Source organism: Trematomus bernacchii, unplaced genomic scaffold, assembly GCF_902827165.1.
Source record: "Trematomus bernacchii unplaced genomic scaffold, fTreBer1.1, whole genome shotgun sequence".
Classification (NCBI taxonomy): Eukaryota; Metazoa; Chordata; class Actinopteri; order Perciformes; family Nototheniidae; genus Trematomus; species Trematomus bernacchii.
The window spans coordinates 3,820,080-3,880,700 of record NW_022987547.1 but is presented as its reverse complement, the minus strand read 5'-3'; the positions used below and the strand labels follow the sequence as shown (position 1 = coordinate 3,880,700).

The 60,621-nt window shown below is 41.8% G+C and overlaps 4 protein-coding genes across 12 annotated transcripts in view; 3 read left to right on the top strand and 1 right to left on the bottom strand.

Moving 5' to 3' along the window:
• Positions 1–3,081, top strand: part of LOC117476325 (inactive phospholipid phosphatase 7) — a 6,920-nt gene extending 3,839 nt beyond the window's left edge. Inside the window, exon 3 of the mRNA XM_034122761.1 lies at positions 1,586–3,081. Within this exon, the coding sequence (XP_033978652.1) occupies positions 1,586–1,974 (389 nt within the window). The 3' untranslated portion in view covers positions 1,975–3,081. The remainder of the gene's footprint in view (positions 1–1,585) is intronic.
• A 3,288-nt stretch (positions 3,082–6,369) lies between these two features.
• On the top strand, positions 6,370–24,868 carry prrc2b (proline-rich coiled-coil 2B). Of its 9 annotated transcripts, none has more exons than XM_034123613.1 (31): positions 6,370–6,512; positions 9,659–9,836; positions 9,968–10,142; positions 10,515–10,617; positions 10,895–10,958; positions 11,108–11,251; positions 11,375–11,685; positions 11,837–11,961; positions 12,068–12,231; positions 12,547–12,631; positions 12,720–12,879; positions 13,563–13,902; positions 14,003–14,226; positions 14,896–15,097; positions 15,206–15,410; positions 15,590–17,629; positions 18,080–18,228; positions 18,460–18,575; positions 18,663–18,804; positions 19,006–19,082; positions 19,219–19,506; positions 19,621–19,722; positions 19,884–20,076; positions 20,160–20,257; positions 20,346–20,473; positions 20,622–20,859; positions 21,049–21,216; positions 21,327–21,406; positions 21,565–21,646; positions 21,864–22,073; positions 22,724–24,868. In XM_034123613.1, exons 2-31 carry the CDS (start codon positions 9,722–9,724, stop codon positions 22,889–22,891), a joined length of 6,696 nt encoding a protein of 2,231 aa, XP_033979504.1. In that variant the 5' UTR covers positions 6,370–6,512; positions 9,659–9,721; the 3' UTR covers positions 22,892–24,868. The 9 variants fall into 9 exon arrangements, with proteins under 9 accessions (XP_033979504.1, XP_033979496.1, XP_033979498.1 ...); XM_034123605.1 differs by having other exon boundaries at positions 15,203–15,410; positions 21,300–21,406; XM_034123607.1 differs by having other exon boundaries at positions 12,717–12,879; positions 21,300–21,406.
• A 3,380-nt stretch (positions 24,869–28,248) lies between these two features.
• edf1 (endothelial differentiation-related factor 1) lies at positions 28,249–37,423 on the top strand. Its single transcript, XM_034123469.1, has 5 exons — positions 28,249–28,482; positions 34,027–34,078; positions 34,244–34,404; positions 36,649–36,742; positions 36,829–37,423. The coding sequence occupies exons 1-5, from the start codon at positions 28,405–28,407 to the stop codon at positions 36,888–36,890; spliced, it is 447 nt and encodes a 148-aa protein (XP_033979360.1). The 5' UTR covers positions 28,249–28,404; the 3' UTR covers positions 36,891–37,423.
• Positions 37,424–40,310: 2,887 nt separating this feature from the next.
• LOC117476451 (inactive tyrosine-protein kinase PRAG1) lies at positions 40,311–59,035 on the bottom strand. Its single transcript, XM_034123010.1, has 6 exons — positions 58,769–59,035; positions 54,918–55,261; positions 53,141–54,831; positions 46,500–46,645; positions 44,506–45,272; positions 40,311–43,046 (listed from the first exon to the last, which is right to left on the bottom strand). Exons 2-6 carry the CDS (start codon positions 55,185–55,187, stop codon positions 41,895–41,897), a joined length of 4,026 nt encoding a protein of 1,341 aa, XP_033978901.1. The 5' UTR covers positions 55,188–55,261; positions 58,769–59,035; the 3' UTR covers positions 40,311–41,894.
• Positions 59,036–60,621: the final 1,586 nt, after the last annotated feature.

Below are 60,621 nucleotides of genomic sequence, written 5' to 3'. Positions count from 1 at the left end.
AAACTCATAGCACAGCATATATTGGTGTTATAGTACTCCTTCATTTTAAAATGGTAGTGTGAGAAACAAAGATTATAGTTAGCTAGACTCTGGCAGACTAGAGATGGCGTTTCAATACAATTTTCAATACAGCAGTTTCCCTTTCAACACTAGATGTGAGCTCAGAATCTGACTGCCTGCAGCCATGGACCCTGAATGACACAAACCCATGCTGGGCCGAAGCAGTCACACAATCTGCAAACACATTTTTTTGGGGGGGGGAAACATCAGAAAGTAAAACCAGAATTTCCCACTAATATACCAACAATCTTAATAAGACAAACCAAATCACAACTGTTGCTTTATTCAGCTGAAGGGCATTAAAAACAGCTTGTCTTTACAGCTGATTCTGATGCCTCATTGCTTGGCTCACTGACGCCTTCCATCAATACGTTTGAGATATAGCCAGCCAGTGTGCATGTCTCTAATATTCCATCAGTTTTATTGTCTGCTTAGCTCCTGAACAGTTTCCTTTTTTTTTTTTACTAATGAGCCCACCTCTCTTTTATTCCTTAATCTTTTTATTTAGTATTCTCCACCGTCTTTCCTACCAGCCTTTAAGGAGTTGAGGGAGTTTAAAATAATGGTCCTGTTGGGACAGGCAGTGGGCGAGTGGAATGAGAAGTAGGGCAGCATAACCAATATGTCAAACGACTGACAGTTATTTAGCGCGTGGTTGGTTGTGTGAAGATGGCAGACTTTAACAGAAGTTAAACATGGCAATGGTAGGGGTATTTTTGGGAGTGCTATAGAGCTATAAAGAGCATCGACAAATGTCTGGTATGTGGACTCAAAGCAAATGCTTCTCGGTATTGTATGCCTTATCGGTTATTCTTGGTAACCACATATCAATTTACATATGTACTATAATTGTTTTCTGTTTTATTTGAATACTCACTCCAAAACCATAAAACCATGCTGTCCAGTTATCTTACTACCGTTATTATACCCTGGATTATTTATAGATTTAACAGGATTTAAAGACTACAGCCATGCTAGCAGCCATGCTAACTATAACATACTAACGTGCAGATTTTTAGAAGGTTCAACGTATAATTTTCACCATTATAGTTTAGCATGTTAGCATTTTACCTAGGGCTGTCCCTATATGAGATTTTTCACTACACTTTTCCCTTTTTTTTATTACATTTTTTGGATAAATTACACATAGGTGTGGATAGAGATTCTGTACCCAAGACTTTACCAAAGTGTACAAAAAAATGCTGATTTTTTTATACAATATTAACATATCTGTTTTATTTTTATATCCTTATTTATTTAAATACCAGTATATCACGACAACCCTCATTTTAACATTTGCTAATTACCGTCAAACCGAAACAGCTGACACTGATGGAAATGTCATATTTAGTCCGAAATTAGAAAACTGGATACATTTTCAATTCTGACTACATTATTAAATGTGAATCTGAGGCTGATGCGACAGATCATTTAATGTATTGGTACTAATATTAAGCAATGGCATTTACCTTCACCATTTCATTTGTCTACCATGTCATCCATTCTGTTATCTTTTTCTCGACAGCCCTCATTGTTGATGTCCTGACTGTGGCTGGCGTCCAGAGACTGGTGAAGCGCAGAGGACCCTGGGAGATGATGCCGAGCTTGTTGGACTGCGTTGCCATGGACCTCTACTCCTTCCCAGCTGCTCACGCTAGCCGGGCCGCCATGGTTTCCAAGTTCCTGCTGTCTCACCTGGTCCTGGCTGTGCCGCTACGCATCCTGCTCGTGCTGTGGGCCGTTCTGGTGGGCATGTCCCGTGTGCTGCTGGGAAAACACCACCTAACTGATATGGTGTGCGGCTTCGCGCTGGGGCTGCTCCACTTCAGCTTGATGGAGACAGTTTGGCTCTCATCAAGCACCTGTCAGACTATTATTTCTATCGGCACGTTCAGCTGGAGCCCTTTTTTCTGAGTTTTTGATATAATTCTATGCTAGCGCTCAAGGCTAATTTGATACACTAATCTCACAGTTATAAGGACTCAGGTGAAGTTTTTTTTGCAAGCTCCAAAGTTCTTATCGCAGGGTGTGACCTGAACATTTAGATTTTTGGAATCAAAGGCTGGCTTGCATGTAACACCCAGGACAGGCATGTCACAAAACATCATAATGTAACTTCATAATGCTTTACAAATCCTAGTATCTGCAATCAAACCTACTAAAACACACTTCTATATCTGCTTAATTTCAAATAAGTCCTTATATTAATGCAACAATTCAGACTTTTTGACTGGTCAAATTGCACATGTAGGATTTTGTTTCTCTTTTTTTTTTATACTCATGCAGTATGAAAACTTGTATAATTGCAACTCTTTCTATTCAACAAATTCTCTCTTGAGTCTGTGTGCCTCTTCCTCCTTGCCATTTTACTTCCTTTTACTTCCTCCTTCCCTGCTACCTCTTTCTCTTTTCTCATTTGTTCTTAATAATTGTGCTTTTATTTTGAAATAGTGATATGCTTTAACCGTGTTGGACACTGATTAGCTTGGTGTAAGGCTTTAATATTGAATGTAACAATAACATATATAAAGTGATGGTTGTTTGGATATTTTGATAATTGTTTCTGATTGGCATGACTATGGGATTCTGTTTTAACTAAATGTTGATTCAACTAATTTCGATACCTCTGAATTGATCTGCTTGTGTAAAATGAATGACACCATTTTTGCAACTATAACTTTTTACGTGCCATTTATGATTTACTGAGTCTAACCCTCTTTTTGTTTCCTAGCAGATATTTTCTCACTTCTGTACATCAGCCTAACACATGCTAATGCAGTGATGCTAATTATATGCCCATAAAACGAATGAATTAACACATTTTCTCTCTTTTTCAAATGTGTTTTTGTATGGACCTTGAATAAAACCTGCTGTTTTTTGTGAGAAACTTTTAATTGGTTTGGTGTGTAAATACAGTTTTGTCTACATTAGTTTGCTTTGTTCTGTACAGAGATCTGTCCGGTTTTTACTTTGTACTTTTTCCATCTCATTAATAAAACAAGGTGGGCTCTCAGTAAAATGTGGATGCCTCTGTGTTTTATTATTTTGACATGAGAACATTAAGAAGAAGAAGTTTGTTTTTATATTGATTTTCAGGATGAATAATGTGGATGTTTGGTGTTGCCATGCATCTGTCCACCTGGAATACTCAACATTAACAAAACAAGGTTATGCAAATATTTTAGATTGAAATTTTGGTGAAACTGTGAGCCAAATAGATTGAGGAAAAATACATTAAACTGTATTTAGTGATTGTTTCTGAATCCTAAAGGAAGCTTAACTACCTATATATAAAGTGGCTATCCAAAAAAATGTGTTTTACCCACTTCAATAATCACATGTACCCTCAGTTATCACATGGTCTAGAACTTGGTCAGCAAAATAATAAGGAAGTGTGAAACCATAAGTGTTGGGACAGCTCTCCCATGGTCAATAGTATATACTTAAGGGGGGGACGCATACAAATGTATCCTACTTATTGCACAGAGAAATACATACTAAAAAACAAATGAAAAGATCCTCTATTAAATCTCAGAAGATCCAGTGCAACTAAATAACCACAAAAGTGCTCTGTGCAGTTTGAGAAAAAGGGGTTCACTTATTTGACATAAGTCTTGAGTTGTTTTATTAACATATACTGAGTTTGTCAGTCTAATGGTGCATTCCTGTCATGTTTGACCATAGTGTACTGGAATGAGAGAGACTACAATGTTTTGATGTAACTATTTTCTAATATTAAGGCTGGTTTCCTGTCAGCTGACTTAAGCCACAACACGCTTTGACAGGAAACACACCATTGCAATGTGTGTGCCCTAAAACTGTTGAAAAAGCAGGAACAGAAACTGCTTTTAAAATCATCTCTTGCAGAAAGAGTTAGAAGGAAAGAGCTTCAGCAGTCAGAGATTTGTATGTGTTACCTAGTTTTGTATGCTTTGTTAGACATCACAAGCACAACTCATCCTTAATAAGAAACTGTTTTGGGTTCAACATTTTAAAAAAGCAGAGAGAAGATGGGATTTTGCCCTCAGCATAATGCTGATCTAATCATTTGTGAGGCTTGGACACTAAGTTAAGCTACCACAAACACAGGGTGTCTCTTGAGAATCAGGTTCAGATGAATTTGTGTTAATATTTATCAATACCACAATAAATACAAATATATCTGCACCTTAAGATTGATGAATATTTTGAATAAAAGTCAGTAATCAAGCTGCAGTCACTTGAACCCATGGTATATGATGACTCTTTCTCTGTAGTTGCTAAAGGTGAAATAGTTTGCTGTCTTGTCATTACCATGCATTTAATTACAGCTTCATATAGGAGGATTTTCTTATAGCAATTCATGAGCAACGTCACCAAACTAGAGCTTGTCCCAGTGCAGGTTTGTTTGATGTTGCACCAGAATATAGGCCTCCACAACCCTGCATACATAACACGTACCCACAATACCCCTGTGAGTAAGCGCTGATAGTGCTTACAGGTCTGTTTCTGCAGGGTTCACATGAACAGGCTGAACAGACCACACCACACTTCCTACTGTTGTGTCTCTTTGCTCTCTTTGAGACCTGCTCTAAAGAAACAATAGACACCACAACGCTCCAGCAGCTACTGACTTCTGTGTATCATCAAGGTATTAACTCATGTTATAATGACAAACAGGTATTCTGAGGATCGTCAGGGACATTTGCATTTTCCCATCTTCCTAAAATATTCAGAAATGTTCCTTCATTCGTACAATAAGCTATTCACCCTTAAAAGCTTTGCAAGTTAAATAGTCCCTGGACTGCAACATAGCTCCATTAAAATGTCATTAACTTACAAGAAATTGTTTTTTGTCAAAGTGGTGGAGGGAGTTATGTGTTTGGACTAGCATGCATCACAGGGTCGCTTTTAAGTGCATTCATTGTGTTGATATTTCATGTTTTGTTGTTTCTAGTTCAACTTTTACAATGTGAATTGTACTAAACATTTGCATGAGTAACTTGATATATTTCATACAGTATTGGGTGGATCAGGTGGAGATAACATATTTGCAGCCATTTGAAACAAATGGTTGAAGAAGGGTGGGACAAGTGCTCCCTCTAGGGGTCAGCTTGTCTTGACTCATGAGCACTAAGTTTTGTAAATATATTGGGGTTTTTTTGTAATAAGGACTCAAAGCAGCACAAACTATGTAAACATGTTTAACATAGCAGACTGTGACATGTGAATATCAGCCAAATAAAAAAAATTATGAAGACATTTAATTGAATCTGGCCACTGTGTCTGTTGTTCTATCTTTCAGTATTCCTCATCTCCTTGTTTTGCTGATTGTCTGATTTAATTCCTTCAATTATTTTATATAATTTTGTCCTACTGTATGATATATTTTAAAAATTGAAAATCTCTTTCAGCACAAGTTATCATAATTATGTTCCCTTTACAGACATATTTTCTGTGAAGGGAAGCAGCATGTTATGTTGATTTTATTTTAATGCTCATAAAGGGATTTAGGCTTGGAGGCTTTTTTAATAAGAAGAACGGTATAAAATCAGATTCAGAATATGAATCCAAACTATAACACTTATGTGAATGTAAACACACTCTGACATAGTTTAAGTCACTTTTAAGGCTCTTTAGCTTTATTGAGTTTCTGATTTGCTGAGTTAATTTCTCTATGTACATATTTACAATATATTAACATATAGTGTAATGTATTCCTCACATATATTTTAATTGACAGGGTATGCATGATGTACATGCATGATTAAGTTGTGAGTGTTATTAAAGTAAATTATAGGCTGCAATCAGATGTTGAAAGAGCACTAAATGTAAGCTATTTTACCATGAGAGTGAAGATTCTTATAATTGTGTACAGTTACTTTGTGGACGCTGTATCAGAAAAATTATCTTTGAAGCAGTCTACGCTAATTTATCTATAGATAAATTAAAGATAACACTGCAGATACCCTGCAGAAGCCCATTCCAGCGTCTGCAGGATATACACCCGCTCATGTTATAATCACTGGGTGCTCCCTTTTTGATCCAATGTTACTTTTTTATGTCTGCAATGTCAGAGTATATTTTAGATTTTGTGCAGTGCCACTTACTGCTGTTGTTAATCTAATATTTATATTTAAAGAATATGAACATTGCTCAAAAATGAATAGGGGTATCTGTAGGGACTGAAATCCATAGATATATATATATATATCTATGCTGAAATCGGCCAGAAGAGGCGCTTTTTGGTGCGTTTCCTTGCCAACGACGTTGTGTGACGTATGACGCTCGCAGCCGAGCCTATCCAGCCTACACTCAGCTCTGTTCATTTCCAGGCCGGGTAGAATCCCAGCAACAACGCCGCGATCGGTTTAAGATTGGGCTTGCAATCGCCATCCATCCTTTGAATTTACAACATTTTGTGGAAATATATCAGTCTCACTGACCAGAAGATACACTAAGTCTTTGAATCGGTAAGTTATGGATGCGGGTGGTTGTGAAAAATCTCCAATTTTACTTGTCTTCTCCGCTGCCCAGTTTTATTGTTGCTTTGTTCTGGGCAGCAGCCATTTTTAATCGCCTTGTCCTACATTCCCATCTCTGTCGTGATACCGTTTTGAAAATATACACGAACTGTTGAAAGTGTTTGCATAGGTCCGAGTGTTTTATTGTGATGTACTCCAAAAAACGAATTGTGTAATAATGCCAAGCACACATGCAACTGCTCTAAAAATCCCCGGCCTGCCAGAGTTGTTTTGGGAACTCTAGACTGGAGTTAAACGGGAAATACCGTTTCGCTAGTTTTCGAACAAGCTATGTCTGCTGAAGCTAGCTTGTGCTAAGAACTGTTTGCTGTGTTGTCATTTCTGCGTGGTAACTTGGACACTTAGAAACGTATCTATATACATATATGCAGCTCTGTGGGACCTTGGCCATGTTTACATAGCCATTTTTACTTGAGCCACAAGCTAGCGTATTTTACTAGTGATGGCTAGCATCTGCAGTTATGGTCCTTTTGATGATTTAGTTGTTGCGTTGCAATTAAAGGCAAGGGTGTGTTCTTTTGGGGGAAATTGACAAAAACCTTTTTTGTTTTTGTCATTAGTTGTGATCGACTGTGTTTTTGTTTTCGTGCAGCGAACTGTATGGTGTCGGTTTCTTGTGCTTGAATTAGCATTAGCTTCCAATGAGGTAACAACACCTACAACTAACGTGAGAGAGGTCAAACAATATTAATAAAAAACGATATCTCTTGGTCAAATATTATTCTGCTATCTTTAAAAAAAATCATTATACTCATAGCATGTGCCGTTCTCAATTGGCTATCTGACGGAAATACCGTTTAAAATGCAATCAAAGATTGTATAATGTTAGCTGTCATATCGTTAGCTTCCCTTTGCGACACAACGTCCACTAACGTATCAAAAATGAGCGTTGGCAAATTTCTCACTTGGTGGTCATTGTATAATTATACGGGAATTATTACAAGGCAATTGTATGATTTGTTTTAATTTTTGGGCTAAATCGACCTAGGTGGAGAGATATTTGTCTCGGCAAAACGCCTATGCGGTGCTTTAACCGAGCGGCCTTCGAGACCTACGTTGTGTGTTATTTTCTGGTACTCGACTGAAACGACAATATTTGTTCATTTTAGGAAGACATCATAACAACAGCTGTGGGTTTTTGCGCTATGTCTAACGTTATATAATCGAAGCATAAACATTTAGACCACACGGTGTCAAAGCTTTGTGTCGCCTTCTTTTCACTTACTGTATATAAAGCCACAAGTAACGTTCACCATCAAACAAATGTTCTCTAAGGATCTGTTTGGTCGTTTATCACTCGATTTGATTGTTATTTTGTTTACCATGTAGTTTAAGATAAATAAAATAAAAAGCTCTAGAATAGGAAGCTTTAAAAACTGCTATTGTTAGAAAGTGTTTGCAGGCACTTGACTATTGTGGCAGATTCCAGTTGACTTGATATAGATTATATATAATAAAACAGAAAAGCCGCCATTATTTTAGAAATATTTCATTCAGTGTCAGGAAAAAAGGTTTCCTGTCACCCTAAATAGGAGCTCAATTGTTGTTATATTTATCATTTTAATTTGCAGAATTCTGTTCACACTCGTTTTTATGTACTTTTTGTTGTCAAAAGTTACATCAGTGTCAGGAGTGATTATTGCCATTATAATGCTTGCTTTGTGTTAACAAGAAGTTGGTCAGTCATACTTGATTTGTTTAAATATCGTGTTACACATGTCATATTAAATCTCATGAACCAATTTCCCCCTTACCCAATGTGGTAACAAGCCATTCAGATGATTGCATTGATTGTGATCAAACCATAGAACAAATCTAATATTTTTGGAACATTCAGAATAATGTCTAAACCACCAGTGCTGTTTGTAGTATGTGCACAAGTCCTACGCAGGAACTGAGCCAGTTATACATGTTGCAGTTTCTGCCCTCGGGTCAGGATATGTAACTACAAAGTCTGAAGTTTAAGTTTAACAGCAAACAAAGACATGGAGAAAGTCACAGTTTAAAAAAAACAATTAAAATCAAATGTGAATTTAAGAAAAATTCAGGGCCTGCTTCAAAATAATAATGTTTGTTCAACACAAGAAGGTATTTTTTATTTGGGCGATGATGCCTGCTCCGAGCCATGTTTAGCAGTGATCTGAGCTCTGATTGGTCCATCCATACAACTGTGATCTTGCTGAAGTTGCAGTTGAAATGCTTATGATCACTCTGTGGTAAAGTACCGTGATGTACGGAAGAACTAGCATTGACAAAGGGCGACTGCACCACCTCAAATTGGCTTACATCTTTTGTTAAACGTTGCACATGAAACAATGGCGGACACTTTACACAGCACCCATCTGACCACCAATATACATGTTGCACCTGTGTGAGAAAATATAATGTTTCTAATATAAAAACATAACTGAGACAACCATAAAAACGATCAAACCATAGTTCAAGTTATTAGTCAATCAGATTTAATAGTCTCGTAGGCTCACATTACAAACTGAGAACGTAATTCAAAATGTGGAACTGGCGTTCTCAAATGTTGCTTATTTAATGGGTTGGTCTGTAAATATAAAAAATCTGATGATGCTTTTCGGTCACTACAAATTACACCAAATCCATCAGTGCTGCACATCGAACTAAAACTATGGGCGGTGGCCGGCCACAGAGGCATAACGGTGACTTCATGGTGTCCTGAAATACAGTGCCAATGGAAGTTTCCATAAATAAAATAAAGTTTATTTATTTATAATGACATGCAACTGTAAAAATGTAAATCCCATGGTTGCTTATTTATTTTGTTTTCTATAACAAAAAGACAATCCGAAGCTTTAATCACGATTTGCCTTTTTGCAGCAAAGATGTTCTGTGATTGAGTTTTTCCTCAAAACATGTTTTATCTTTGGCTTCATGTTCTTTTCATGTCAGAATCCAAAAATGTAATCGAAATAAATTATATTTGACAATCTAGATACCGCCGAACTTCACAAGGACGTAGATAAATATCCCCATCCCTTATTTTTAAATATTGTTTTCCTTAAGTAAGGTCTTCACTGACATTTCTTCTCCTGTTGTCTTTGTAGAATCAGAAAGCACTGGAAAGAGGCGCAAAGAAAAATTTCCATACTAGATGACATTACATCGAAATGTCCGATCGTTTGGGGCAAATAACCAAGTCCAAGGATGGGAAAAGCAAGTATTCCTCTCTCAGCCTATTTGACAAGTACAAGGGAAAACCAATAGAAACTCAAAAAAACGCAGGTACGTTAAAATATTTAGTTTCTCTTTTGAATACCATATTTCTTTGTTTACGTCTCTGTTACCACATTTCAAATCCTTTGTTAACCTCTTCTCCCCCTTGCTTCTCCCTGCTGTGTATTTTCTCCAAGTAGTTCCGCGACATGGCTTGCAGAGTCTTGGCAAAGTTGCCGCAGCCCGGCGCATGCCCCCACCTGCTCACCTGCCGAGCTTGAAGTCCGAAAACAAAGGAAACGATCCCAACGTGATTATTGTGCCGAAAGACGGTACAGGATGGGCGAACAAGCAGGAACAACCCGATCAAAAGAGGTACGGAGAGTAACGTTAAACAACGCAAACTGCCCTCTCACTTTATTATATCAACCATTCTGCTACAAATCATTATTTTGTATTCAACTATGATGTTGTTATGCACTGCTGCTGGTAGTTTAAAGTTTATGCTTTCAATCATAAAGAAAAATACTGTAAGGCATTCAAAGAAAACAAGCTTAACTGGGTGGTAGCATCCAGAAAAAGTACAACAAATCTTCGATTGATGATTTGAGAAAGTTGATATATTTACACCTGCCTGGAGGTCGAGTCTTTCAGTAAAGACTTGTATCTCTTGTGTGCTCATGCCTTTCATCAGGGAATTGACTACATTTTATTTAACCAAACTTTCTCTTTTTTCTTTCTCTGTAGTTCTATTGCATCGACACCACAGCTGCCGGAGTTGCAGCCACAGCTGGCTTTACAGAAATCTGTCTCCAATCTTCAGAAGCCGTCACCAATAGCAAACCAGGAGGTGTGTATGTGAAGCTATGGTTGTGTTTAAAATGGAATATTCTTGCAGATTTTTACCATCAGGAATGCTGTCTATAGGTGATCTTTGCTGAGCCCTACTTACAAATGCAAGTCTAGTGCTGATTTCATTAAATATATAAAATACTTTTAACAATGTTTTGTCAGTAAATAAAGACTCATTCCATGTCTTAACCTGTTGAACCACATCGACCCGCCCCCGGGCAAAGTTAAAAGAGACAAACTGTAGGAATTCAATGTTATCTGGTTTCTTTCCACAGAACGGAAACACAGGTGGACCAAAACAATGGGCCCAGCTAAATGGAAAGGCAGTAGAGCAAGATGGTGAGTCATTTCAGATTTACCTATAATTGTGTTTAAAATTAAAATGACATGCTGATTGTCATCCCCATATGACATTTGTTACATTATTCTTTGCATATGTCAAACAAACCAATTCCCTTTATGACACTTTTTTTCATTGACAACATCAGGTTTAAGGGTCTCAAACCGCCTTCAGCCCTTCTCTCACGAGGAATTTCCCACGCTGAAGGCAGCTGGAGAACAGGACAGGGCTGGCAAGGAAAGAAGCGGCTTCGATCCGTCGTATGGGCCCGGACCAAGCCTCCGCCCCCAAAGTAAGTCTCAACCCTCTAATTGGCTGGCAGTCTCATAAATAAGATGATGTCTGCTGGCAGGAAGATTGATCAATTGGTGGCAAGATTTTTGACTGTCTGTAATCTGCCCCGCCCCACTTGAAGACGTGACGAGCTGGAGGGAAGGTGGTGGCAGGAACCTTCAGCCCTCGTCTCTGAGCCTCGGCCTGCCAGCAGAACCTGAGGGAAAACTCACTGCCCTGGGTGAGACTGGCAGCCCTCCCGCCACATCTCACCCCCCCTCTGCCATCAGCACAACCTCTAGTGTGGTGACGGCTCAGTCTCCAGTCCTTGAACCCAAGGAGCTTTCGCTGCGCCCCGCCCAGCCTGTCCGCAGAACAACCGTCCCGACTGCCCTGCAGTACCAGCTTCACCACACTTCCACTGCTGTCTACCATGACATGTTGCCTGCATTTGTAAGTACCATATCATTCATTTACACCTTTTGAAAAGACAATATACCGTTTTTTCTAGTACAAAATAAGCTGTTACATATAGCCAAAAACAGCTCAAATCCCTCTTTGTGTTCTGTATTATAAACATGTTGTTTCATTCTGCTGTTTTCAGATGTGCACTAAAGACACACGTGAAGCCCCAGGTACAGACCATGTTCCCACCACTGTTGCAGCCCCAGCTCGATTTGAGAGCAAACCCACCTTTAGACAGAACTTCCCTAAACCTGAACTTGTCAAGTAAGTGCATTGACAATGTGATAGATTGTATCCATTTCTGAGGTAACTGGAACAAGACCATTTTGATGTTTTGCAGTTGCTAATTTGTCTTTCTGTCTAATTGCAGTGGTGATGTGAGAAGAGAGAATCGCTTTGCCCGCGCTCCACCTCGTCAATCTTCTCAGCCCATCCGCAGGCCTGGTGAGAGACCGCAGCGCCCAGCCATCATTAATCCAGACGATCTGAAGGATCTGGATGAGCTTGACCATGACTGCGAGGATGGATGGGCCGGTCAGTACTTCTTAGAGTTGTGTTACTTACTCCATCGGCCTCCTGTAAGAGGTCAAATAAATTGTTAGGAAATTAGAAAAACTACGAGATGAAAATGGGTAGAATGGTAATCACATTGCATGACATAACATTTAATAAATGTATTCACTGAATCAATTGTGTGTGACGGTTATTAGACATGTATGTTGTGTTTTGGCGTAAATGCTCAGGACAGAGCTAGATTCTTCTTTTATGACGGATACCACAACCTGTTTCCAAAGCTCTGTATCCCATCATACGTAACTGCTGCTGACTGTTGTCTTGTTATCTTTACAGGACTTCACGAAGAAGTTGATTATGGTGAGAAGCTTAAGTTCAGTGATGACGAAGAAGACCACACCGGTGAAAAAAGCAGGATGCGGTGAGATTTATTTCCTTAAAAAGTTAACGTTCTTCTTTTGCCATCATTTAATGGACTCCTGGTTTAATTTTGATCTTTTTCTTAGTAGGACTGAATGGGAGAGGGAGAGAGAGCTGCAGCGTGACTCTCTTAGTGCAGGCGAGGTGGCTTATCCCCAGGAGGGCCCTGAGGAGAGCTATTCCTACCAACATCACCACCTCGAGCCTCCCAGAAAGACCAACGGCCGATATCTCCCCACGGACATCCCGGTAACAACACACATAACCTATGCTGTGTTTTTCCACTTCCCCCCCCCCCCCCCCCCCCCCCCCCCCTCCTCTGAGAGGACTTATCTAAGATGTACTCCTTACTTTACAACAGCATCTTGGTCTTTTATCCCTTTGTGACTGTGGAGGGAAGGTAACAAAACAGAGCATATGAATAGCGGTGTGCCTTCACACACACTCGATGACACTGTCATGAATTGGCAGAGATGACCTTGCAGTAACCATAGAGATATCTTCCAACTACTTTTCAATTGCCATGCCTTTTGGTTGGCAACTGAAAACGACATGACGGGCAAAATAGAAATACGGATTTTACCTGTCAGGTGAATTCCCTCAAATAATCTACAAATATAGATGCCTGCATATTTAATATTTGTCTTTAACTAAACAAGTATTTGAGGCTTTGAAGTTTTCATTTCAAGCAGATGGCCTTAGCAGACAATGCAATTTAGGGTTTCCTAAAGGCCTTTAGATCTAAGGTGTATTTTTAACCTTTAAGTATGGATCTGGTCTGACATTAGTTTCTTATCATCTCCAATCCAACCATGTTTCAATAAATAAGAGGAAATGTATTTACACATTTTAATTATTGAACTATCGGGAATATATATATATACATATATACATATATACACCCCCTTAAACTGCCCCCGTTTCATCTCTAGGCCCAGAAGAAAATCCAAGGTGAGCCACTGGCTGACCAGGACGATGCCCAGCGCCACCCCCAGGCTCCAGCTAGGGCCAAGTACGTGTCACCTGAGCTGTCGGAGGCTGTTGAGAGGGCACGCAAACGTCGGGAGGAGGAAGAGAAGCGTGCCCGTGAGGAACGACTGGCCGCCTGCGCTGAAAAACTGAAAAGGCTGGATGAGAAGTTTGGGAAAATTGAAAGGCAGACATCAAGGACAGAAGAGGGCCAGAAAGAGGGAGAGGGCAAAGAAGTGCCATTATCCCCAGAAAGGGAACAGAGTAAAAGCCACCATGAGACCTGGCAGTACAGCACAAAAGGTAACGCATTATTTCAAGTAGACTTTTACTTTTAGGCTTGCATGTTGTATATCAAATGTATCGGTGGATTATAACTGTGTGGTCATCAACCGATTTCCAGAGGGAAGCGAGGTTCCCCAAGACAACTCTCCTGTCCAGAGTTACCGCGATGAACCTGCCCTCTCTAACTATCGTGTCAGTGAGGATGATGTTCAGGAGCCCACCTCCCCCTCCTCCGGAGACTACAGCGGACGTCAACCCTCCAAACCCATCCCACCCCGCTTTCAAAAGCAGCAGCAGCAGCAGCAGCCGCCGCCGCCGCCGCAGCACCATCAGCAGCAGCAGGTGAGCGCCATCTGATTCCACTTAACCCATAAAGTCTTAATCCCAGATTAATGCGTCAATGTCTTAGTGGCTGCGTGTGAATAGAGGTATTTTAGAGTTCACGGTAGCAGGTTTTTTTTTTTCAAGGTTTAGGCCTTCATTCAACAGCTTTGTGAAGTGTGTAAACCTATTTGATTAGGCTATTGTTAATTATTTCTGAGCTAATGGCATTTGGCTATCTCGCAGTTATAATTTGTGAAGTGAATAATAAATCCCACTGCTTTGGCTTACAGTCCAATTGCCCTTTCTTCCGAGTCCACATTTTTGCTGTGAAAAAGGATGATTACCCCACTCTATGGTCATTTATACCTTTCTCGGATAACAATTACTGTGATGATGCATGAGGAGTGAAACATTGAAGTTCAAATTAGTCACAAAAAAATCTATTTTTCGTCCATGGTGTAAGTTATAATTCCTTGCTGAGATGCTTAAACCTCTTCTTTGTTATAAGGTGAATGTGAAATTAAATGAAATGGCTCCAATGCATGTTAAAACGTTGAATTTAAACTAAGAAGACTGACCCCTTGACTCCCATATTTTCTTCAGCTGAAAGTTATTTTCACAAAGAGCAAGGACTGTGGATTCGGTCCACCATCTCTTAAACGTGTATTCCCTGTAAACAATCTACAGGAACAAGTATACAAGATGCAGCACTGGCAGCAGTCCGGTCACCCTGCACCTTCTGGCTCGAGCCACAGCCAGCGGGGTTACTACCCCCCGCACGTCCTCGGGTTCGATCCCCGCTGGATGATGATGCCGCCTTTCATGGATCCCCGCATGACCCAAGGACGATCTCCTGTGGACTACTACCCCGGTGCCGTTCACTCTTCAGGTTAGCACTAACTCGATAAAATTAGTGCACCTGTCACATCTAATGTCCAATAGTTTCGTCATATTTTTAATCATGACAAAATGTTTAACACTCATTTGTTTTCAGCAGGAATGATGAAACCAATGATGCACCAAGACCACCTGAACAGCCCTGGATCCGATGAGGGATGCCATCCTAACCTGCACCAAGAGAGAAGAGCCCCTTCCACTGAGCCTTACCCCATGTGGAACCAAGATGGCTACCCCTTGCGCAGCTTCACTCCACCTTACCAGAGACAGCATGATAGCTCAGAAAGTGGCCAGCCAGATGACAGGTACGTTACTGTTGTTAAAATGAGAGCCTGTTGATCTTTTGTATTGTGATTAAAATCCCTCAAACCTGACTCAGCTCTATTTCTACCTAAAACCCTGAATTGTGCACAAGGCCCCTCTTGGTGGGCCTCTGTTTGTTGCCATTCTTTCTATTTTTTTGTATCTTCTTTTTTTTCCGCAGAAGTGATATGGGCGGCACCCAACAAGACTCTTATGAAGAGAGGGCCAATGAGGGCTTGACCCACCCCCAAGATGATATCCCTCATCATGCTTACAAGAGCCGAGGCCCCGAAAGAGAACACCAACACCAGGACCAAGGCTTGCTGACCACCGCAAAGAACCACACCTTAAATCATGCAGATGGTGATTACCAACAACAAGACTCAAGAGAGAAGCACCTCAAAGACGGCTCTGAATCTCGCGATGAGACCTTAGAGGGCTCCATGGACAACTGGAAAAGAGATGGAAGTCAGAAACAAGACGGAGGACTCAACAGTGCTAAAAGCCAGTGGTCCGAATCTGCTTCCAGTAGTAGTGTAAGCCAGCCGCCTGAAACCAGCGGGCGCACCTTGACTCGCAGAACTGGGCCCATCAAGAAACCAGTACTAAAGGCTCTCAAAGTGGAAGACAAGGAGAATGAGAAGCCTAAACCAGAGCCTGAGGAAAAACCTGTCCCCTACCGCCTGGAAAAAGAAGTCCTTACCAATGTCTACGACTTAAAGAAAGACAACCAGCCTGCCATCAACAGGCGGTCAGCCTCACCGGTTGTTGAGAAACAGCCAGAAGAGAGGCACCGTCAGTCACCAGCTCCCATCAAAACAGAAAGACCTCTGAGCACACACAGTGATGACTCTCCCAAGGAGAGCCCCTGGGACAGTGGCAAGAGCCAGTCACCTAAAGATGTCAGCCAGGACTCCCAGGCACCACGGAGAAATAATTGGATCTTCATCGATGAAGAACAGGCCTTTGGGGCAGTCAGGGGAACAGGGCGGGGCCGCAGTCGAGGCTTTAGGGAATTTAACTTGAGAGGTGGAAGCCGTGGTGGCCGAGGCGGAGACAATCTCAGAGGGGCCTATAACAGCAATAACAACAGCAGCGGCGGCGGCGCCCAGCGCACCGGCAGAGGCAGAGCAACACCTAGGGACATGGTCAAGGTGGAGGAGTTCCAGAGGGGGAAGCCTCGCAGGAGAAATGTAAGTGAGACCTTGAGCGAAACCTCTGAGTATGAGGAGCTTCCCAAGAGGCACTGCGAGAAGGGATCTGAAAATGGAGAAGGTTACACAGAGTCTGGAGAAGTCCGAAAGGCTGATCGAGACTCTTGGAGATCTAACAAAATCTACACAGATGAACAGGCTGCCATAGATTCCAGAGACAAGGCCAAGGCCAGCAGGGGCTTTGGAGGTCGCACGCTGCCTCCCAGACTGAACACCACTGGAGGTTACAGTCGAGGCTTCGGAGGACCAAGGGAAATGTCTACATGGAGGGGCCGTGGGCCCCAGTTTAACAGCACTGGTGGCCCCATGCAAGAAAATGGTTATGGTCCTGGAGCTGAGACGGCTTATTCCCGCAGACCCCCTGTTGACCGTGAGACTCTGAAGTACCCTCCTAAACTCACTGGCTCCTTCATGGAAAATGGCACAGAGGAGCGTGAAGGAGAATACTATTTTGACAATGAAAACCCTGACAGGCAGATGTTAAGAAGACGTCGTCCACCCCGCCAAGACAAGCCTCCACGCTTCCGTCGTCTACAACAGGAACGCGAACCCGGCTCAAACCAGTGGACAAGTGATGAGTACGTCAATGGAGAGCTTTCAAACCCCTGGCCTAATCGCCCAAAAGGCAGTGGGGAAGAAAACTGGCCCAGTGGCCAATACTCTGGTGCACGCCCCGTCCAGCACGGTCAGACAGAGGAATGGGAGACGGGATCAGAAAACAGCGACATTGGGGACTGGAGAGAGAAGCGAGGCGGAGCTGGAGGCGCTCCTACACAAGGACACGGTGATATTCCCTTAGACTCGGGCCACGGTGAACCAGGCTCTGGAGAAAAGAGGGAACTTTGCAAGAGAAGCTTCTCCAGCCAGAGACCACTGGTGGAGCGGCAGAACAGGAAAGGAGAGCCATCACTGCTGGAAGCAAGCAAGATGGTTCGTGCATCTGATAATCCCCCCACCTCCTCCAACAGGAATGACAGTTGGCAGAACGGAGGGAGTTCTTGTAAGAGGTGAGGAAAAAACTTCAAGTTGAAGTAATTGTCCTTGTCCTGTACCCATATGTGTGCTACTTTCCCTCTTATTGAACAAAGCATGGGGTACAGATTGTTCCATATGAGGATGTAGCTCAGTTTCATCATCTAGATGAATGTTGGAAAGACCCGCGCCTGACAGGAGGATTGGCTACTAATACCGTAGATATTGCACAGCATCCCTCCTGAGCTTGAATCTTGTGTCATCCTTTTTCTTCCATTTGTTTTTCCTCCTGTCTTCTGTAGTCTGTATTTTTCTCTTTTCTGAATGTAATTGGCTTCCTTGAAGATCTATATTTGATATCTTGTTTTAACTGCCAAAGTTAAAACTACGCTTAATTTGTTTTTTGCCAATGTATTCGAGTGTATTTTATAATAGCAGAATACCCAATTAAAAACTCTTTGTCTCTCCCTTTTCCTGTTTTTCAGCAGGAGCCCAGATGAGTCGGTCTACAGCATAGAGCAGCCAGACGAGAGGGAGCCCATGGAGTCATCAGGCTCCAAGGAGCTGAAGCAAGGACCGATCAAAACAGACATTGTCGAATCTCTCTCCCAGTATGAGCTCAGCAGCTACCAAGGTGAGACCAGTTTTTGAAATGTGCTGTTAATAGAAATGAAATGTTCTTAAGTGATAACCCTGTTGCCCATCTACTATGAAAAAACTAGACTTTTGGTAGTACTACATTTTTAGGGTAGATTCTGATACTGATCTCATTTAAGCTATAAAGAAAACTGACTCGAAACACAGAAATTGTGAATTACACTAGTTTATACCTATTTGCAAATAATTTGTGCCTGTCTGTTTGTAGTTGAGAGCGATTCTGGGATCCAAATGACAAATTCAGATGGATACCAGGATGCCTTGTCAAAAAAACAAAGACGCCCGCAGGAAGATGATAGAAGGAGGAAGGAACAGGCAGCTGCTGTAAGTTGACATGTGCATAAGAGTTATGCCTTCAAAGAGCATTCAATTTGTAGTTTATTAAGTTTTTCTCCTTTTTTTTGTTTTTAGGTGCCGGTGAAGAACAGGACAATCGCTTCCAAGATACCTCCACGCTTTGCCAAAAAGCAGGGCAGCCTGGGACTTGAACAACCTGAGGAAACACTTTCTTCCAACAACCTTGGAACTGAAATCTGGGAGACCAACAGCTCAGGTAGTTGACAGCTGCAACTTTGTGCCAATGCTTTGTTCTGGATATGTTGTCTGCTATATATTGAAATGTGCATTCATAGTTCAAATGTCACACTTTTTCTGCTAATGAATAATTATCAAATGTTCATAAGGCTTTCTCTTGAATGGATATTGTGTGGAAAGGGACTAATTTTCACTAATGTCATTCATTTCTATTTTGTAGCTCTTTCAGTACAGTCTTCAGGTGGAGACTCATGGACTAAACAGGTGTCTTACACTGGGAGCGAGCCCAACTCTGAGGTAGTGTGCCCTTTCTTTCCTGCAGTTAAAAAATGAACACTAATTTCAATGTGTTTTCTTCCTTATTATTGAATAAGAAATGGGCGCGACTGAATAACATTGAGAAACCAATTATTCCCTGTTCTTCTTTCCCCAGGACTCTGATGCTGGCCCCGAGCAGAACAAAGAACAGCACAAGCCCGGGCCCATCGGAAACGAGCGCTCCCTGAAGCACCGCAAGGGATCAGAAGGTGTCGATCGGCTGGAAGGCGGCCCCATCACTCCGGTCAACGGGGTGGACCTCCATGTGGACACTGTGCTGCCTGGGCCTCCTATTGAGTTTGGTGTCAGTGCCAAAGACTCTGATTTCAGCCTGCCACCGGGATCCACCCCAGTGCCCGTGTCCAACCCTGTCAACAAGCTTCAGGACGTACTCGCCACCCATGTGAGTGATTACACATGTACTTTTATGGGGTTTTGTGAATAAAATAACTAGTGGAATGCATTAGATATTAACTTGCAACTAATTCATACTGAATTTTGGTTTGTTTTGAAACAGACTGCTCTTAATCAGAGTATCCCAATGCTGCGTTCCAACCATCTGCAGCCAGGCATGAACCTCAACCCCATCTCCTTCCCCAGTGCTGACCTCACTCTCAAGGTATTTCAACTCCACTCCAATGTACACAGAGCTTTATTTTTCCATGCAGATAAGAGATAAGGAAAGTCTATTTACAGACATAAATAAACATAACAAAAAGGCAAACATGACTGTGTTATTCAAACATGCATATAAACGTTGTAATTTGTATTACCCTTCAGATGGAGTCAGCACGTAAGGCGTGGGAGAACTCCCAGTCCCTCCCCGAGCAGGGCTCTCCGGGCGGAGGTGTTTCAGGTGTTCAGCCTCCTTGCAGCGTTGGCTCCTCCAGTGGGGTCAGCTACAGTTCCTTTGGAGGGGTTTCAATGCCTCCGATGCCTGTGGCTTCAGTAGCGCCTTCCATGTCCATGCAAGGTAAAACTGCATTTCATTTCCTCTAATAGATGGCGGCTTTATCCATGAGGGGAACTAACAACCTGTTTTTATCCCCTCTGTAGGTAATCATATTCCCCCGTTGTATCTGGACGGACATGTTTTCCCTAGCCAGCCCCGCCTTGTACCTCCCAACATGACCCAGCAGCAGTCCTACCAACAGGTACAGAGATAAATCCACACACACTCACTGAGGCGTGTTTGTCTATCAGCAGAATTCTCATTATGTTTTTTTATTTTTGTCCATTCAGGCGGCCGCAGCCCAGCAGATCCCAATGTCTTTGCACACGTCTCTTCAGGCTCAGGCTCAGTTGGGGCTTCGGGGGGGTCTCCCCGTCTCTCAGTCCCAAGAGATGTTCAACTCTATTCCCCCTTTCAGGTACGACCACCCTAGTTTATCATAGATTTGACATTGGTTTCATTAATAAGCTTTTCTTTATAATAGCCTGTTCCATGAGTCTGGCAACACCCTGTAGTCTAATATGTTATTCTGTCACTCACTATACAATGCTTCCTCCTCCTCTCAGGTCCCAGGTCTACATGCACCCCAACCTGTCCCAGCCCAGCCCCATGGTGCTGTCGGGCGGGGGTCTGAAGGGGCCCTACTCTGCTTTCCCTGGCATGCAGCCCTCAGACATGGTGAAGACGCAGTCAGGCTCACACTACCAGCCTATGAACGGCAGCCAGCAGCTGGTTTATGAGAACCAGATGAACCAGGGGCCTGGTATGGGGTCTTCCCAGCTCATGGACTCTCAGCTCATCCAGGTCAGTGGACTGCTGAAGCTCAGTTACACTACAGCTCAGATACTGCATTCTTATTGACGCTTGTCAGTTTTCAAAATGTATGTATATAAAAACGTAGAGAATACTAGCCTACATAGCATAATTAGACTATATTTGTACTGTTTCTTTAAATAACAACAATATGAACAGTACAAATCTTGTCTTCACCAGGTGACCATGCCCCTGCCTGGCTCTCAGCTGCGCTATGGCTCCGCTCAGCAGCATCTCATCCTCCCTCAGTCCATCCAGCTGCAGCAGGGACAGAACCTGTCTGTGGGGGGCCCGCGCCGAATGATGCCCCCCGGCTCCCAGCCTACAGTGATGACTGGCAACAGAGAGGTGTGACCTACTGACCTTTTGTCACTCGAGCAAACTATATTGATCCATCATAAGGAACCATGACTGTTTTTGTGCAATAACAGTTGTCGTTCTCGTTCCCTTACTCTCAGGGATCACAGATGGAAATGAAAGGCTTCCAGTTCGCTGAGAAGCCCAATCATTCCCAAGGCATGTCCGGAGGCTCCTACAGGTGAGCAGGAATTATCTGTGCAAATAATAGAATGTAGCGGTCTGGAAAACAAACAAAGGTTTGCTCTTTCTACGAGTGAGACATGGCGTATCAGTAATGCACATTTAAGTAAATACATTTTAAAACTATCTTTTTATTTTCTTCGCTCTCCTCAACAGGCCTGGGTCTGCCAGTCCCAGTGGGAAGCCCTCTGGTCCCGGGGGCCAAATGGGCCCTCTGCCTACACATTTTGCTCAACAGGTATTTCACTTTTAAAGTTATCTCAACAGTTATTATTCTTGTGCCATTGAATGAGGTTTATGAACACCTAAGGCCTTGTTACAATTTCTTAACTTTAATAGCTGCTTTTTTGTCCAGGGCTCATTTGTAAGAATTCAAATGCATTAACATGATGCTAATTGTGTTTTCATTTATTTCCTTCCCCCCCCTCCCTCCCCTCCTCTCCATGGACCAATAGGTCCCAACTGCTCAGGGCAACATGGTGATGCACATGCGGCCCCCCACCACTGGCCCTTTCCCCAACCCCATACAGAGACCAGTCATGCAGGTCAATAAACCTGTCCTCATCCGCCCCCCCCCTTACTCTAACCCTGGCCGTGACCTCTCCCACTCCACCCCTCCCTTGATCCCTGAGCCCCAAATGAAAGGGCCAGAGGATGGCATGAAGGTGAGCCACCCACTGTAAATATAGGTAATTTAATTTTTTTCAATTTTCTTTTTCTCTATTTGCATTATGTGTGTTGTGTATTTTCTTGGTGTGTAACTTTGACATTAATGGTAGATTCATATTTAACGTATCTGAGAGGTTTGATAGGATACATTGGTTGTGCTCTTACAATGATCTGGGATAGTATCATTCTACACTGTTAATAATGATGTTGATGTCATTTTTGGATAATCTCTTGCTGATGAATGTAAGAATAATGCATTTTACAAATGAGAAGTTTCTAATGTCTTACAGATTGTATAGCTCCCTGAGTTAAATGTGTGATATTGGGTATTAAAAAGTATCTCTGTATAGTTTGATGTGTTCATGGTACTTGAGCAATAGATGGTATTTTAGGTAGAAATATGCCTCCTGACACTGTTAAACTGATCCAATGAAAAACTAGAAGCCAACAATATTTTGAGACAAACCATGCATTGGCATAGTAACAGCTAACATTGAAAGAAACTCATCTAATGGCTGTTGAGCATCTGGAGTTCTAGCTGATATAAGCCTGGAGCTATCAAACAAGTGTTATTGCATGCATACATGTATAGTTTTCCAGCACTGCTGTAGGTCTCTGTAGGTAACTCTGCCCTTTCTTTGTGCAGAATAAAACCATGCGAGAAGTGCGTAAGGCAGTGGGTGAGGGCAAGACACCATCTGGGGGAATGACCAGCAAACTCCAGGAGCCCCTCCCCCCCACGGGGCAAGCCAAACCAGCACGCACTGGAGCCATCAAACCCCAGGCTGTTAAAGTAGAGGAGAGCAAGGCATAACAATGGACCTTAGAATCCTCATCAGCGCTCAGCCTGCCAACACAAGCCCCTCGACATCGCCAGAGCCTCCTATGACCCACCCTATCCCGAGGCACCATGGCAGGGGGTATACATGCAGACATCATAATTCCCCTCTTGAACTGTCAGAACTGGACACTTATTTCACACAACGTATAGAGATATATAAATATATATAAATATATATACATAGACACACACAGTCTTTTAAGCAGATCTCTTCAAGGTCCTCTTTAATTTATTATTAGTCACTTTTAAGGGGAGATTGGTAAAGAGAAAAGATATTTCTGTTTTTTTGTGTTTCTCTTCAAGGTGTGGAAAACAAAAATGGCCGACTCAGAAAGAGAGCCCATTTTTTCATACCATTTTTGCCAAACTGTATTTACTCCCTCTTTATGGACTGTAACCGTTAAGACCAGACAGACACTTGATACAACTCACTATGAGAAGCAATGTCTGTTAACATTTTAAACAAATTTGAAATGCAGTGGGGCACTTTTTGTCATTTTTCATTGGCGTTTTTGCTGGTTAAAATAATGTTCATTCCTGCTTTGGTAAAGGACTTCTTTTTTTTAAAACCCCGAAAAAAAAAAAATTGTGGACATCATTGCATGTCACCATGGCAAAAGCTTAAGTGCATCACCCTAGAAATGCATCTTCTGGGGTTCCTCACCCTACACATGAACTTTGGTGAAACTGCTTAGATTGGTAGAAATAATTTCTTTTCTTAAAACTCTGTTCTTTGCTTTTACATTCTGTCGCTCTCTTCTGTATGTAAATTGAAACTAAAAGGTGGACGTTTTACCAAAATCATGTTGCTTCCATGGGAACTTCACTGGCTTTGATACAGCGTGTGCATGTGATGTGCTGAACGTGTAAACTTGCGGGACTTGTTCTTAGAACAGAGCAACATTTCACAAAGTGATGATTTTTACATCCCTCAGTCTGGGGCGTTTAGCTTTCTTCTTTATAAAGGCTCTTAAAAGACTTTAATCTCTAATTCCGTTAAAATCCCACCTCACAGTGATGTGGGGATTTATAAATAAATATTCATCACCATTTGATTATATTCAGCATCTGGTCTCTGAGGTGGCACTAGCAATAAATGCAGCCTAACTATAATCACAATCGGGGTCCAAATAACACATTTTCTTCTGTTAGAAGCTAATGATCACAAATGAGGGGCGTATAGCATCGCTTGTTGAATTAAAATGAGATATTTGCTTACGCTTTTTTTGTGAACACTGCAGTTCCAGTGGCCTACGAAGGACTTTTAAAGTGTTGTTCTATTTGAAAATGTGAAGCTGTTGGAATCATTTATTTTGTTCTTTTTGTAATGGACACTCATTTTGAAACTCACAATGCCAATGTCATTACTGGTTAAATGTTACTGCTTACCATAACGCTCCACAACACTACAAAATGTTGCAATTTATCTTTGACAGTGTTTCACTGGTATGTATGTATATGCATTCTTATCTGTACAGTTGAGCCTTGTCAGCGAGGGGAGTCATAAACCCACATTTCATTTTAGATATTGTGACACTATACATGATTTAACGTTGATAAAGGTCACTGTGTTCAGAATGGACTGCTTTCACTTGTTGATAGGTTTATCTGGCTTGGAGTGTTTTTGCTTCTTATCCCTTACTGCAAAAGATCTTGATGCTTCTCATCATTGTACCCGCACCAATATGTTGCCCTGAACCTTTTTTTTTTGTTGTACTTTTAAGATGCATATATTTCCTTTTGTCAAAGGACCAGTGCTTTCGACAGCTGATCCAGCATTTTATTTATCCTACCTGAACTTTATCCTTTCAGATACTTGGTCATTACTCTCCCTCGTTAAAAAAGAGCTTATTGAAAGAAAAAGAAATAAAGCAGTTGTGATTTCTTAAATGTACTGTTGATTCTGTATTCTCACTTTGTCATATTAAAATCATGCATCAAATGGGAAAATGATTTTAGGCTGTGTCCAGCACAATCCTGAAAAACACTGACCGTACAAATGTTGTTTTTTATCATTTAGCACTGAAGAAAAAACATTTCCCTCCAGGCACCTGCGTCAATGTCTCCCAGTGGCTACAATTAATGTGGACCCCTTTACATTACAATATTTTTAATTTATTTTAAAAAAATTGTTTACTTAGTTTATTCTTGCATGGTTATGCCATGAAACCATTACTTGTCCATTTCAAAGCTTAATCTATTTGTGCCATTTGGGGGGAAACAATTAAAAGGCCAGTAATGAGCCACTACTACCAAATGACTTTAATCTACTATAATATTGAGTGATATTAAAATAAAGTGATATTTGTATTGATGCGGTTGCGGTAACTCATCAGAAACAAAAACGTGACGTCAGAAATTCCCGAGATTTCTGCAGGACGGAAGAAACCTGTCTGGACAAAGACTGTTTTCTTCTTTAGCAGCGGGAGGAGGAAGCCTTGTTCTGCTTGTTCTGTTCCACAGGATTTATTGGCGTTGGGACAGGCTCCGAGCATTTTTTGTGATTCAACAAGGTAACTTCACTTCTGTTTTTAACTGTGTGTCCACTGTCCACCCCCCTGCCGTAGTTTCTTTGAGTTTGGTAAAGTAAGAAAGATATCCAACTTGACTCGAGAACAAATCGCTTTTATTACACAAACGTCTCTGAACATCTATTGTAAGACAAACTACAACGTAATTCTGATTACAAATAACCAAAACGGTTCTTCGAGCTGGATACTCGGTCTCTATCTGCAGCCGGAGGAGAGACAAGTGCGCAGGGACCGTCTTCAAAGGGTACCGCCAACAAAACCGTTGTAATTGATACAGTGAAGTGCTATCAAAATAACGTCACACATTTATTTGGTGATAATTTCTTGTGTAAAATAATCTTTTGCATAATTTTGGTGAATATTTATTGTGTTGTTGACTGCAACAACACCCAATAACTTCACTATTATACAGTGTAGTGTTACCAAAATCCCGTTATAACGTCTCAACAGTTGTGGGAAGTAAATACGGAAGTACTGTACTTAAGTACACTTTTGAGATACCACCAGTAGCCTACTTGAGTATTTCAATTGTTTTCTTCTACTCCACTATAAATCAGAGGTAATTAAATGGTGTAGCCTACTTTTACTTTAGTAACTTTACAGACTTGGTGAAATAATGTGAAATATAATCAACACTTAAATAAGACTTCAGTAGGCCTATACAAAGTAATTAAAACGTTCTGCACCTTTACCAGCTTTGATAAACACTTTTATCTGACACTAATGCATCAATAATTATAATCAATACTTATAATATATATTATTCTTCAATGGACCAATCTGCATAATAAGTATATTTTGAAGCCAATACTTTTGTACTTTTACTTGAGTAACATTTTGAATGCAGGACCTTGCATATAGCTGGATTGTGTGTGTTTGTCAAATGAATGTATGTGTCTTTCCATACATTTTCTATCATCATTTAAATAGACGTCTCAGCACAGACAGTATGTTTCAGTTTTCTTTGAATAACCGGTGTGTTTCTGTGACCCAGGATGGCGTCGAAGGGCGGCGTCAGGCCCGATGAAGGCCTGATGATGATGCAGGAGTTTGACGACCGGTTGAATGAGCAGAAGGACAAACTGGAGCATGTTCGCCTGTCTGCTGTTGAACTGAAAGAAAACTTGTCTGCGGTATGTTCAGCATATCAAATCCATTTTTAAGATGCTTTAAACCAAACTGGTTTTCCTTGAGCTTGTTTTATTTTAACATTATTTTCTTCTTATAGTGCAACAGTGATCTCACCGAGTCTATCGCTGACCATCTGGAGCGGCTGAATCACTTATCAGAGCGAGTGGAGACTCTTCACCTTAACACAACTGTTTTTATTCAGGTGAGAAATGGATAGTTTCTGAAGGTATCTGAGTTATTTGCACAAATAGGCAATAAACCTCTTACACTGTAAATATTGTATTGTGTTTTATGCCATCAGTATGAACAATAGGACTTTAACCATCCCGTGTTTGCTGTATGTCAGTTTGTCACTGATAATGTGTTATACAATACATTAGTTAAAGGATAGGCAACATGCAAGCATAACAGCAACGGAAATATGAATGGTATTGATTTCCATAAAGCCCCCCCAGACAGTAATTTGGATGTAGTTGTAAATATTACCAAACATATTTCTAAATGATCTATAGCATTATAAACAAAAAAAAGCAGTTGCAGTAATCTAAGCCTGATGCAGGTTGTGAACAATTCCTTAAACCACAGAGATGTGTACCAGCAATAGAAGAGGGTAGTGCAGAAATAATAACGATGATGTTGGTGATTACTCAATTATCATATGTAAATCTAAAATGACAAGAGTTAAAAATCCCTCAGTTTTTGCACTGAGGTGATTTATCTAGCTGATGTTATTCTAATCATCATAGTTTGTCTAGAAAAGTAATTATTTCATATGAAATACTTGGGACTTTTAATACTGTATATTGAAATATCAGATTCACAATCAGAATTATTTTATTCTTCACTCAAAGGGGACATTTACGTTGTTACAGCAAAGTATACATAGAGGAAGAAAATAGAACACTATTATATAAAAAGGCATGCACATAGTATTTCAAATAAAAAGTATTACAATTTTCAGAAGTACATATTCAAGTAGATAGTAAGTAGCAAATATTGAAACATATACAAAAGTATATTGTGATCTTTAATCCTTTCTTCATCTATTTCCAGATGAATACCAAACCTCGTCTATGGGCGGGCAAACAGGGTTCCAAACAAAGCTACCGCCTCGGACGCCTCCACAAGGCTGAGGACGTCCAGTCGGAGTTCGGCTGGTCCCCCATCCGTACACGACGAAACAGTAATGCTGCATCTGAAATGTCTTGTAACTGGTGAATTGTGGCCTTAAACAACTACTGTATTTGCTAAAAGTTCCACGTAGTTTTAAGCTCACTTCCACCAAATTGATGATAAAGAAAACTCCTGTATTCTTGTTTTGTTGAAAACGGTATTGTTTAATAAAATCATGGCTAATCGTGTCCTGTCAAAATGTCCATTATTCATAACATGCAGTTGATCCACTCAATATTACAAATTCAGAGATATTACTCCATTCATTTGTACTATATTACTATGTAGCATTTTTTACAGTGCAATAATTGAATTCTAGTCTTGTAAGGTTTGTGCTCTTTTTTCTCAAAAGATCCAAAAACTGATATTTTGTAACAACAGTCTGATGTAATGTGTGTGTTATGCAATGGAGCTGCTTATGTGGCTGCAGGTGCCCCACCAGCAGGGGTCGCTGCTAAACGCTTCCTTTATGTCCTTGTTCTTCACTTTTGTAAATAAAGCTTTGGCAGACGCGTGGGTGACGCTAGAAGGAAGGTCCGATTCGCTAAAGTAGCACTACCTTCATAAAAAGAATCATTTTGACCACACACAGTGGTACCTATTTTTGTATCTATATTTAATATTACCGGTAACGAGTAAACCCCTACAAACATGGCAGAAAGTGACTGGGATACCGTGACTGTCTTGAGGAAGAAGGGGCCGTCTGCTTCACAGGCCAAATCCAAGCAGGTTAGCTTGAACGCCTCACTTCGTATTTGTTTTTGATTTATTTCTGAAGCATACTCTCAACTATGGACCCTCTTAACGAGACAAAATGATTCAGGTTTTAGTAAATAACTGAGTAAACGTTAATAACATGGTGTAATAGTAAAATGTAGTACACGTGGTTGCGGGTTAAAATGACCAGCAAACATGCTCCGTAGTTTGGTTTGGCTTGCTAACGTTAGCTAGCTAGCTAATAACAACAACAGTAGACGTGTTATTTGACTTCTTCCAGCAAACTGTTAATAACGGATGGGGTGTGGTTTTAACTAACAATATAGTCGGTTTTATTAGGAAGGGCGTATGAGAAACTAAACGGCTTTGTTCTCACTAAATACAATACTCTGGTAACCTAAACCAAGTGTATGTCGACAGCCAAACGGCTAGCTTTGTCTAGTGCTAAATCATGTTTTAAAACATCACTTATTAACTTAACTTGTCTTTTGGGCAAGCCAAACCTAACACAGAAATGTTTACCTTAGCTAGGTAATGTGACTGTTATTTAAAGAAATGTACGGTGACCAACCAACTTGCTAGCTAGCTAGCATTAGCCAGCTAACCTAAAAAGGGTTCTTGGCAGAGAGCCGAAGTACCCCCCTTTCCGGTGGAACTCCATGGGACCTTATTTCGGAAAAATTATGTATTGAAGTCAATGGCGAGAGAAAAGTTATCTTTCGATCCCGTTTTAATTGTGCCATGAATTACACCAATTATGTTTGTCAATCTTAAAAAATAATTTCCAAGTAAAAAAGTCACAGTTTGTAGTAACACTTATTTGTGTGTGAAACCGCTCAATGAACTACATCTCTGGTCTCGCACAATACACGTCACCAACACCAGAATGAGGTGAAAAGTATTAAACTAGGTGAAAATCATTACACGTCTGGGCATGTTGAGAGCTGCTATTACACAAAAGGAGAGTTGGTCGGTTCCGTAAGAGCCAGTATGCGGGAGGCTTACAAGGTTTCTGTGAGTTTGAACCCTCCTGTTACATTCAGGGTCAAATTGACCCGTTTGAAAATCTACGAAAAATACTTTCAAGTATTTTTTTTGTATGAAACTTCTTCTACTTACCTTAATTAGTGCAATAAACAAGTAAAATGAAAATGGTTCATGTCATGCATTTGGAACCCCCCCCCTACATGTCTATATCACAGAGATGGTATTCGGGTCAATCTGACCCGGCAGTGCAAGTGGAGGCTAAAAGGGGTCAGAAATACACACACACACACACACACACACACACACACACCAGTGAAAGTGGAGGCTAGAAGGGGTCAGAGGGCTCAAATGGGATATACGGTATATATATCGTAATTTTCCACAGACATACATGACAGAGAGAGAGAGAAACACAGAGAGAGAGACAGACAGAGAGAGAGACAGACATGACAGAGAGAGAGCGAGAGAGACAGAGACAGACAGACAGACATGACAGAGAGAGAGACAGACACAGACAAACAGAGAGACAGATAGAGACAGACAGACAGACAGAGAGAGAGAGACAGACAGAGAGAGAGAAACAGAGAGAGAGAAACAGACAGACAGACCGCACCTGGCAGTGAAAGTGGAGGCTAGAAGGGGACACACTACCCCCTTGAACACACACACACACACACACACTCTTAATAAAATACTTTCAATACAAATCCTTATGACTAATTTGGCTTGATTCTAAGTGAACGGGTCAATTTGACCCTGAACAGAAGAGGTGTCTCGTCTCTATTTATCAACATCAACCAATTAGAAAAAAAGTTGGAACATTTTTAAAGTAATTTAAAAAATGTTATGTTATGCAAAACTAATGTATTTTATATCAAGGTTTTTCCAATGTAAAAAAGAAAATAGAAAAATGTGTTTGAATGTATATGTTTTGTGAAAAACGAGTGACTTATTCTAATGGAACCATGATCTGTGAGAGGTGAATAACACAATTGCACTAAATATTGATTTCATTGATAGTAATAAAAGGTACAAACTATGTACAAAAAAAAATCTGGATTTTGGGGCTTCTGACCATTTTTGGATAATTAAACATGCACTGGGTCAAATTGACCCACGAATATTATTGCTGTTACAAAAAACGAATATAACAGGAGGACGAGTGTAATGTGGAACGTTAATATAGCTAACATTAGCTAACAAGGTACACTCTCGTGTTTTGTTTTAGCAACTAGTTTTCTATGTACCTTGTCCTTGCCAACACTAATGTTATCCACAGCATACACAGCGATCACGCAGTTCTTAACGAGAAAACTAGTTGCTCAAACAAAACACAGGAGTGTACCTTGTTGGCTAGCTGACATTAACGTTACACATTACACTCGTTTAACACTCACCTTGGCTCTTACGGAACCGACTAACTCCCCTTTTGTGTATATACTAGGGCTGTCAGTCGATTACAATATTTAATCGCGATTAATCGCATGATGTCCATAGTTAATCGCGATTAATCGCACATCTGTTCTAAATGTACCTTAGAGGAATATTTTTCAAGTTTGTAATACTCTTAACATGAGTGGACAAATATGCTTTATGCAAATGTTTGTTTATTATCATTGGAACAATGACAAATATTCTCCTGAATATTCTCAACACAACAACCTCTGAACAATGACAAATATTCTCGTGAATATTTTCAATACAACAACCTGGAACCTCTCTCTCTTACACTCTCTCCCAACCCTGTCTACTTCTTTGCACTGAGCCAGTTGCTCAAACAGACAAGCCTGTTTACAGTTGTCGGCGAATTACCGCTCCTCTGTCTTCATCTTCAGTCAAAGCATGAGACGTTCCCACTGTGGGTCAAAATAATGCGCTGTGATGTGCAGTTGGATGCGATCCGAATTATCTAACGCAGCCCCTCGTCCTCCACAATGTTAAGCTGTAGCCACCCATTTAGCTATCGCTGTTAAAAGCTTGATGCTCGTAGAAGTGTCCAGGCGTCTCCCCGACAAACTTTCAAGGGTGGTCTGCCGCAAGCGAGCGGCAGGAGCGGGGCTGTCAGCATCAGCTGTGTGCTTGGCTTGCTGTTTAAAACACATTTTTTTTGTATCCATATCTCTCGCTAGAATCTCCCACCATCCAACTAACAACAACAACAACGTCAAGCCTTTGGGCTCTGAAACTACGGGGCGGGCCGAGGACAAATACACATGCGTTAATCGCACGTTAAAATAATTAGTGGCGTTACATTTTTTTGCGTTAACTTGACAGCCCTAGTATATACAGCTCTCAACATGCCCAGACTTGTAGTGATTTTCTCCCCGTTTAATACTTTTCGCCTCATTCTGAAAGAAAGAGGTGAAATGTGCTAACGTGACGGCCAGCTTGGTGTTGATGACGTGTGTTGTGCGAGACCAGAGATTTAGTTCCTTGAGCGGTTTCACACAAAAAAGTGTTACTTCTCAATAGAGCCGAAGTCCCTCCCTTTCCGGTGGACCTCCATGGGACCTTATTTCGGAAAAATTATGTATTGAAGTCAATGGCGAGAGAAACGATCCCGTTTATCTTTCGATCCCGTTTGAATTGTGCCACGAATTACACATATGATGTTGGTCAATTTAAAAGATAATTTTGCAAGTAAAAAAAAAAAAATGTTTTGCCGTAAAACTGCGAAATAAGACTTTTTTTTGGTGTGAAACCGCTCAATGAACTACATCTCTGGTCTTGCACAACAACACACGTCACCAAGATGGCCATCACTACTGTCTTGCCAAACAAGGGATTGACTACTCTCACTATCACCACAATGAAACAAGTCCAGAAGAATGTCATGCAAAGCTGCCTGCCTGCCTGCCTGCCTGCCTTCCTTCGATTCTCCCTGAACTGCCTGATCTTTTTAATGTTCACTGTTAACCATTTGTGCAGATAGCATGAAGTAATAAAAGATCACCGATGCTAATGTAGCGTTAGGATGTCTCCCTCGGGGGCATCCGGGCTTAAAGGTGTATTATAGAATGATCACACCGGTGTGACAGTACTCTTCAAAGGGTTCACGAAATATGACTACTACTCTACTGTTTAACACTTTGGTTAACTTAAAGGGGACCTATCATGCAAAATGCACTTTTGTACGTCTTTTATACATGAATATGTGTCCCCGGTGTGTCAGGGAACTCACCAAGTGTCAGAAAATACAACCCTCTCTTTTCCTCCATACCCAAATCTCTAAAAACGGGGCTGCAACGGATCTGATACAGACTGATACAAATTTGAAATTGTTCTGACGTCAGAAACGGGGTGCTCCGCCTATATGGGCAACTCTCCACCTATCAGGGGAATGAGAGGTTGTGTGGCATGGTAACATGACGCTCGTGCCTCGCCCCCCTCCTTTGCAGGGGGGTGTGGTCAGCTGCAGCTCATTTGCCACAGAATCAGCCCTTGTGAAGACAGGGCTGGAATAGAGCAAATGGAGCGAAATGAGGCATGGCTAAAATGCATGATCTGTTTGGTATTTTGAAAAAAAACTTCACAGACATGTTTTATATAGGTATGGCCCTACAATATATTATTCAAATATAGCATGATAGGTCCACTTTAATGTTACTTCATGTTAAGGCTAATAAAAATGACAAGGCTAAGCCGGCTGTAATGCTAACTAACGTGCTTGCTACTAGTTAGGTAGCTAACTTGATCCAGCCAGCCACTCCTGGTCCTTTCATCAGGCGGGAAGCGAAAGAACGAGTAAGACCCATTGCTGGTATGATTACAGCCTGGTACAAAGCACACAGGCATATTGTTAAAGCTATCTTAGCTATCTCTTATATTTAGTGGAGGAAAACAATTATGACATCACTTACGTGACTCTGGGATTTGTAGTCTTTCTAGTTGCGTATTTTTCATAGTCTTATATCAACAGTTTTACGACAAACTCTGACTTTTTTTACATGGAAATTATTTTTTAAGATTGACAAACATCATATGTGTAATTCATGGCATAATTCAAACGGGATCGAAAGATACGTTTTCTCTCCCCATTGACTTCAATACATAATTTTTACGAAATAAGGTCCCATGGGGCGGAAGTAGAAGGGCGGGACTTCGCCTCTCTATAGTTAGGTTAGGCACACTACTCCACTCTAACTAACCACTCCTTAAAAAGGTTTATGCTTTTATCTGGCATAGCACGCATTGCCAACCCCCATGCTGATCTGATCATTATTGTTAGCAAATCATGTAGTAAAACACCTATGTAATGCTGTAGATATATGTATGCGTGTCAAATGCCACGGGTAAATTAATCTAGTGTAACAGCTGTTTTAATATACATTTAGAAAACGTTGTTTTACTGTCCCTTCTGGAAAGTACGTGCGTGGTTGTGCTCCGGCCAGACTGATCATGTTGTCTTTTGTTTATTTAATGCGTCATATCTAGATGGGCAGATTAGTTACATATTAACTACTGGCTTGGAAATTATGAGTCAAAAGTTGAACCTGGTCATGATGCTGTCAATTTAATTTAGCATTTGTTTTTACATTAATGATATTTACATGTCCAATTTTTCTCTAGGCAATCGCAGCTGCTCAGAGACGTGGGCAAGACGTTGAGACATCCAAGAAATGTAAATTTATACTTTTTGTACTAGATAATTATAATTTCCCAGAAAGCAAAACATGAAAAACATTGAATTAATTTAACAGCTTAAGCCATCATAATGCTGTTTATGCAGGTCTTTCACCTTTGATGATGCCTCAACATTATGTGTGACCCACTGCTTGTCTCACAGGGTCTGCGGGGCAGAATAAACAGCACCTCGTGACAAAGAACACATCCAAATTGGACCGGGAGACAGAGGAGCTCCATCATGAACGCGTTCCCCACGAGGTGGGCAAATACATCCAGCAAGGCAGAGGGGACAAAGGTCTGACCCAGAAAGACTTGGCCACTGTGAGTATACAAACTTCTCTGGGTGTATAAAACTTGTATGTTAGTGAATCCAAAGTTTGCAAAAAAATCAAGATAAAGCTAATAATATTAAACAAATCTCCACACATTACAATAAGATTACTGATGTGCAGCTCCAGTTAGCATAACATCATCCAGGGGTTAAAGCCAAGAATGTACAAGTAGCAGTATAAGTAGCTGCCTCTTATTGAATTGATAACTTAGCAAAGACATAGACTTAAAGGTCACCTATTATGCAAAATCCACTTGTTCCTGTCTTGTATACATAAGCATGTGTCCCCTCTGTGTAAAGAGATTCTGGAAGATTCAGGAAAAAAGATTCGCTCTTTTTGTCAGGGCTCGAGCTTAAGGACGTCCCGTCGTCCCGGGGCCGAAAAAAATAGGGTCGGGGAGGATAAAAAATAATCTTGGGACGAATTTGGGACGAGAGTTAAAATAAAAATACCCTGATAACTCTACTACAGTACGAACGGCGATGAAAATGAAACTGACTGCACGTTTTGTGTAGCACACAGTTATTAAACCTCCTTGTCAACATAAACACACACGCACAAAACATTTAGCAAACCGCGAAATACACACACACACACACACACACACACACACACACACACACACACACACACACACACACAGCTGTGCCCGCAAACTCCTGGCCCGCAAATTATTGGGTCTAGCTATGTACTGAGTGTGTGTATTTCGCGTTGAGTGATGTACAATGACAATGGCATCCCGTGGAGGAATTCTGCAATTGTTTACGTTACATCACGAAAACGCACAGCAGAACCTAACCCTGGAGCGCCGGCCTCTTTATTTACTAACTCCTCTTCATCCCCTATGGGTAATAAGGCTGAGATGAGAACTCTCCATCGTATTTAGTCCTTAGCAATATGCTGCGTCTCTCCCCATGTAGGGATGGGTACCGAGCCCCGGTATTAAACGGGCCCCGGGCCGGAATTATTAAAGACAGTGGTAGCGTTAAGCTCCGACGTTATCTGACTTTTTATCGGTAGTGGAGACATTTAAAACATATATGTCATGTATTATTGCTACATGAACATTATATCGCAGTTTTAGTTTCGCCAACTCCGTTTCTAATATGCAATAAGTCTACAAAATGCGTCTATGATGTATTTTCGATCTTATTTTCGATCTTTCCAATCCAGACGAGAGAGCTCTCTCCCCCGTCTGTGTGCGAGGGGGCGGGGCAGTTTGTAAAGGTCTCCTGACTGTGTTACAGACTGTCATCCTGGTTAGTGGTTACTCTGGGTTCTGTCTTCTGTCTTCAGGACAGAGTGTTGGATGTTTTTGATAATTGGATAGAACTTGATTGGATTCAATATTAGAGTAACTTTCTCGCTTGTGTGTTTTTTTTAAATATATTTGGCCTTTGTTTATGTGTTTGACTGATTTACTCAATTAAAAAGGTTGATGAATTATCATCTAATGATTTGTATGATGTTTTATTTATGTTAAAGGTCACTTTGAATGATTTTAACTAATGATAATGTAGAAAAACTAATATTTTAAATTCGGGACGGTCCACATTAATTTCGGGACGGCTTAGATTGTATTTCGGGACGGTTCCGGGAGGATGGTGAAAGAAGTTAGCCGAGAGCCCTGCTTTTTGTCCTGATCCATTTATATAAACCTGTCTGAAAATCAGCTGATCAGATTTTGGCCGCTTTATGATGTCATAACGATTGTTTGGCTTGTAGCCAATAACCAACCAAGGGGAGTGGCTCCGTATTTGAATTTAAAGTAACAGACAGAGAATCAGCACTTTTGAAACGGGGCTGAAACAGAGGGGATTATGGGATGTTGCAATGCATGATCTGTTTGGTGTTTGGAGCCAAACACTTCAGAGACATGTTTTGTATACATCTGAGACCTATAATATATTGATGAAAAACTGTATAATAGGAGACCTTTAAAATGTATTTTGGGAAAGTATGAATCAATTGCTTTGCACAGTCCTGTTTGAAATGTGATCTTTTCAAACTAAATCCTTTTAGAGTAAGCTCCTTTTTTATCTAACCATCATCCCCTCCTATCACAGTCATTTTCGTTTCAAAATAGGTAATGTTAAGAAATCACATCCACTTTGTTGGTTTCAGTTTTCTTCAACAATGTGAAAATAAATGATGCCCAGCTATGCTTGAGTAGTTTTGCTGGCTGGTGGTTTAACACATTTCTTAATTATTTATGAAAAATCTTCATCCTCAGAAAATTAATGAGAAGCCTCAAGTCATCGCAGACTATGAATGTGGGAAAGCAATTCCAAACAACCAGGTCCTGGGCAAGATAGAGAGAGCAATTGGTAAGAAAAGCATTTGCTAATGATTATGATTCATAAAGTCTCAATTGGCAGTTGTATAACACTTTTACATGTTCTGTCATGAACAGGTCTCAAACTGCGTGGGAAGGACATTGGGCTACCCCTGGAGCCAAAAACCATGAAAAAGTGAAGACAAAGCCTCGAAATCAGCCCTCCCCAGGCCCCTTCTTCCCTTGTCCAAAAACTAGAACCCTTTCCCTACCCTCCTTCCAAGAACCCTTTAAACCCCCCTCCCTACCTTCCTCCCCCCCCCTCCCCCTACCTGGGCTGATCTCACCTGTGTCCTCCCCCAGGACCGGGTTCTCCACTGCATCACCGGCTGCTTACTGAAACTGTTTCTCGACCACATAATCAAATGAATGATCGAACGTATTTTTCAACGTCACTAACTCGGGAGTTCTGTGAATCCGTTTGCTTTGGCTTTGGCATGATGAATTCAACTTTTTAATGTAGACTAATTTAAATAAGTAGAATTATTTTTCATTACCAAACAAACTACTTTGACTCACGTTATTTCTGAGCATGATGATAAGCCAAAAGTGCTCGATTGCATCTTTTTTTTTCACTCACGAGGAAAGAGGGTGGATGTCATTACAGTGTTGAAATGTTTTAATGCTGTGCTTTGTTTTGATCTTTTAAAATAAAGTCTCGCAATTCATGACAGTTCTCTGTGTGCATTGGTGGGTCATGGTCGCACACGGTTTCATAAGAAAAGGTGAAGAGTTTTTAATAATTCCTAAAAAGTTACAAATATTATTTCTTAAATCTGCAAAACATTTAAATCAAACCTGAACATGTTTTACATTTTAAAATGGCTTTTGCTCACTGCCTATAATTGAAGCAACCCTCTACAGTTTTAAGTGTTTTGGTAGCAATAAGAGTTACACACAATATAGGACATAGAAGAGTTTAAATAAGGATAGTTAGAATAACAATAAAAATCTGACATCAAAGATGAATATAATCAAAGTGGTTTAAATATATACAGATATTAATAATTCTGACTGATAAATATATATAGATTAAAATGTTGAAGTGTAAGTCCAGATATGTACATACAGCCTTTCATAGGTAAATATGCAGGATGTTAACCGTTTAAGTTTAAGTTGGAGGTCAATCCTCGACGGGCCCAAAGGAGGTATCCTGAAACAACCTGAAATCTGGATGTAGTAGTAATCTTGATCCACTAGATGTCAGAATACTACCAGGAACATATTGGGAGTGGTCCACTATGTTTGAACCATGGTATACAATGTGTATAGCAGGTTTTGTGCAAGGTTGTGACTTCTTGATGTAAAAGGAGTACATAAAGTGAAAAACTACTTTTTAAACAGTTCTAAAAAATCACATCTTGTTTAAACTTTACATATGCTGGTAAAGGTGCACAATTCAAAGAAAAGGTCCATTGAAACTTGTGGCACTCTGCATAGATGTGTTGAAATGTTTACTTTAGTCTCAAAGGATTAACTATCCTATAATGTTAACATCCTTGCCATTTTCAAATACTCTAAAATGACAGGCCTTGATGAAGCCTTGCTTTCAGCTCTCTCTTTCTCTTCAATGTTCCATTTCCAACATGGGTTATTGATTCAAGAATGACTTTTGCCGGTGGGAGGCTGCCTTCTGTTTTATTAAAGATTCATGGACCTTATTGTTGCAGAATAACAGAAACAACATGAGGGGAGCTGCAAGTGGGACAGACCGCTTTTAAGGGACAGAGGTAAACAGGCACTCCGCTGAGATGAAAAAAGAGCTTTCAGAGGTCAAGCAATGCCAGCATTTAGTTCTACCTCTATCAAGCCCTAATGTGCAATCTCTTGTCTGGTGAGATAACTCCCTGTGGCACACCTGTAGATCAATGTGGTCATAAAAAAAACAGACAGCCGAGCACACCTGCATGTAGCTGTGACTGCACAGTATCTGCTTGTTTTGGGTCCCACAGGGTGCCTGATAACATCACTTCTAACTTTAATTAATTGGAGAGGAATACTGCCATAGCTGTTGATGTTACTGAGTAAGCACAACAACAAGATCACACAATTAATTCAGATATGGAATTCAGCCATCATTCATTTTATACAGATATTCTTAATGTCATGTCAAAATGTTTATTGTGAAAAAGGCCTGGGTAAAGGGACTGACATAAATCATTGTGATACAAATAATCTGCCTAATGCAGTTCCTGTTGCAGTAGGTGCTTCACCGTAGTGGGCACATAGTTGCAGGTCAAACCCTCGTACCAGGAGAGCAAGGACACAGACGGACAATAATCCTAGCTGGTCTACAACGCCATTGACCTCCATTTTGCTGACATATGACATACTAATATAATGAGAAAAGTCAGAGTATAGCATTTCAAAATAATAACAAAAATAGTCATAGTATAGTATGTTGAAATACATGAGAAAACCTCAGTATAGTATGTCCAGAAAAAAGTCATAGTATAGCATTTAGAAAAAATATAGAAAACGTCATAGTGTAGTATATCAAAAAAAAATCAGTTGAATATTTCGAAAAAAGTCATAGTATAGTATGTTGCAAAATTGTTTATAATAGTTATTGAATAGTATGGCAAATCAAGTCATAGTTTAGTATGTTGAAAAATAGGAAATAAATGGCATATAGTAAGTTGAAATAGTCATAGTATAGTATGTCGAAATGTAAGTATTGTCACAAAAAGTGTCTCAAAAAGTTAATCATATAATTAAAAGTAATTAAAAGTCATAATATATAAAAAAGGTCACAAAGAAGTCATAGTGTGCTATCATGATGAATAAGTAATTGTACAGGATTTCATAAAAAAAGTAATGGAATTGAAAACATGTCACAGTATAGTATGGTATGCAACCTCCTGACCTGTGTTCACTGAAAAAGAAGGAAGCCTTGCTGTCTTTCAGATTCTCATTCAACAGGCTGCTTCACCCAGTGTGTGTGTGTGTGTGTGTGTGTGTGTGTGTGTGTGTGTGTGTGTGTGTGTGTGTGTGTGTGTGTGTGTGTGTGTGTGTGTGTGTGTGTGTGTGTGTGTGTGTGTGTGTGTGTGTGTGTGTGTGTGTGTGTGTGTGTGTGTGTTGTGAACGAGAGAGGGGTACGGAGACTCACTGCGTTCCTGGAAATGCCGTTCCATTGGTCAAAACACCATAGCAACATAGTTCCACCTATGACAACGGAGCAGCCAGCGGTTTTCAAGGAGCGATGTGGAGCAGAAAGCTACATGGTGGAGGATTTGGGGAGGGGATTGGAAGTCTGTGGTCTGGTTTGGCCTGAGGCGCCGAAATTGAGATTCCACAACACGTCCAACCTGTTGTGTTGCTCCTTGCAAAGCCTCTCCGTCTCCCATGCAACAGCAGATGCTTCTTTTTCAAGCGTTGTTTGGCTGTTTCTCATTATTCTTTTCCTGGTTCAATAAATTGCTTTAATCCCTGCACAAAAGGCTACTGCATTTTCTGTATATTCACTGGTGGGTACAGCGTTTTTTTTTATCCTGCATTCACAATAGATGCCACACTGCCTTGCATAATCAATTTATTCAAAACAGAGTAAAACAAGACACATAACAAAGTCTAAGTTACTTTGTATGCAGTAGTGCTCATGTTGTACATCCAAATAACACCTAAGACTTTCTTTCACACAACATGAGGACACGACTCAAACAAAGCCCTCATTTCCTGTTAAGGAAAAAATAAATACATAATTTTGTCTTCATGTAGGAGTGTAAAAGTTTCGCAGGCACAGCTGGTAATTCAAACTCAATATTAAGCCCAATGATGAAATACAAAAAAAGATCAAAACACCAGATTATACTGTGAGAAAATATATGCACAGTTTATTGATAGATGCAAATAGGTGAGGCACACACAAAATAATTCTAATCAATAATGTATTAGTTGTGAGTTCTGACCACGTGTTTTTTCTGCAACATTAGGAACATCAGTCGGGCTGAAACCTGGTGCAGGCTGTAAAATTCTTGACTTTATTAGGAAATTCTTTGTCCAGATAATATTCCCATGAACTCGAGGCCTTCTCTGCAGCCTTCATGGGACGCAATATGCAAAAACAAACAACTGGATAATCCACAAATGAAAATAAACAGAGACATTCCAGTGACTACTACAGGATAACAAATTATTTCATAAATAGATTTTTAACTGCTGCTCTTATTCATGGCTTTTTAAGACCTGCTTGGGCTCATTTTCTAATATCATCTACAAATCACTGTACAAAGTTGTTTCGGGAACATTCGGTGAAAGGCCAGTTTCACAAAGGACGAACGATCGGCAATATTTACATTTGGAGTCACTGTAACATATACAAAGAACAAAAAGGCACTGCGACAAATGTCAAAACATTGAAATATATACTAAAAGTAAGAGTAAGGTCAAACTGGGCATCCATTCAATAGAACATACGCTAACGTTGCCAATACTTTTGTCAATCCAATTCATATTGAGACACACACATTGCTGTCTAACAAAACGTATGCAACTAGTACACCAGTGTAACTTTCTGTGGATTTGGTTAAAGAAAAGTTTGTATTGTTTACACAGTATACAGTACAGCACTATGTGCCCATGAAAAAACATGACGGAGAAGGTGCAACAGTGTAAGTCTGCTAGTGACCTCACATCTTTTTTTATTTATTCAAAGTTAGCTGCACAGTTATTTAGACACGACACAGCATTACTCTGCAAAGCTAGCTGACGTTATGAATGGTTAGCCTCTTCTTATCGGGTGAGATGTCTTTTATTTGAATAAATACTCACAATACAGTGTCAAACATGAAACTTTGGTAAGTGTATTATCGGATTATGCATACTGTCCATATTGATCAAAGCGATTTTAGTCGATAAGTGAATGTTTAATGATGTTGTCCGTCATGTCTGACTGTTACAAGAATATTTAGAAATAGTTAACAGGTAATGTCTTTGCCATGTTGCACGTCTGTAGCAGGATCGTGTTTGTAAAAGAGTGGACGGTTAGGTTGATGCATGGCTCTTCAGCATGCAGCGCAAACAGGTGGGCAGGTTCACAGTGTCTCCCATCCATAGTGTCTAGACATTACCTTTGTTATTGGTCTTTCTCATACACACATTCACGCATGACTTCTAATCAACTCACACACCTTTTAAAGTGGACATCACTTCAGTGAGTAGAGCAGCTCCGCAGTGTGGCAGAGAGACAGAGGGTGAGCCGAGGAAAAGTACTGACAGCAGAGCCAGTCCTCCAGCTCTGCGTTCCTCTCGGGCTCCAGGGAGCGCTCTGCGAACTTCATCATCAGCAGGGCCCGCTTCACGTCCAGCCAGTTCAGGAGACCCTCGTGTCGGGCTCCATCAACAAAGCCGACCCCCTGTCCCTGCCTCTCTCGCTGCTGCTGCTCCATCAGGTCCTTCCGGGGGCCCCACAGCAGGCTCTGCAGGATGCGCTTGGCCTCCTGGATGTGGATGCGTTTGATGGGGTCCGGTTGGAGCAGGAGCTGCGCCAGCCTCTGGAGGCCGGCGGAGTAAAGGGACACGGAGGGGATGGGGGGCAGCTCCTCGCAGCGGTAATCTTGTTCCTTCAGAGCTGGACTCACCTCAAAGGGGTTGGCTTGGTGGAGGAGTTCGTAGATCAAGATGCCTGTCTGGAACTCGTCGAATTTCCGATACTGGGCCGCTGACACGATCTCAGGAGCCAATCTGGCGTGGTCGCGTTTGAAGCGAGGGTCCACGCTGGTTGAGGCCGCGTCCTCAGAGGAGCGACGCTTGGCCTTAGCGAAGTTGCTGATGAGAAGCCGGGGAAGGTGGCGCTGACTGTCTACGCCACTTGAACTGGTGCCGTTTTCGGAGGAGGTCTGTGGGGAGAAGTGGGAGGGTCTGCGGAGATGTGGCACCAGCAGCAGGTTCTCCAGGCAGATGTCGCGATGCGTGACCCCGTGCTCCTTCAAGTGCTCCAGGCCGTGGCAGAGCTGCAGGAGGAGGAAGCACACACGGCGCTCATAGACTTCTGGCTGAGCTTTATGGAACGCCGCCCACTCCCGGACAAAGTCAGCCGCCGTCTGTCGAGGGATCTCCGGGGTGATGACCACCACTCGCTCTCGCTCTACCTGTTGGCCAGGCGCAGAGGGCTGAGGCAGCGAGGAGGCAGGTGTGCTGGGCAGAGAGACTTCGTCAGAGGGCAGCATGCTCTGGGGGACACAGGCCAGGAAGTGGCCACAGTCCTGCTGCAGGTTGAAGTGGGGGGGCATACTCTGCTGCACCGACAGGCCGTAGAGATGGACCTGCTTGGCATCCACGGAGGGACTCTTGCAAATCTGGGGAGGTATAAACACAAAGATCAGTGGGGGGAAAGGATGAAGAAAAGGAGATAAAAGGGCCAGAGGGGGAGAGGCAAATTCCACAAACAGAGCAGGAAGGGAGTCGAGCCAAGAAACACAAGAAAGGGATTGTTGTTAGTGAGGTTCCAAGGCCAAGGCCAATTCAGTTCCTGCTCTCATTCAAGTGAAATTAATGTCCTTCATGCAGAAAGGCTTTTTTTACCAAACTTTAGTACAGCCCTTCTTTGTCTGCAGATTCGCTAACATGCTGTGGGAAAATTCACACTTAATACAATTCTAAAACAAACATCCAAATGTTACAACTCTCCTTGTGTGTTTGGGTCAGATTTCTAAACATAATCTCTTCTCAGTGATTAACTGGACTAAAATCCACTTTCATGGGGTTCAAGTTTCAGCCAGGAACACACTGGTAGCACATCTGATTATAATATGATTATTTGTGCTGAATGGTCTCATACTACATGGTGTGTGTTTGGTACTGAGTGTGTGTTGGCCTTGACAACAGGGGGTTGTCTGATTGTAAATCCTGCCGGGAATGTAAAGATTAATTGGGCCTGGGGATATTAAGCAAGAGTGTGGGCAGCCACGCTGTGGCACAACACATACTGTACAAACAGCTGCTGCTTTGTACTACACTAATGACTTTAGGACAAAGGTTAGTGAGACTGAACCCACACCCTTCTTCCTGGTTGTTTACACTAGATGCCCTGAAGGTTTCTACTGTAGTGGGGCCATCCCATCTGTAGCCTAAGAACAAACAAGACCAGCGCCCAATTTTAATCTCCTCCTTCTATCCTCAAACTGTCAAATCCCTGCTTAAAAGATCAGTTTCAACAACAGCCGCTGTAGATTCCTTGCTCTCTTGACATCAAACTTTAAGTAGGGAGAATAAACACGATCTGTACATTACAAAAACACAGCCAACACTTGTTTACTATACTATCATTAGTGTCGAAACGTGGTTCAGATTTCAAAGCCATCTAGGAAACTCAAAGATTCATTTATCACAAACAATTGGTAACTTCTTGAAAAACTCAATGTAACAGTTAGTCTGAGGAAAAGGAAATAGTTATAATCCCTACTATTCTCCCCAGACCCTGTTTTTGATACTATGTATGTTCTGCAAAAGCCATACGATTTTTTTCATTTACCCCAACATTTTCCATTTCTGCGTGTAATTTACATTGTTGTGTGGAAAATGTGGGAAAGGGCCAATTATTGAAAGATCTAGCTCGAACAACATTATTACTTGATAGGGTGTAAATAGACAAGTTGTTTTGTTATTTTGTTTGCAACCTTCAGAAGCCTGTGACCAGCAACACCAGTTATCTCGGGTATTGCAAAAATGAATCTGGTCAAAAGATAAGGCGTTCAGGAAATGAACAAGGTTATTCCAAACAAAGTCACAATATAAGGCCTAGTATTTAGGGATTACCTTCACAGCGTATGAGTTGCTGGGGTCCGAGGCACAGGCAGCAGAGTAGTACACAGCGTCTCCTGAGTTGCAGCTGGGCTTGTTGGAGGTGAGCCTGAACAGAGACCAGTTGCTCTCCTCAAACCTAAGAGGGTTTCTCTGGGAACGAGTAAAGTGATCTTCGCATTTAAGAGCCAGGCGCCGCAGAGACTCTGCGTACAGGCCTCCCAGTTTGGAGTACACTCCCTCCCTGCTGTCTATGTTACTCAGGAGGGTCTGTAGCTGCAGGCTGGAGCCCAGATTGGCCGCAGAGCCCGGTTCTGAAGCTGAAAAGGGCACGCTGAGTTGGGGGGAGGAGGAGCAGGTGATGCTGCTCCGGCAGTGGACGCCCAGACGCCCGTGACTTTTCAGTGGCTCATCCAGAGTCCGGGATTTCGAAGGTCGGCCTAGCGGGGTGTGGCAATGCTCCAGAGACTCGTTAGAAGAGAAAACGGGTCGGGGGTCTATAGGGCTGGAGGGTAAACTGCAGCGGGAGCTAACATCGGCGGGACGGCACACGTTGCTCTCTGAGCCGGTGAACGGGAGACGGGGGTAGGCTCGGACAAAGGGTCTTCCGTTAGCGCTGTCTGGAGCCGACACGGTGCGGTTGACCATCTTTTTCTCTGGAAGCGGAGGTGGCGTGTTACTTAAGCTGTTTAGGAAAGGGGGGTGAGGAGACCCTGGAGCTGAGGCCGCAGGACTCCTGGAGAATGGAGAGGAGCAAGACATTCGGGAAGCATCTCGAGAACCTGAGAAGAGAAAAATAACAAAACGTTTCGTCAAAAGATATATAAATTGTTAAAGAAATAGCTGTCTTATTTTCTACTGAGAATTATATTACATTATTTATAACACTAACATGTCTTTATAAAACACATCAATCAATAAATATATAAAGTGTTAATTAGTGATATTTCTTTGGACAGAGCCATGCTAGCTGTTACCCCTCTTTCCAGTGTTTACTTTAGGCTATGCTAAGCTCACCAGCTGTAGCTTCGTATGGAAGAGACATGAAAAAAACAAAGATGCCCAAACTTTCCTTAAACTAACATAAAATGACAGACTCAAATAGATACACAGATACAGATAGCAAAGACCATTGATTCAAACAAATATCCTGCATCTCAGCGTCCTTGAGTTCATTTCCTATAACCTCACAGTATTCACAGACTCACATCCTCCTGGGTGACAGCTGTGAGTTTGATTTATTTACTACACCCCGTCTGTCACTGCCTGCTGCTCAGCCTTAGCACCAACACATACCTCGTTGCCTCAGAAGAGCTGGACATTTCCAAAATCCTGGGTTCAAGCTGACACTCAAAACATCTTCCACTGAATTACGATCCATTTGTCAATTTAAAGACTTAAAGTTGGAACTTGACATTACATTAGAGGAGGCAGATAGTGAGATAATTGTGTGGTGTGCTCTCCAATAACTGCTTTCACAGAGGGGGAAGACTGTAAAGACAAAAAAAAGTAGTGTAGGATGTAGCCAAGCCCTTTTTCCCCTCGTTATCAGAGTCCATAATTATCTCTTCAAACAAGATAGCTCAGGAAGTTACAGCAATTACAAGCATCTGCACCGCGGAGGACATGTGAAGGATGCCACTCATTCTGAGCCACGTCTCAGGTTCGATGATCGTAGAAATTCTAAACTTGAGTCTTAAAAATGAACACGGGGTCAGAAAAACTGTGATGTGACTTTACAAAAGAGGAAGAGATAAGCCACTGAAAAACAATGCAGCGCTCCGTTTCCTCTTTGTTGTTCACTCTTAAAGAAACATGGTGAAACAGCGTCTGAGCAGCCATACTAACACATATCAACAAAAGCCGTGAAAGATGTGGAAAAGGCACCAGCTTGATGAGTAGAATAAAACATACTTATCAGCCACTGTATCAAACATATATGATCCCTGCGTGTGTTGCTATTGGAGGAAATGCACAACCGGTACCAAATAAAGTGATATGGTGCTCACCAGTGTCGGCAGTCAGGTTGTCATTGGAGGCGGTGGGTAGGCTGGAACTGCCCAGGCCCCTCAGAGAGGAGGGGGGGCTCTCAGCAGACCCTTGCTGGCTGCAGCGGTCCAGCTCCATGTTGCTGCCACTCATCTTACCGCACACTCTGTAAGGGAGAAAATAACACAGTGAATTTGATGAGGACAAACAGACATGCATTCAAACCATATATTGTGTATATCTGTTCCGTGCCTGTATTGCTGATGTCATTGCCCAAAAACATGTTAAGCCAAGTTTAGCATCCACTGGTCTGTAAGGCTTTCTGCTGAAAGAGATCTGTCCATAAATGTGGAACAACTCTACTTCCCCTTGATGTTTTCTTATCAGCACTATGTTATTGTAATGAATCCATGTAAAACAGCACACGGTTTCATTTTAAATGACGAACAAGTAAAGGTCGAGGAGTAGTTCCACTTCCTTGTTCAAGGCCCACTTCTTGTTTTTGTCACGATTCATAGCTGCAACAAACAACGACTAAATCCTCTCATGGCATGTTGTGATTCTATCAGATATGGCAGTGTTGCTTGTTTCTTTTTTGGCTCACAGCTCGAGTGATACCTGGCCCCTTAAGTGAGATAAGTAACTATGTGGATAAACATCACACACTGTGGCCACGAGGCGCAATGCAGGATAATGGCACATTGAATGGTCCTACATTTCCCAAGATTCACTTGACTTGAGATTCTATAAAGGGGGATTTCCGCAAATATTACACATCGAAGTCTGTTAACAGTTCTGAAGTAGTGCTTCATTTATTAAAACAATTTGGGTAAAGCTGTTTATTGCTCCAGAGAGAGCAGTGCAAAGTGTGATAAACTGTCTCAAGTGATCTAAAGACTACTAGAACATATTTAATATTAAAGTGAAAATACAAGGGGGTTAATAAAGACAGCAAAAATATATATCCACAGTCGATCACATGAGCTACCTTAGTGTTACCAGACAAACTAAAGCAGTAGTTAGCCTCTTTGAAGCTAGCCACAACCTTTGCTTCATGTCCTTTCCCACCCCTCTGAACCTTGTTTCCTGTCATCTCTGTACTGCAGACTATAAATAAAGCCATTCAAATATATTTTTAAGAGATGCGGCAACGGAAACCCTGAGTATATCGAATCAAGTGTTGTGTCATTGCTTATCCATCTATCCTTTTACTGTAAAAGATAGATTGTGTTCTTTCTTTTTTTTTTAAAGTTACATAACCTTGCTTTAATTATGTTCTCTTACGAGAAAGCAGCTTTTTATCCTTCTTGTTCGGCGTTCCCGACTGCCATGATGGCCACGTATAGTACCAATGAAAACTGTGCATGAGCAGACTTCCTAATCAAGGTGACCAATTAGGCTGAGTGGCAGCCATTCACTTGTCTCATTATACCCGCTAATGGCCGAGGGAAGCAGGGTCCCATCCCATCTCTTCATCTCTCTATCCTCTTCCATCACAAAATGACTCCTCTATCCATTTATCTGCTTCCCCCCCCCCCCCCCCCCCCCCCCCCCCAACTTTAATTCAACCGTAAATCAGCAGAGCAAACAGACGGGGAGGAAAGGAGAGGAGCACGGGAGGAGACAAAGGGTTAGGTATTCTCTGTGGGCATTTAGCTCAAGGATCAGCTATCGTTTTACAGACAAAAGATCGGTGATGAAAGGCAGTGGAAACGCTGAGGCGGATGAGAAATGGTAATGGGCGAAGGAATTAAGAGTCCCATGTGCATGTGTGCGCTGTGCATGTCTCACTCTAGATCTCTCAGATTTGTATCCAAAACATGAGATTTTCCTTGGTGGAGGAATGTCATGGCTCTCGTCCTGCGGGAGGATGTGCACGGATGAACCAAGCTTCTGAGCAAGGGCACGCAAAAAAAGACCTTGACTTAGATTAGGACTGTGTGGAATCATTTACAAACACTTAAATAGCCATTTAGGGTATCTAATGTATGATTATTTTCATTATGAATTCATCTAGAGAACATTTTCTTGATTGACTGATTCCTTTGTTGGTATAATAAATGTCAGAAAATACTTTTTAAATGACTTGAGTCTGTAAATCTTAATAATTTGAAACCCAAATATATTATGTTTATTGAAAAAGGCAAGGTATTGAATGCAAATAATATGCTGTTAACTTTTAAAATTACAAATACTTGTTATCTAAAACCCGATCGACAGTGGATTCAAATGATTTTATTTTTAACTGAAGGAAAAATTCTAAAAATCATGTTGTCAGTACCCAAAAAAAGCATCCTTCACTACAGTTTTATCCCTCTACATTGAATGCCCGGTTTTAGACTAAACATCTATTAATAAAAACATCTTAATTGCTTATTTCCTGTGAATTTATTGACTAATTTCCTTTGCTAAAACAAAGTCTACGTGAGATATCATGATCGGCCCACTGAACCCACTGCAATCAGTGTGTGTGTGTGTGTGTGTGTGTGTGTGTGTGTGTGTGTGTGTGTGTGTGTGTGTGTGTGTGTGTGTGTGTGTGTGTGTGTGTGTGTGTGTGTGTGTGTGTGTGTGTGTGTGTGTGTGTGTTATTAATAAAGCTGTCTGTGAGAAGCTTGGGGAGTTTTAAAAAAAGGGATCGGATAGGAGTTACAGATAGCAGTGTGACTGTAAAATGAGACCAACACCATACTGCAGTGTTGTTGTTGTTGATGATCAGGTTCTCACCACTGGTTTCACTTCCTGACTCTTATTTAAATCCTTCTCTGTCGTGAATTTAGAAAAAAATATGACTTATAAGTGTGTATTGCTACTTTAGGCAGAAATGCAAGCTAATTCAGAATGTACTGTGTAAGTGTTTCCACATCCTTTAAGAAGACCAGAAGGGGTTTTTTAGAGGAGACACACAGGAAATGACTGTATTTGTGGTTCTGTTGTATGTGCTCTTTAAATACATAAACGCACAAAGGGTAGCATTATTGCATTGCTGGTATATGGGATCATTATATACCATGCATGTGTGTTTGTTATTGTGCAACCTATGTACGTTACACAGTGCAGAGAAGAATGGCATGCATTGTGTCTTTCCCCATGATTGTGGGATAGTTACCAGGGCTATATGGTCATATAAAGCATGTCTTTGAAACAAAGATCCATTAATGTTTGACACCGATCCTCGTTATCTTCTGTAAACTCCTCCAGCCCTGCCTTGTTATCTTCTTCCGACGGCTATCTCTTTCCCTTATTCAGTAGAAGCCACTTTCCTTTATTAGCCCTATACTACACATAAAGAACACACTTTGTTCTGAATTATTTTTCACTTCTCTTCATCTTACAAACCGAATGCGCTCAAATTAAATAAATAAAAGATAATCTAAGCAGGAAAAGGAAAGATGAGCAAATGACAGGATGTGACTGAGGGGGGGGAAGTAAAGTAAAAAGCAAAGAAAATATGCCACCAGCCACTATATCATTCAAAGCCACTTCTCAATTTGACTACCGAGCGATTGAGGTGTGAAAACTAGCCTCTGTGGTGCCCTGCGGAAACCCACTTAATTGCAACCATTTTCCTTCAAAAACAAGAAGATCAGCACTTCTCTTCACTAGTGTTATGATAGATCATTATAGTGTAAGATGCTATCAGGTGCCTACCTCATGCTGGACAGGCCAAGGTCCTTGTTGGGCTGGCGGCAACCAAATGCCCCTGGATCAGACTGGAGTCTCTCTAAAGCCCCGACATGTATAGTAACACAACCCTGGCTCCACACGAGTCATACGTGTATTTAAAGTCCCTCAGCAGGAAAGCAACAGCACCCATTAGATGCGCAAAATATAAGCACCCATATCTCATTTATAGAATCCACTCATTGACCTGGTTGTTAACTTCGGACGGCAACAAGATGCTATCTGTTCTGCTGCACAGAAGGGATCAGGACGGCTCTGCGGAGGGAGGGGGGCTGCGTCTTGGAGCGATAGTCAAACTCAGTGGACTTGAATCCACATAGCTGATCTATAAATTCTACTTCTACTGGTGGCAATCGACTGCCAGACTGGGACAGTTTGCGAGTTGCCAGGGGCAACAATCTGTTCACTAAAGCCCCTCCTTGTATGCAAGTAACCTTCACTGACCGGTGTGACACGCCTTCCCTCTAAAAGAGTACACACACACACACACACACACACACACACACACACACACACACACACACACACACACACACACACACACACACACACACACACACACACACACACACACACACACACACACACACACACACACACACACACACACACACACACACACACACACCACACACACACACACACACACACACACACACACACACACACACACACACACACACACACACACACACACACACACACACACACACACACACACACACACACACACACACACACACACACACACACACACACACACACACACACACACACACACACACACACACACACACACACACACGGCTGACCCTCCACATGATATGTAGGTTGACCTGTTACGAGGAATAAAGAACTGTTTCTCACTGTGATTACAGGCTCTGTGAAGCAGGTTTTTCAAACCATCTGTGGCTTTTAAATGATTCAGCACATCAAATTGCTGCTTCACAGGCTGCATGTACACACGTGTATTTCTATTGTGAATATCTCCCATTTATGCCACACACAGCACTCCTTTTTTTGTCAATAATAAATCTTTTCATGGAAGATTTGATTGCTTTTCAGCAACAATTTAGCTTCAGATTCCCTGCAACACATTTCCACACTTGTTGATTGAATACACTAAACCCGCCAATAGACTGGGAAAGCCACAACTGTCACTGGCTGGCTCGAGGCGTTCCCACGTGTGTCTCAACAAGGTGTATTTTTATCAGTGCAGAATGTTGGCAACGTCATAACAGGAGAGATGGGCCCTTACTAGAATTACCACAAACATAAGGGCCTTTGAAATGTGATCAGCAATCTGTGTTTTTGACAGTAAAACACTCCCACTTAGTTTGTGCTGACACAAGCAGCTCAAGAAGGCACAACATCTGTTTGCCTTGAGGAAGTCACAGTGTTTTTACACCTAATCGTGGCGTCTCAGACTAAGCAAAGTTTATTTTGGGGAGATCATTTTGATGTTCTAATAACTGCAACACAAGGCCTCTTCTCTGTTTCTGCTTTGGTGTAGCTGACTCAGACAGCACAGTGTATTCTTAGCTTCATGCAGACTCAGGTTAAAGCATGTGCAAATGTTACTGCTAATAAATCCTAGCAGCACTGAGTACAGTGGGTCAACATAGTTACACTTCACAAGGCTCGAACAAAGGTGGACATTTCGAATCCTGCAAATCCCGGAAGTGATGGAATTAAAGACCGTACATGTAAACATCAAGAACTAAAAGCTCATGCCAACAGTTCATTTCGCAAACCAAAACTATGACTAAGCAAGTTCGTCAACAATCCTTTTTTCCATGACTAAGACGGCACTGACCTCATTAAACACTGAAATGTAGTTTAAATAATTAAAACTGTTCTACAATCGCTATTTATATTTTGTAAGTCCTGAGTTTTCTTTTCTTTTTTTTTACAGTTCTGTCTATTGTGCTTCAGCCAAAACAACTTGACACAGCAGGGGACTATTTAACAGACCCATTTTGTGTGTTAATTAGAATTGAAAAAGTCACATTACTAGCATGAATGGAACAAGGCATGCATTGAGGAATATCCCGGGACAGTTGAATGATCACAAGCAGCAGAATGGAGGCTGAGTCAAGGCTGAATAATGATGCAATGAAAGGAGAAGGCACAGTAAGATTCACACAGTAGTAAGATGCATGCATGTGCACTGTCACAGGCAATAAAGTATAGCTTATATTACATAAGCAGCACAAACATTATATATATACTGTCCCATCTGAGAGCAAAACTCATCTATGCATTTAGACTAAGTGCATGTTGAAAATGCTGAACTACTGAATAATGAAACCATAGTGCCATGACTGAATTACAGTCCCAATAGTTGTAATGCAGTCCCAGGTAGGAGAAGCACGCAAAGATGTGCTATAATGGGTGTTTCATGTCTGATAAATGCATAGCATTCCTCTCACAGCAAGTGTTTAGTGTACTAGTGTGTAATTACACCTCTATTTGAGTTTTTCTTTAACATAGCTGCCTTTTCGTGAACAATATGTAAGACCAACCCTTCCACACAATTGTATTTACAGTGCTTTGGAATATGAGTATGAAGAGAAATGTACAAAAGGGATATTGTGGAAAAATCCTTGTTTGAAACGCTGAATCGATTTAGCAGCATTGAACAAAGTTTTAAAAGATTTTGTCATAAAAAACTGTTCGTGACGAGAAAAAAAAGGTTGAAGCTCAATCAGGACGTCGTGATTAAAAATCGCTTTATCATCCAAGTCTCTTATCTTATTTATCTCCAAATTCTAATGACTGGTTTTGTCATTTCCTTTGACATCTTACTGCTAACATGATATCTGACAAAAAGTTAATTAATAATGATAATAATCTTGTATTTTCCAGAGATTAATCAAATATAGTCCTACCCAGATACAGAACAAGAGCTCTGTCATTCTTTTGGTTAATAATGGAATGTTAAACATCCAAACTAAAAGGTATTTGTTGTTCTTCTTACCTGTGCAGTTTCTTCGGTGGGGGAGGCGGAGGATTGGGCTCATTGATGGCAGATCCCCTCGCTGCCAGCAGCTCTGATGAGCCGCCATGATACGGTTGCTTGGACGGCATGCTCCCGTTATGCTTGCCCTCCTCCTCTGCACCGGTGCCCTCAGTCTCCCCCTGACAGGCACCATTGTCGGGGGCAGCTGGGGGGGCCGTGCCTGGCTCTGTCACCGAAGGGGGGCTGCTGTGGGCCTTGCAGTCCCTGGCTTCCTTCCAGACAGCGGCACCATTGACCAGGCCCGTCACCCGAGATGCTGTCCCTGGGTTAGGTGCCAACTTCTTCTTCTCCCCCTCTTTCCGCTCCCTCTCATCCTCCTCCTCTTCTTCCTCAATGCGACAGTTCCAGCCAGAATTGTGGTGGTGGGGCTTGTGCCAGCGTTCGGACGATGCTGAACTGTGGTTCTCCGTGTGGACCTTGAAGTGGCCCTCTCTAGCAGAAACTAGGAAAAGCATGGGGAGTTCAGGGAGAGGGACCGGAGACGAGAAGGACGGCGAGAGGCTGGAAGTGCTTAATCTGGGGAGATCAGGAAGAGGGACTGGAGACGAGATGGACGGCGAGAGGCTGGAGGCGCCTAGTTTTGGGGAACGGCTGGTCCTTTTCGGGGGAATGGGTGGGCTGGACTGAGGCTTGGGGTGGAAAGTTGGGGTAAGGCTGGCTTCTGTGAGCAAAGAAGGTGAGCTGTGGCTGGGGCTGGGCCAGCGAAAGGCCGGGCTAGTGGGGTCTTTGCGTGCTGTGGGGCTGAAGTGGCATTGGGTGCTAATGGCTGAATCTGGACTGCGAAGGAAGAAAGTCCTGTTGTTCTCCTCTGTGTGAGTTGCCATTACAGTGATGGTGGCCCGTTGACTCTCTCCCAAAAGCTCAGAGCCCTGGGATAAGTTCTTAGTCTGGTTTGGGGACACAGGATTGGATTGTACGCCATTTTCTTGCGGCCTGCGCTTTTTCTTGGTGCTCTCAGCATAAATGGGTTCCGAGTCATTAGGAGAGTTGGGAGCTGACTCTGAGCTTCCCATTGCAGGTGGGCTCCCTGACCGGACTGAATCTGTACTACTACGATAGGAAGAAGAGGAGTCCGATAGGCTGGTTTGTCCAGACAGGGCGGGAGGAGAGTGGAGGGATAGTGGGGGGTTATGGCAAATGGTGTCCACACTTAAGGCTTTGGCGAGGAAAGGGGTAGAAGTGCTTGATATCTTATCAGTAACGGAAGCAGTACTCTCACTGCTGATACCGTTGCTATGACCCCTGGAAGGGACAATATCCAGAGAAAAAGGTATCTCCACAGATGCCTGGTCAGTGTCCTGAAGATTTGCCCTGGTAGTCACACTAACTCCATTATAAGCGCTCTTGGTTCTAGTGGTGGTGGTATTCTGCTGCCTACAGGTGTCTCCATTAGCATTCTTCAAACACGGAGAGCCTCTACCTTCCTCCTGGGTGACGAAGATGTTGCTGATGATCATAGAGTCTTTAGGTAGGTGACTGGGCGATAAAGAATCCAGGGAAATGCAGTTGTTGTAGTCCTTCTTTGTTTCAGGACTCTGAAGAACTGCATCCCTATGGGCCTTGTTGCAGCCGTTACTATCAATGTAGAGAGACGACAGGTCTAGGAGCTTCCTCAGGCCCAAACGCTCAACTGGGCTCTTTGTGTTCTCCTGAAACATACACAAGAACATGCATTAAATAACAGATTCATCATTATGGGCAGGAATAGAATACTTTTAGATGAACAGAGGATTACCTGCTCTATGTTCATGTTGACATCAATCAAAGACTCGTTGGTGTCGAGGCTCATCATAGTTGGTTTGACAGCGATGGTTGGCTTGCTGTAGGGTGAAGGCGATGTTACTCCAGTTTCTTCATCGCCTCCCAGGATGCTCTTCAAACAAGCAACTGGCACACTGCCATCCAGGCCGCCGACAGTCTTGTGGTGCGCACTCAGTGGGTGGAAGCAGTTCTTACAAGAGCCGGGTTTCCACACGTGTTCTGCAAAGTCGCTGCACGCTGACATCTTTGGTTTGCTAAATCAGGTTCGTCAGAAGTGGCTGTTGAGTGATGTGGAAGATACCGGATGAAGCGTCATGGCTGGCACACAGAAGGTTGCAACGTCACAAGTTGTTGATCACAAGGCAGTATGTAGAGGACAGAGAAGAATGGGAAACATTGTTAATAGAATGAAGACAATACATCTTGGCAACTTTTGTTATGACCATATCATAATCACAATCCCATGTTTCTTTGTGACCAAGTTAAGCTGTTTGCATACATAGGAACTGTCTAAAAATACAATTAAATTAGAAAGATCAGTATCGGAGAGAAAAGTAATACCAGTTTTGTTGTTTAATTTGTTTTCACCCGAGACATATTAGGATATTCAAAAAGAGGGTATGTTACTTTTTCTTTTCGAAAGTGTTAATATAGTGATGAGTGAGTCCAGGCTGACAAGTGTCTCAGAGCTCACAGAGGACCCCCATTAGGATTTAAGTGTCATCCGCGGGAGTAATTTAAGAAGACCTGATGTGTGCTCTGCTACTTGTTCCCATGGCTTCCTAAATTAGAGGGTATGTGGTTTCTGTTCAACCAAAGGGTCTGTCGGTGAAAGCCAAGTGACATAAAAGCCCCCCCTGAGTCCTCTGCAGCCCCCGAAATGCTAGAAGAAGACGGAGGAGCCTCAAGCATCCCAGAGGTCGGAATGCCAGGAATGTCTAAAGGCGCAAGTCTCACACCGACGACAACCTCCCATCCCCCTTCCACACAGACCTCCAACAACACCAAACATGTGTGTCCTCCTCTCACAAACTGACCACACACACACACACACACACACACACACACACACACACACACACACACCACACACATCACACACACACACACACACCTACACACACACACACATCAACACACACACCACACACACACACACACACACACACACACCACACACACACACACACCACACTACACAACACACACACCACACACACACACACACACACACACACCACAACACACACACACACCCACACACACACACACCACACACACACACCACACACACACACACACACACACACACACACACACACACACACACACACACACACACACACCCACACACACACACACACACACACACACACACACCACACACACACACACACACACACACACACACTCCTGTTTAACTGGGCTGACAGTGAGAAGATCAACACTGTTTCAGATAATTTGTTTCCTTGCATCTGGGTGTCCCTCTTTATGTTTTTTACACAGTCTTAATTGCCTCTCAACAAGGTGCTGCTATGACACATGGGGCAACATTAGCCCACTATCTAGACTCATTATCATAAAAAACATGAGAAAGCAGGAGGTTGAAAATGTACTCTCCTAAAACAAATAAAAGGGGGTGATATATGCAACCTGATTACCTACATTTGTCTTATTTCAGGCATTTAGTTTGATTCAACCGCAGTGATTCCTGATTTTGCATTGACTAAAATACAAGAACAGACAAATGAATGCTTTTTCTTAAGACTCATTGCGCTAGTATTACAACCGTTCAATCTACTAATCTGTAAGTATTAAGCGTTTCCTGCTGGTGAAGATAATGCACGTTTGCATTTTTGTCTGACTCAGTTTGAGCAGGAAAGCACCCAGTATTTCACTGTTTGTTTAACCGTTCCTGCGACAACAGAGGAAAAGGAGCCTTGCCTAACATCTAATGGCATTGTGCATGAGTCACATGAAGCGATGACTGATCATTGGGCTGCTGAGCCTGTGTAGACAACAGACTGACTGCCACTCAAGAACTTGTCTAGGGGGTTAATGGGACAATCAGGCAATAACAGAACATTATCATGGTGTATTTAATACGTTAGGATATAACTAACAGGGGCAATTTAGTCTTTATTGTTCCACTTTCCCTGCAGGGGATAAAAAAAAAAAATACAAGAAGTTGACATGAGGGAATTCAATTTGAATTGGAATGTCAGATGGTAAACATTTTCTGTATTTCCAGAGAAAACAGAGAGCCATCTCCACCTCAAGTTATTCTACCTCTTGTTTACATGTTCATCCTGGCTTGTTTGAGATAGACCCTGCTGTCTACATTCCCCACACCTTCTCAAGCTCAAGGTTCAATATTTCTCACTTCCTCTTGTAAAAACACACACAGGGCATAACCGCGAGAAATTCAGCCACATGACAGAATTCGAGGCCTGCCTTCAATCAAAACAAAACACAGACTATGAAAAATGTCTCATGAACATGTTAGAAGTCGGGTTCTGGAAAAAATATGAAGAATGCAAAGGAGAAATGACGTGGGGTTGGATGACAGTCTGGTGTGAAATTCATAATATTTGGCCACTTAATAAAGACATCATGAGCATTGAAGTCACTAGGCATGTACCCATGACCTCTGTACATCATGCAAAGTGACCTGGCCACTAGATGTCTCAAAATATCACACTTGATCCGCTTGTGAAATTTAAACCCACTACCCTAATGTGTGGGAGTCTGAACATAATACCCTTAGACTAAAAGCCAAATTGTCAGTTTCCCTTGAGATCACAAAACTAGGTATTTGCTTTGAGCTAACAAGTTGTTATGCATAGAGGTTGAGGAATGCAGTCAGGGTGCAATGTTAGACTGGATGGCAACAGTTTAAATAGCCCAGAGATATGGAGAGCAAGAGGAGTATAATTAAGGTAAAGGTTAGAGGGCTTATCAACACTCAACAGCTGGTAAAACTGTACTTTGTCGGAATCCTTGCAGGACACATTTGACCCCCCTAAACACACCAGCACTAACAGCATTGGGGACAGACTTGATGAAGTACAGGTCATCTGATGGTTATTTTTTCTTGGGTTACTGTAACATAATTCATGATGCTATCCTGTTTTTTAACTGCTTTAATGTGCCATGCCAAAAAAAGGCCTATACACTTGAATGAATGAAATGCCTACAGACTGAGAGCCATTTATAAACAGAATAATTAGACAACCTATAGTCCATATTACGGTCTGATAACCAGGTCAGTGTGTAGTCACCCACTTTGAATACAAATGCTTTCAGGAGCAACATTTGTCACGCTTGCCTCACTCACAGCCCATTCATTCATAGGGGGGCACAACCTGTTTTTCAATACTCAGAAGGGATTTCCGCCAACACTTGTAAACTTCTGACAAATATCACACAACTTCCGCCTTACAGCCAGTGATTTAAATGTATGGTAGCATGTTAAGTAAACACACATTTAGCATAACATACACACCCCATGTGTTTAGTCTTAAGCTTCCTTTTTTAGATTTGATATGAAGATGTGGCAAAACACTTGTCTCGCCTGTAGCCAAGTCTGGTTTAGAAAACGGTATTGTCGCATTTAAATCATTTATGTCCGCGAGCCTGAGGGATATGGCAAAAAAACAAACGCTGTTGTATTTACCTGCTTTAATTCAACACATAATTGGTAAACGTAACTATGGCTTAATATACATCGAAAAACCAACACAATATAAAAAGAAACAGAAAGGCTACAATGTAACCATGCTAAAGTAGCCAAGGTTATCTCGTGCCTATTGACTGACTGCTTACCTGCTCGGACTTTCTCTTCCCTGGCAACACAAAAGCCCTCCAAAAAAAGACAAAATAATTCAACAACACAACTGTGTCGTAGCTGCTCTTCTATTTCCCGCAGATATCCTCCTGTCTTCAGGTATCCCACATGCGACAGGTCAATAACCAGGAGGCTGTGTCGCTGCTGCAGGCTGTTCTCGGCTCTTGCTGCTGCTGCTGCTGCTGCTGTTGCACCGTGCAGAGGTGGAGTGAGGCGGAGCAGAGCCCTCTGCAGCAGCGTGGAGAGCACAAGGAGGTGGGAGGAGCTCAAACCAACCATGCAGTCTGGCCAGCAGCCACTCTCACAGATTTTCATTAAAGGTCCCCGATCATACTGTTTTTCATCAATATATTTTAGGTCTCAGTTATATATATAAAACATGTCTATGAAGTGTTTGGCTCCAAATACCAAACATATCAGTCATTGTAGCATGCCATAAACCCCTCTGTTTAAGCCCTGTTTCAAAAGTGCTGATTCTCTGTCTGTTACTTTAGATGAAAATAAGGTGCCACTCCCCACGCCCCTCTGCGAGATATTCGGTTAAAAAAACACAGGTGCTCTAGGAGGAGATTCAGGTGAAAAGGTGGTTACCTTGGTTGGTTATTGGCTAATGGTTACACAAGCCAAAAAAAGTGGCCAAGATCTGATCAGCTCATTTTCAGACAGGTTTTTATATAAATGGATCAGGAGAAAAAGAGAGCAAATATTTGTTCCTGAAACTTTCAGAATCTCTTTACACAAAGGGGACACATGTTTCTGTATAAAACACATGAACAAGTGGATTTTGCATAATAGGTGTCAAAATTATTATTTTTCTATCACCCAGCTGTCATTGGATTTTAAAGATTACACAACTTTTCAAAGCAAAGGATACAAGGTCTCATAAAAGCAAACCCTTTTTTGGTTAAAGCCCCACTGTGCTGTGCAGGTTTGTTCTGCAAGCAATTCATCTTGATCAGAAGCCCCTTTGATGTGGGGAAGCTGGATGTACACAAGCTTCCCCTTCCCTCCTGCTACCCCCTGGACTGCTCCATCATGGCTGGGGTGACAGAGTGATAGGAAAACACTGCCGCCAGGCTGGACCCCTGCTGTTTCCATTAGAGGCAGCAAAAGGAGAAGCAAAGAGTGACAAACACAGCCGCTGTGTTGGATAAGGGCGGTCATCCATAGATATTAACCTTTTAACTGAGCACCTCTTCTTATGTCTCACTAAGAAGTACCACTGAAATGAGGTATTATCTGTTAACTTTTGACTAATTAAAACATATTCAGAATTTCACCTGTTGTTTTGTCTCTTTTAAAACATTATCTTTGGGTTTTCTTTACTTGGGTTTTCTTTACTTGGGAAACTGCTCTTTTTAAAGCCTGTGTGCACAGGCTTTAAAAGAGCAGTTTCCCTGAAAAATCCAGCCATTTGTCAAATCACAAATCAAGTAGCGGCCCTCCACTCTGAGGATGGCATTGCTCTGCACTACTTCCTGTGAAAGGTCACACCCGTGCATATGAATCGATTGGACACAGAACCCGCCAGTTTCCTGAACCTCAAGCGAGGATTTATAGCGGAGCTGAGACAATCAACATAAGTGGCACAGCAGAGACTGTATCCAGGAAAAGTGATATATTTTACAAGGCCACCTGTTGAATTTGGATAGAGTCACAATCTTCTCAAGAGGATTAAGAGATGGTTGCATTGCATCTATATTTGGCAGTATGAGCATGCAATATTTCTCCTGATGGGGTATTCCAAATAGCTTGTGATGAAAGAATTTAAAATAAGCTTCTCGATACATTCTGCAGTAGTAGTAGAAATAGCCTAAAAATAGCAGATTAT

Coding starts and splice junctions, on each gene's coding strand:
- prrc2b (XM_034123604.1), top strand. CDS start 9,722: ATGTCCGATCGTTTGGGGCAAATAACCAAGTCCAAGGATGGGAAAAGC. Junction 14,227..14,895: donor AGCACCATCAGCAGCAGCAG/GTGAGCGCCATC, acceptor AACAATCTACAG/GAACAAGTATACAAGATGCA. Junction 21,217..21,299: donor TGATGACTGGCAACAGAGAG/GTGTGACCTACT, acceptor GTGCAATAACAG/TTGTCGTTCTCGTTCCCTTA.
- edf1 (XM_034123469.1), top strand. CDS start 28,405: ATGGCAGAAAGTGACTGGGATACCGTGACTGTCTTGAGGAAGAAGGGG. Junction 34,079..34,243: donor CGTTGAGACATCCAAGAAAT/GTAAATTTATAC, acceptor CTTGTCTCACAG/GGTCTGCGGGGCAGAATAAA. Junction 34,405..36,648: donor CCCAGAAAGACTTGGCCACT/GTGAGTATACAA, acceptor CTTCATCCTCAG/AAAATTAATGAGAAGCCTCA.
- LOC117476451 (XM_034123010.1), bottom strand. CDS start 55,187: ATGTCAGCGTGCAGCGACTTTGCAGAACACGTGTGGAAACCCGGCTCT. Junction 45,273..46,499: donor CAACCTGACTGCCGACACTG/GTGAGCACCATA, acceptor TTCTCTTCTCAG/GTTCTCGAGATGCTTCCCGA. Junction 43,047..44,505: donor GCAACTCATACGCTGTGAAG/GTAATCCCTAAA, acceptor ATACCTCCCCAG/ATTTGCAAGAGTCCCTCCGT.